This window comes from Zea mays, chromosome 5, assembly GCF_902167145.1.
Source record: "Zea mays cultivar B73 chromosome 5, Zm-B73-REFERENCE-NAM-5.0, whole genome shotgun sequence".
In the NCBI taxonomy this organism is placed as follows: Eukaryota; Viridiplantae; Streptophyta; class Magnoliopsida; order Poales; family Poaceae; genus Zea; species Zea mays.
Genome location: NC_050100.1, coordinates 176132582 through 176204670, shown reverse-complemented (window position 1 = coordinate 176204670; position 72089 = coordinate 176132582). Strand labels below are relative to the sequence as shown.

The window sequence follows — 72089 nt, the reverse complement described above, 5'->3', positions numbered from 1 at the left end:
TTTGTTTTGTCAAAAGCTTTTATTGTCTCTTATTGTCTCTATTGTCAAAAGTTGGCTTCTTGTGGGGAAAAGTATTGAGTATGGGAAATAGGGGGAGTTTTTGAAATCTTTGATCAATCTCTTTTGGAATGACTCTCTTTATGTCTCAACATGTGTGTTTGACTTAGAAATAGAGATTTGAGTTTGATTTGCAAAAACAAACCAAGTGGTGGCAAAGGATGATCCATATATGCCAAAATTGAATCAAAACCAATTTGAGTTTTTATTTGAAGTGATTTTGCACTTGTTCTAGTTGCTTTATGTTGTGTTGGCATAAATCACCAAAAAGGGGGAGATTGAAAGGGAAATGTGCCCTTGGGCCATTTCTAAGTATTTTGGTGATTAAGTGCAAACACAGGTGCTTAAATGTGAAAATATGCCCAAGGATGAACAAAGTGCAAATCACAAGTTAAGGTATGTTTCTAAGCCTTAGTACATTGGTTTTGTGTACTAATATATTTGTCTAAGTGTTAGAAACAGATAGAAGAAGAGAAGAGAAGACTTGGCTGTGTACAGCCAAGGGGCTGCTTCGGTCTGGGGCACCGGACTGTCCGGTGGTGCACCGGACAGTGTCCGGTGGTGCACCGGACAGTGTCCGGTGCGCCAGGCTGCCTCGGCCGAAGAGGCCGCTCTCGGGTTTTTCTCCGGCGACTTCGGCTAAAATTCACCGGACTGTCCGGTGTGCACCGGACTGTCCGGTGAGCCAACGGTCGGCCGGGCCAACGGTCGGCCGCGCGATCGGCGCGCGACACGTGGCCGAGCCAACGGTCGGAAGGAAGCACCGGACTGTCCGGTGTGCACCGGACTGTCCGGTGCGCCAGATCTGCAACGGTCGGCAACGGTCGGCTTCGCCATTTAAGGAAACAAATCGGGCACCGGACAGTGTCCGGTGTGCACCGGACTGTCCGGTGCGCCACGAGACAGAAGGCAAAGATGGCCTTCCAGATTTGTTCCCAACGGCTCCTAGCTGCCTTGGGGCTATAAAAGGGACCCCTAGGCGCATGGAGGAGTATACCAAGCATTCCTACAACTCTTCTAAGCACCAAGACATCAATCTCACGCATTCGTTTCATTGTGATAGCATATAGAGCTCTTGTGGAGTTGTGAACTCTTTGTGTTGCGTTGCGAGCTCTTGTTGCGACTTGTGTGCGTGTTGTTGCTCTGATTTTCGAGTCTTGTGTGCGTTGCTCATTCCCACCTTACTCCGTATTCTTTGTGAACTCAATTGTAAGGGCGAGAGACTCCAAGTTGTGGAGATTCCTCGCAAACGGGAAAAGATCAAAGGAAAGAAAAACACCGTGGTATTCAAGTTGATCATTGGATCACTTGAGAGGAGTTGAGTGCAACTCTCGTCCGTTGGGACGCCACAACGTGGAGTAGGCAAGTTTTGTACTTGGCCGAACCACGGGATAACCACCGTGTCAACTCTGTGATTGCTTTCTTGTGGTTATCGTGTTTTGAGTTCTCTCTAGCCACTTGGCCATACTTGTGCTAACCCTTAACAAGTTTTTGTGGCTTAAGTTTTGAACTTTTACAGGATCACCTATTCACCCCCCCCTCTAGGTGCTCTCAGGGGGAGTTTTGTTAAGTCAAAAGAAAAGCATTTGAAACAGGGGGAGAAAATTTCAAATCTTGAAAATGCTTTACAAACTCTTATTCATTTACCTTTGACTATTTGCAAAAACAAAACATGTGGTGCAAACGTGGTCCAAAATGCTAAATAAAGAAAGAAACATTCCATGCATATCTTGTAAGTAGTCATATTGGCTCAATTCCAAGCAACCTTTACACTTACATTATGCAAACTAGTTCAATTATGCACATCTCTGTTTGCTTTGGTTTGTGTTGGCATCAATCACCAAAAAGGGGGAGATTGAAAGGGAATTAGGCTTACACCTAGTTCCTAAATAATTTTGGTGGTTGAATTGCCCAACACAAATAATTGGACTAACTAGTTTGCCAAAGTGTGTAGATTATACAGGTGTAAAAGGTTCACCCTCAGCCAATAAAAAGACCAAGTTTTGGATTCAATAAAGGAGCAAAGGGGCAACCGAAGGCACCCCTGGTCTGGCGCACCGGACTGTCCGGTGCGCCACCGGACAGTGAACAGTACATGTCCGGTGCACCAGGGGACTCAGACTCAAACTCTTCACTCTCGGGATTTCTCGGAAGCCGGCGCGCTATAATTCATCGGACTGTCCGGTGTGCACCGGACATGTCCGGTGCTCCAAGGAAGCGCGGTCTCCGGAACTCGCCAGCCTCGGGTTCGCGTGGCAGCCGCTCCGCTAAAATTCACCGGACTGTCCGGTGTGCACCGGACTGTCCGGTGTACCAGCGGAGCAACGACTCTTTTCGGCGCCAACGGCTCCCTGCGGTGCATTTAATGCGCGCACAGCGCGCGCAGACGTCAGACATGCCCATACCGGTGCACCGGACATCAAACAGTACATGTCCGGTGTACACCGGACACCCAGGAGGGCCCAGAAGTCAGAAGCTCCAACGGTCAGAATCCAACGGCAGTGATGACGTGGCAGGGGCACCGGACTGTCCGGTGTGCACCGGACTGTCCGGTGCGCCATCGAACAGACAGCCTCCCAACGGCCACATTTGGTGGTTGGGGCTATAAATACCCCAACCACCCCACCATTCATTGCATCCAAGTTTTCCACTTCCCAACTACTACAAGAGCTCTAGCATTCAATTCTAGACACACCAAAGAGATCAAATCCTCTCCAATTCCACACAAAGCCCTAGTGACTAGTGAGAGTGATTTGTCGTGTTCATTTGAGCTCTTGCGCTTGGATTGCTTTCTCTCTTTCATTCTTTCTTGTGATCAATACTCACTTGTAACCAAGGCAAGAGACACCGATTGTGTGGTGGTCCTTGCGGGGAGGTTTTGCTCCCGGTTGATTTGAGAAGAGAAAGCTCACTCGGTCCGAGGGACCGTTTGAGAGAGGGAAGGGTTGAAAGAGACCCGGCCTTTGTGGCCTCCTCAACGGGGAGTAGGTTTGCAAGAACCGAACCTCGGTAAAACAAATCTCCGTGTATCACTTGCTTATTCGCTTGGGATTTGTTTTGCGCCCTCTCTCTCGGACTCATTTATATTTCTAACGCTAACCCGGCTTGTAGTTGTGTCTATATTTGTAAATTTCAGTTTCGCCCTATTCACCCCCCCCCCTCTAGGCGACTATCAAAAGGTACATAAATGAGCTATGTGTGCAAAGTAATCAATCAAAATTCCTAGAGTCAAGAATGTTTAGCTCATGCCTAAGTTTGGTAAAAGTTTTTCTCATCTAATGGCTTGGTGAAGATATCGGCTAACTTATCTTTGGTGCTCACATAGGCTATCTCGATATCCCCCTTTGTTGGTGATCCCTCAAAAAGTGATACCGAATGACTATGTGCTTAGTGCGGCTGTGCTCAACGGGATTATCCGCCATGCGGATTGCACTCTCATTATCACATAGGAGAGGAACTTTGGTTAATTTGTAACCATAGTCCCTAAGGGTTTGCCTCATCCAAAGCAATTGCGCGCAACAATGGCCCGCGACAATGTACTCGGCTTCGGCGGTTGAAAGAGCTACTGAGTTTTTGTTTCTTTGAAGCCCAAGACACCAGGGATCTTCCCAAAAACTGACAAGTCCCTTATGTGCTCTTTCTATCAATTTTACACCCTGCCCAATCAGCATCTGAATAACCTATTAAATCAAAAGTGGATCCCTTGGGGTACCAAAGACCAAACTTAGGTGTATGAACTAAATATCTTAAGATTCGTTTCACGGCCCTAAGGTGAACTTCCTTAGGATCGGCTTGGAATCTTGCACACATGCATACGGAAAGCATAATGTCCGGTCGAGATACACATAAATAGAGTAAAGATCCTATCATCGACCGATATACCTTTTGATCTATGGATTTACCTCCCGTGTCGAGGTCGAGATGCCCATTGGTTCCCATGGGTATCTTGATGGGCTTGGCATCCTTCATTCCAAACTTGGTGAGAATGTCTTGAGTGTACTTTGTTTGGCTAATGAAGGTGCCCTCTTGGAGTTGCTTCACTTGAAATCCTAGGAAATACTTCAACTCCCCCATCATAGACATCTCAAATTTTTGAATCATGATCCTACTAAACTCTTCACATGTAGATTTGTTAGTAGACCCAAATATGATATCATCAACATAAATTTGGCATACAAACAAATCATTTGCAATGGTTTTAGTAAAGAGAGTAGGATCGGCTTTGCCGACTTTGAAGCCATTAGCGATAAGGAAATCTCTTAGGCATTCATACCATGCTCTTGGGGCTTGCTTGAGCCCATAAAGCGCCTTAGAGGGTTTGTAAACATGATTAGGGTACTCACTATCTTAAAAGCCGGGAGGTTGCTCAACATAGACCTCCTCCTTGATTGGTCCATTGAGGAAGGCACTGTTCACGTCCATTTGATAAAGCTTAAAGCCATGGTAAGTAGCATAGGCAAGTAATATGCGAATTGACTCAAGCCTAGCTACGGGTGCATAGGTTTCACCAAAATCCAAACCTTCGAATTATGAATATCCCTTGGCCACAAGTCGGGCTTTGTTCCTTATCACCACACCATGCTCATCTTGCTTGTTGCGGAAGACCCACTTGGTTCCTACAAAATTTTGATTAGGACGTGGAACAAGATGCCATACCTCGTTCCTCGTGAAATTATTGAGTTCCTCTTGCATCGCCAACACCCAATCTGAATCTCTTAATGCGTCTTCCACCCTGTATGGATCAATAGAAGACACAAAGGAGAAATGTTCACAAAAATGGGCGACATGAGATCGAGTGGTTGCCCCCTTATGAATATCGTCGAGGATGGAGTTCACGGGGTGATCTCGTTGTATCGCTTGGTGGACTCTTGGGTGTGGCGGTCTTGGACCTTGATCATCTTCCTTGTCTTGATCATGGGCATCTCCCCCTTGATCATTGTCCTCCTCTTGAGGTGGCTCTTCTTGATCTTCATTTTCATTATCTTGAGCTTGATCCTCATCTTGAGTTGGTGGAGATGCTTGCATGGAAGATGATGGTTGATCTTGTGCTTGTGTGGGCTCTTCGGATTCCTTAGGACACACATCCCCAATGGACATGTTCCTTAGCGCGACGCATGGAGCCTCTTCATCATCTAGCTCATCAAGATCAACTTGCTCTACTTGAGAGCCGTTAGTCTCATCAAACACAATATCACAAGACACTTCAACTAGTCCAGTGGACTTGTTAAAGACTCTATATGCCCTTGTGTTTGAATCATATCCTAGTAAAAAGCCTTCTACAGCCTTAGGAGCAAATTTAGATTTTCTACCTCTTTTAACAACAATAAAACATTTGCTATCAAAGACTGTAAAATATGAAACATTGGGCTTTTTACCGGTGTCTTCTTGAGGATTCAGTGAAGGTAGAGTCGGTTGATGGCGTAGCAAGCGGTGTTGATTGCTTCCGTCCAAAACTGGTCCAAAGTCTTGTACTCATTAAGCATGGTCCTCGCCATGTCAAGTAGAGTTCTATTCTTCCTCTCCACTACACCATTTTGTTGAGGTGTGTAGGGAGAAGAGAACTCATGCTTGATGCCCTCATCCTCAAGAAAGCCTTCTATTTGTGAGTTCTTGAACTCCGTCCCATTGTCGCTTCTAATCTTTTTGATCCTTAAGCCGAACTCATTTTGAGCCCGTCTCAAGAATCCCTTTAAGGTCTCTTGGGTTTGAGATTTATCCTGCAAAAAGAACACCCAAGTGAAGCGAGAATAATCATCCACAATAACTAGACAGTACTTACTCCCGCCGATGCTTATGTAAGCTATCGGGCCGAATAGATCCATGTGGAGTAGCTCAAGCGGCCTGTCAGTCGTCATGATGTTCTTGTGTGGATGATGAACACCAACTTGCTTCCCTGCTTGACATGCGCTACAAACCCTATCTTTCTCAAAATGAACATTGGTTAGTCCCAAAATGTGTTCTCTCTTTAGAAGTTTGTGAAGATTCTTCATCCCAACGTGGGCTAGTCGGTGATGCCAGAGCCAACCCATATTAGTCTTAGCAATTAAGCAAGTATCGAGTTCAGCTCTATTAAAATCAACTAAGTATAGCTGACCCTCTAATACTCCCTTAAATGCTACTGAATCATCACTTCTTCTAAAGACAGTAACACCTATATCCGTAAAAAGACAATTGTAGCCCATTTTGCATAATTGAGAAACTGAAAGCAAGTTGTAATCTAAAGAATCTACAAGAAAAACATTGGAAATAGAATGGTCAGGAGATATAGCAATTTTACCAAGTCCTTTGACCAAACCTTGATTTCCATCCCCGAATGTGATAGCTCTTTGGGGATCTTGGTTTTTCTCAAAGGAGGAGAACATCCTTTTCTCCCCTGTCATGTGGTTTGTGCACCCGCTATCAATGATCCAACTTGAGCCCCCGGATGCATAAACCTACAAAACAAGTTTAGGCCTTGTTCTTAGGTACCCTAATGTTCTTGGGTCCTTTCACATTAGAAACAAGCACCTTAGGTACCCAAACACAAGTCTTGGAGCCCTTGTGTTTGCCCTCAACATATTTGGCAACTAATTTTCCTGATTTGTTAGTTAAAACATATGATGCATCAAAAGTCTTAAATGAAACATTGGGTTCATTTGATGCAATAGGAGATTTCTTTTTAGGCAATTTAACATGAGTGGATTGCCTAGAACTAGATGCCTCACTCTTATACATAAAAGCATGATGAGAGCCAGAGTGAGACATCCTAGAATGAATTCTCCTAATCTTATGTTCGGGATAACTAGCAGGATATAAAATATAGCCCTCGTTATCCTGAACCATGGGAGCTTTGCCCTTAACAAAGTTAGACAATTTCTTAGGGGCATTAAGCTTGACATTGTCTCCCTGTTGGAAGCCAATGCCATCCTTAATGCCAGGGCGTCTCCCACTATAGAGCATACTTCTAGCAAATTTAAAATTTTCATTTTCTAAGTCATGCTCATTAATTTTAGCACTAAGTTGAGCTATGTGATCATTTTGTTGTTTAGTTAAAGCTAGGTGATCATGGATAGCATCAACATTAATGTCTCTACATCTAGTACAAATGGAAACATGGCTAACAGTAGATGCAGAGGGTTTGCAAGCATTTAATTCATCAATCTTAGCATGTAACATGGCATTCTCATTTCTAAGATTGGAAATAGAATCGTTGCAAACATTTAAATCCTTAGCCTTAGCAATTAAATTATCATTCTCAATTTTAAGGCTAGAAAGTGATTTGTTCAACTTGTCAATTTTAGAAATCAAACTAGCATTATCATTTTTGAGGTTGACAAGAGAATCATCACAAACATTTAACTTCTCAACCTTAGCAATTAATTTAGCATTCTCATTTCTAAGGTTGGAGATAGTGTCATGGCACATGCTAAGCTCACTAGTCAATTTTTCACATTTTTCTATCTCCTGAGCATAAGCATTTTTAACCTTAACATGCTTCTTGTTTTCCTTAATAAGAAAGTCCTCTTGGCTATCCAAGAGTTCATCCTTCTCATGAATAGCACTAATCAATTCATTCAATTTTTTCCTTTAGTTGCATGTTTAAATTGGCAAAAAGAGTAAGCAAATCATCCTCATCATCACTAGAGCTAGCCTCATCACTAGATGTTGCATATTTAGTAGAAGCTCTAGATTTTACCTTCTTCTTTTTGCCGTCATTTGCTATGAGGCACTTGTGGCCGACGTTGGGAAAGAGAAGGCCTTTGGTGACGGCGATGTTGGCGGCGTCCTCGTCGGAGGAGGAGTCGATGGAGCTCTCATCGGAGTCTCATTCCCGACACACGTGGGCATCGCCGCCCTTCTTCTTGTAATACTTCTTCTTTTCCTTCCTCCTTCCCTTCTTGTCGTCGCCCCTGTCACTATCACTTGATAATGGACATTTAGCAATAAAATGACCGGGCTTACCACACTTGTAGCAAACTTTCTTGGAATGGGGCTTGTAATCTCTCCCCTTCCTTTGCTTGACGATTTGGCGAAAGCTTTTGATGATTAGCGTCATCTCCTCATTGTCGAGCTTGGAGGCATCGATGGGGAGCCTACTTGATGTAGACTCTTCTTTCTTCTCCTCCGTCGCTTTGAATGCGACGGGTTGCACCTCGGGTGTGGAGGTGGCACCTCGCTCGATGATTTGTTTGGAGCCTTTGATCATCAATTCAAAGCTCACAAACTTTCCTATAACCTCCTCGGGAGACATTAGCTTGTATCTAGAAACACCATGAATTAATTGAACTTGAGTAGGATTAAGAAAAAACGAGTGATCTTAGAATAACCTTGACCATTTTATGGTCATCCCATTTTGTGCTCCCGAGGTTGCGCACTTGGTTCACCAAGGTCTTGAGCCGGTTGTACATGGCTTGTGGCTCCTCTCCTTGGTTGAGCATGAATCGACCGAGCTCCCCCTCGATCGTTTCTCGCTTGGTGATCTTGGTCACCTCATCTCCTTCGTGCGCAGTTTTGAGCACATCCTAAATCTCTTTGGCACTCTTCAACCCTTGCACCTTATTATACTCCTCTCGACTTAGAGAGGCGAGGAGTATAGTAGTGGCTTGGGAGTTGAAGTGCCGGATTTGGTCGACCTCCTCCGAATCATAGTCCTTGTCCCCTTCCTTCGGTACCTGCGCTCCATACTCAACAATATCCCATATGCTTTTTGTGGAGTGAGGTTAGGTGATGCCTCATTTTATCACTCCACATAGAATAATCTTCACCGTCAAAAACCGGTGGTTTGCCTAATGGGACGGAAAGTAATGGAGTGTGTTTGGAAATGCAAGGATAGTAGAGGGGCATCTTACTATACTTCTTGCGCTCATGGCGCTTAGAAGTGGTGGATGCCGATTCAGAGCCGGAGGTGGAGGGTGACGAAGAGTCGATCTCGTAGTAGACCACTTTCTTCATCTTCTTCTTCTTGTAACCTCTCCGTTGTGACTTGATGGAGGAAGAGGATTCCTCCTTGTGCTTGTGGTCGGACTCCCTTGAGTGGGTTCTCCCCGAGCTTGCAGACTTGTCGCCGCTGGTCCCAATCTCCCTCTTGGCGGATGCTCCCGACATCACTTCGAGTGGTTAGACTCTAATGAAGTACCGGGCTCTGATACCAATTGAAAGTCGCCTAGAGGGGTGGTGAATAGGCAAATCTAAAATTTACAAACTTTAAACACAACTACAAGCCAGGGTTAGTGTTAGAAATAAGGTCGAGTCCGAAAGAGAGGGCGAAAACAAATCACAAGCAAATGAAAGCGGATGACACAATGATTTGTTTTACTGAGGTTCGGTTCTTGCAAACCTACTCCCCGTTGAGGTGGTCACAAAGACCGGGTCTCTTTCAACCGTACCCTTTCCCTCTCTCAAACGGTCACCTAGACCGAGTGAGCTTTTCTCCTCAATCAATTGGGTCACTTAGACCCCACAAGGACCACCACAACTTGGTGCCTCTTGCTTTGATTACAAAGGTGTTGAGAACAAGAATGGGGAAGAAGAAAAGCGATCCAAGCGACAAGAACTCAAATGAACACAAATATCTCTCTGTCACTAGTCACTAATTGTTTGGAGTGATCTTGGACTTGGGAGAGGATTTGATCTCTTGTTTGTGTCTTGGAGTGAAGTCTAGAGCTCTTGTATTGAATGCGTTTGTGTCTTGGAGTGAAGTCTAGAGCTCTTGTATTGAATGCAATGGCTGAAAACTTGGATGCCTTGAAGTGTGGTGGTTGGGGGGTATTTATAGCCCCAACCACCAAAATGGCCGTTGGGGAGGCTGTCTGTCGATGGGCACATCAGACAGTCCTATGCGCCACCGGACACTGTCCGGTGCGCCAGCCACGTCACCCAACCGTTAGGGTTCTGACGGTTTCGACCATTGGAGCTCTGATAGATTGGGGCACCGGACAGTCCGATGCCACACCGGACAGTCACTGTTCACTGTCCGGTGCGCCTTCTGGCACTGCTCTGACTCTGCGCGCGCTGTCCGCGCACTGTTCACGTTCATTATACACTTTTGTAGATGACCGTTGGCGTAGTAGCCGTTGCTCCGCATGGTACACCGGACAGTCTGGTGCTACACCGGACAGTCCGGTGAATTATAGCGGAGTGGCTTTCCAAAAACCCGAAGCTAAGCAGTTCAGAGTTGATCTCCCTGGTGCACCAGACACTGTCCGGTGGCACACCGGACAGTCCGGTGCGCCAAATCAGGGCAACCTTCGATTGGTTTTGCTCCTTTCTTTTTGAACCCTAACTTTAACTCTTTTATTGGTTTGTGTTGAACCTTTGGCACCTGTAGAACATGTAATCTAGAGCAAACTAGTAAGTCCAATTATTTGTGTTGGGCAATTCAACCACCAAAATCATTTAGGAAAAGGTTTGACCCTATTTCCCTTTCAAGGGGCCACCTGTCTGTGAGGAGGCAAGCAAATCATTTGCCTAGAAAGCACCCGCCCCCAAATAAACCTCGAGGCGCCGAGCCCAGGGTCGGGCGTGGTGGAGTAGAATAGGGGCGGCTGGGCGAACCAGAAGAAAACCACTCGAGCGGGTTCCTCGCCCGGCCTAAGACCGACCCGACGTATGTGACCGATCACATTAACAATGCTTGACACCAGGTCAAAATAAAGAGCTAGTTCGCCCCCCACTCATGATATGTGCAACCCCTTGGCTTACGAAGCATTCATGACCTTGCAAAGCCCTCTGGTCAACAACGCACTCATGACCTACGACCCCCTTGGCCTATGGAGCACTCATGACCTATCAGGCCTAGGCCTGAGAGCGCGAACCGTCCACAGGACCCACAACACAATTAACCACATCGAGACCTAGGCTACGGAAGCCAGGGGTCAGTGTGGCATAGAGATAGTAATGATGATGCCAAGGCCCATGCCACCCATGTCAATAGTCTTAATGAGCACAGACAGAGATGACAAGGTGCATACGAACAAATGGCTATGCCACGGTAAAGACACTCATTTTATCACGGTACAATGGCTCCTTCTCAAAGGGGCCACCGACCACCGACCCCCGCCATGTCCTCTAAAAGGAGGAGGTCGGCCATGAGGGTAGGGGTTGGCTGGCTAGGGACTGAGCGGACTAGGACCAAATGGACCAATACGAACCGAAGAAGACTAAGGACAAAAGACACGTGCCTTGAGAGACCTAAAGACCTGGAGGCCGAAGCCAAGGCTTACTGTCGGACTCCAGTTTCGTAGTCTTTAAGTCCACTCCCACATAAGAGACTTGGGAGCCTTTCCTCCCTCTCTCTCGCTTGTAACCCGCTTGTAACCCCTACTACGAGCATCGAGCAACAGATGTGCTGGTAACATGAGCTGCTGAAGACTGGATGTAGGGACGTTTTGACTGAATCAGTATAAACCTTGTGCATTTCGAGCACACCGCCCAGAGCCCAGAACACGCACATAGAAATTTACTTGTCAGAGCGAAGGTTCTAAACACAAATATTTGATGTGCTAGGTAGGAGACTTGCACGTTCTCAATGAACTTTCTAGGCTCCGAACGGCCAGCCGCGACGCTGATTGGGTCCCCAAGGCGATGATTCGCTTTAGGAACCTCGACTTTGTCCTCTACGGTAATGAGGAGAGGGTCAGGGCCCTGGAAGCCTGATCCTTCCTCCTAGGAGTCTCAACGCAATTGCGAGGGTCCACGATGGCCCCCGTGCTGTTCTCACTCTTAGAATGATCGCCTATTTCGGGAGCCTCGAGTTCATTACCAACAACGACGACGACGTTGTTCGGGCGCCGCCTACTTGGCTTTCTCCACCCGAGGACTCGAGCATCATTGCAGAAGCGCTCGATAGCCTCAGCCTCACCCCGTGTGGGTGAGGTGTGGGGCAAGGATCGTCCTTGCCCTCTAAGTTGTGGGGCAAGTCTCTAAGATTGCGACAGATTGCAATCCATATGGGACCCAACTCCCTGTACGATGATCTAAGGGCAACCAGTTTCTGGTCACCTCCAAAAGCAATGACATCCAGTTTCTGCCCCTCCTCCACACCTTAACCTCGTCGGCCAGGAAACCCAAGGAACCCACCGAGGCGCTGCATAGCCCCACGTTGCTAGCAGACAATCGCGTGTCCGAGCTACTCGGCTTCCCGGAGGAAGCAAGCTAATGTACGATAGGTGAGGCTCCATGGTCCATGTCGGCCTAGAAGGCATGGAGCTTCCGCACGACGGAGGAGTTAGAAGCGATGCTACTGACGCAACAGAAGGAGGAGGAGGACCTCGCTATAGCCACGACGCCAACAGGGCCAAAGCTAGCGCGAGGGTTTGAGGTCACGGCTAGCGGCAAGTGGAGGGCACAATCATGGTATCTAGGCGAGATGGAAGTGACAACGACAGCGTTCTTCTCCAGCTCCGCGAGCCTGAGGGACTGCATGTGCCAGGGCACGCAGACCTTCTCGTCGAGCACCTACGTAACCACCATGTTTGGGACGCCGCTACCGCTGATCACAGTTGACTCCGCTCCTTTTCCTTTTCCAACTGGTTCTTTCCGATAAGGTCTTGAATGTGCCGGCGTCAAAGCAGGAAGTAGGTTTATATGAAGAACGATAGTGTGGAATGAGACGCTTGTGGCCATCGAACCAGGATCTAATGGTTGAGATTTTTTAAGCTGGCGTGGCTGCACGGGATGAGAGCTTTGCGCTCCCGTTTAATATGAAGAAAGAAATAGGTAGATGAGAATAGCGAACCGACTCCCTGTCACACCCGGTTCTGGGCGCAAAACAGAATGCATAGCATATGTGTGCCAAGATCCATTTTCCACACATATGTTGACGTCACAAGTGTAATATATCAAAAGACAATGCAATAAAGGCGTAAAGAGAGTAGAATAGTCTTTATTACAACATCCAGATAATAGTATCTTAAAATGTATCATCAAAGTAAAGCGGAAATAACATGGGTAATCTCCCACAAGAAGATGGTCGGCGCATCGTTAGACTCAGTATTCATCGAAATCTCCATCAAGGTCTTCTTCCATCACCCTCTGATCAAAATATTAGCAAGGGTGAGCTCACTTATGGTCAGGGCTCAGCAGGGCAAAATTAATGCAAGTTTAACAAGGTGAGGCTAAGGTTAAGCGGTAAGCATTTTAGTTGGTCAATATTTTATTAGCAACACCTGTCTTACTAATAAGTGTATATCCCAAGTATCCCAATTAAACAAAGGTATAAGAGTATAACAAAAACACTTAAGTGAAACCACTTAAGCAAACCATTGGCAGATCATCATATCTCGATTTATTGTCCATCTTTAAGTTCAATTATCATGTGAGGGTCCAGGTTGCTCTTAACCGTGATCACGGCTGACATATCAGTTTTACACTCTGCAGAGGTGGTACAACTTTACCACAAGACGTGTATCCCATCTAGCCTTGGGTTGTACTGACCCTTAAACACTGCCAAGGTGAATGGCTAGGGATCCACTATGAGGTTTTTACAGGATACACTTAATACAAAGCAACCTGCTAAGGTTTCCAAGTCGGTGTGGAGGCCTTCTGGGCGAGGTACCTTAGCCAAGAATACGTCCCCATGTTAACATAAGCTGCCACCACTACCGCTCCCCCTCTTGCCCATATTTCAGGTAAGGTTGCTAGGTACTAAGCATATAAAGCTAATTACCATAGCCAGAGCCATGATAGCACTCGTGGTTGCACTATTATCCTAGGTGGTCACTCCATGTTCCACTTAATATGAAGTAATCTTGTTTAACCATCGGGTTAACACCATAATACCAATTTCATTTCCGGAACATTAATATCAATAACGAGTGACATCGAAATTATCAAGTTGAGCGGTAGCACAAATTTTGCAAAACATAGTATTTTCCCAGGGTGATCAAGGAGTACAGTTGGTAAATCTAGGAAATCCTTAATTAGGCAAATCCCATCAAATTATGCAATATATCCAAAAAGTAAACATTATTATATGCATTAATTGGGTACAAATAGAATATGTAGAAGGAGAATCCACTTGCCTTGCTCGAAAGTTTCCTGTGGGTCGTCCTCGAACGTGTTTGGCTCGTCTACCTCATAGTCCACTTCTAGCATCGATTTGCGTATCGTGCATATAAAAAGAATACGTACGCCCAAATAAATAAACATACACCAGTACAGGGGTAATAATTCACCATTGCATTCGCATTCATACATCACACTTATCATACTCATAAATACGTCTTAAAGCGTAAATACTTATTAATTCATTATGACTATTACTGCGAGTCAATATTGATGAAATTATGAGTAGGTGGCTATAATACTAGTTTTATCTAGTATAATATGTATTAACATTCTTTATGAAAATAAATGCTAATTATTTTCGTTATTACTAATAACAGACTAATAAATTTTATTCCTTTTATTTCTAAACAGAACTTATGTGTATAGCTAAAATGGTTTATTTATGATTCTTCTAACATTAATATTCTAAGAATCAATATAAATCACTAATTGGACTTTTAATAATATAATCATTGTTATTTTTACATAAACAAGTATTTTACTAATTCCAATAAATTAAGTGCTATACTTATAAACACATTTATTTTGGCTAGTAAAAATCTATTTTCATTACGACTAGTGATATTCTTTTAGTTTTCTCCTTTCTTTCTAAAAGAAAGTATCATTAATAATAATCGGAGAACAAAACATCTAATAACCTATAATATTTGTATTGCTAAGACTTCTATACCACTTGCTAATTCTATGTTAAGAAAAGCTTCTATTATCTATTAAAATGAACTTATGATTATAACCTTCCAAATAAATTCCAAAATTCATTGTGAACAAAATTAACTATGAAATTACTTATCTAGTGTTCTTACTACTAACATGCGTCTACCAATTTTGTCACACTTTATTTCAAATCCCAAATTCTAAATAAACCGCAAACCAATATCATGTCTAATAATAATAATTCACTAATTCATCACATATATATACCAAAAATCAATAGTTCACATACGCATGAATTCCGAATCACAACATTCTCATATTACCACATAATAATTACAAAAATTCATAAACTAATTCAAAACATGCTTTGGAAAATAAATCAATATTTTGGGGTTGTCTTCAACCTTGGACTTGCTCGTGTGAAGGGGGAAAGCTCGACGAGGGGAGGGGGGTCGGTCGAGTGGGGAAGGGGCAGGGGCTCGGCGTCGGGCGGGCTCCGGCGGGTGCTGCGCGGTCGACGAAGCTCCAGCGACGGTGTGGGCGAGCTCCGACGGATGGTCCGTGCACGACGCGACGGCGAGAGCGAGGAGAGTGAGGAGGACACGAGAGCTAGAGGTCCGGGCAGGGCTTCACAAGGGCGCGACTTGGCTTTTATAAAGAGAGGGAGGGGAGAGGAGAGGTCGCCGGGGGAGGGAAGAACGACCAGCGGCGGCTCATTAGCGCCATTAAATGGCGCGGCGGTTTCCTACTCGTAATGGGAATAGGAGGAATGGGGGGAGGAGAAACGGACACTAGTTAATGCTCCATAACCGAGGAGGTGAACGGGCGCGGGCCAGACAACTTGGGCGCGGGCGGCCGGGGTCATCGCGCGGCTGCGTAGTGCGTGGTCGGGGAAGGGAAAGGGAGGAGGGAGAAGGGGCCGGTGGGGCCCACCTGCTAGTGAGAGGAGGGGAGGGGGTTTTGGGGGCGGCGACTGTCTTGGCCAGCTAGGCCGGCGGCTGAGTTAGGGTTATGTTTCTGATTTTTTTCTTTTCTAATTAAAAATATAAATAAATATAAATAATTCAAAAATCATTACAATTATACCAAAATTATTTATAACTAATATATTTATTTGTGAACCAATAATTATTATATTATTTAATTGGATTTTCATTAAGAAGGAAATTCTACTAAAACATCTGAAATCAAACATGAATAAAACCAAAAATTATTCTAGATGCAAAAATAAAAATCAAACATTAGAAAGAACATTTATTATCCTAATTATCATTTATAAACTTAAATATATTATTTTAGTTGATGTTTTTTATAGTGTTACACTCCCACCATGCTCACCGTTGTCGTACTGATTTGTTCACTTTATCTTCTCTTTTCCTCTTTGAAAATATTCTTTTTTATCCTTTTGACGAAAATACGTGCTATGTGAAGCAATAGCTAAGCAAGTAGATTTGTCAAAACAACCTGAATATATTGATGATGATTTACAAGTGGAAGAAAATCGTAGCTTATCAATTTAGTATATATTCTCAATAAATATAAGGTTTTTACTATGTATAACAAGAGAGCAGCCAGACAAGGCCTAAAAATTCCCAGACCCAAGGCCCACCCTTCGGCAGGAGGAGGATTATCATTTCAGCACACCTAGAACTGTACAACCTTTTTATTCTTAGCACAAAAAATAATAATGTGACATAATTTGCTGTGTGGTACTCATACTAATATAGTAACAATAAGGTAGTTGATTGTATATTTGTATTGGGTATTTGGGTTTAATGAGGTTGGGTCTAGCGTTGAATTAAATAAATTCTAAGGTTTAAAAAATACTAACGTAATAGAAGATTAATTTATCATAGAAAATTGACTTGTCTTAATAAGTTTAAATATATAGAATGTCTCGTGTGAGATCAATAAATATTTTACAGCTCTAATCTGAAAGATGATAGAGTAAGAGAGATGATTGAAAGAAAGTTTCACTGGGTCGCTGGAGGTATGGATATACTTTTCGTGGTTAGCTAAAAGCGTCAAAATCTACAATCGAACCTTCATATATACTATATATAAATAAAATGAAGTTTGTAATTTTACTCAAGAGCGGGGATAGCTCAGTTGGGAGAGCGTCAGACTGAAGATCTGAAGGTCGCGTGTTCGATCCACGCTCACCGCAATTTTGATGTCTTTTTTTTTTACCTTTTTATTGAACTGTGGACTAACAGACTACACCAGGAACAAGTGAACCCTTCAAAATCATGCTATTGTCGAGTTGTTTACTCATTTATTAGACGTGCTGGTGATTGTGATTGGAAGGTTTAGTTACTAAACAGAAAAAAGCTACGAATCTTACTGCAGGTACAAAAGGTACAAGGTTATTAACTATAAAAAACACCGAATTAGTACTAAACCATCTTTGCTGAAATAAAAATGTTATTACTGACCAACAAAAAATGTATAATTATTACTGATAACATAAAGCTCTAAATTATATGGATGTTATTGGATAAATATATATCGCTATGAGCAGGCTATGAAAAATGTTACTGAACAAAAGAGATACATTTTTATTCGAACACGTAACTGTTGATGTTTACTAGACAAAATTGCATTAAGTACTGTACATTCTATGATTGTTACTGAGAAGAAAAAGGAACTACTGGCGTTACTGACCAGTGACCAAATATTGTTTACTAGACAAAATCTAATGTTGTTACTGGTTCAAAAGAATTATGTTTTTTTGTCACTTACATGGTCAACCCAGTCTAGCTTCATCCGTCATTGCTGAGAGTGGCCTCTTGCCCAGTACCTTCCAACAGTAATTAGAGTGGGTCTCTTGGCCAGTACCTTCCAACAACGTCTTACGGGAATGACTATGGAGGTCCTAGACTGTTCAGAATCATCGAAAGTAGCGACAGGTACCGGCTTCTTGCCACGGTTTTGCAACAACCTTTCGACAATGTCGCACTGTCATATCTCTAGCAGTCCTTTTTATGCTGGTGGCCGAATATACTGAATGCTCAGGATCCATTAACTGCAAAAAAGTATCGTTATGTATAATTAGTGTGTCATTCTATAAAATTACCCACTACTAATTATAATTACGTATAATTAGTGTGTCATGTTATCAAATCAGAATGGTAAAAACTTAAATGAAAAAAATTACTGAATCCCTAAACCTAGATAATTACAGAATAATGTAATAATGGTTAGTGAGCCGTTTAAAAATTAGTATAAAATATGTAATTGCTTCATAGTACACTTATTAATGTAATTATTATTGAATGAAAAAATTGTTACTGGTCGGTCAATGTCTATCATATATCTATTATATTATTATTGATTATAATTATCAACTTACTCGAAGGATGCCATAATTCTTTTCATCACTGTCAGATTTTTTGTCGAGATCCACATTGTGTTTTATTATGTTCATGCTGAATACACTTCACTGAGGTGTTGCCTCAGACAACGCGACGCCACTTTGCAGATTGTCGAGGTAGTAAAGCTACAGAAAAAGATAAAAAAATATAAAACAAAATTCCTTGCAAAAAACAAAACATATATATTACTGAGCAAAAAAATAAAACTTACGACAAGAAAAAGTGCACATCCCTGGATAGTGGGTATGGTTGCTTTCTTGTAACGATCACTCATGAATTTCTCTGTTTCAACTTGAGATCGCCACAAATAGGCTGACACCAATCATACCGGTGTGTTGTCTCCAAAACTTGCACATGGACAAAATCATTACCAGCTATATTCAAGCTGGTTGTAGGAAACAAAAGAGAATTGCTTGCAAGAACAAAAAACATTGTAAAATTCAATCGTCCCCATGTTTTGTATGGTCGGTGATCATTTTTTCAACAATCCAATGAGGGACCTCCTTCGAGTAGAGCTTGTTATATGCAGATATTCCCTTTGCACGATCATCTATGAATATCTTAAACATTCCATTTTCCTTATATAATTTTCTATACATAATAAAATAATAGAAAACAATTACTGAACATGTGGCTACTAAAAAATGGAAAATAACCAATAAAATGAGTGTTATTGTTACTAACATGAAACTAGCTCTGACAGAAGTCATGGACTAGTAGTCCAACTGAGAAAACTTGTCTTCTCCCCTTGGTAATCCAGTAACAATTTAAACAGCCTATGCTGTTATTGGTAAGGGCCGTCCACCAAATTCGATCCATAGAGGAGAGTCATACACATTGGACAATAGGAGACCGGCGAGTATCCGATCCTCAATTGATTAAATGTTCATTTGCAGTAATGAACCGAAGCCTAACTGCTTTATCCTTTCTTTGAGCCTATCGGGCATCAACAATGTTACGTTCTTCAACGCCGATGGAGCACATCTTATTGTAGCATAGTACCCATGCTTTTGCTCAATGGATATAAACATTGTCCGCGACATTGAAACGTAAAAAAATCATATGCAAAAGAAAAAAATATATATCTGTACCCCGCCCCTATATTACTAACTCTGCTAACTTCAAGAAAAATATTTACTGTCTGCCCGTAATATAGTACTATACATTAGAATGTTACCGATTAAACTATATATCACTAACTCTTGGACGTTCTTACTGAATATTCTACTTTGCTATTGAGTACTCGCCGTTGTTACGGACTATGCTCGTAAAACAAATTTAGACAAACAAAAATCTATATATGCACATATTACTAATGTTCGACATTATTACTGAATATTCAGAGTTATTACTGACTCCAAAAGTTAGTGATTTCAGAAAGAATTGAAAAAAAACTGATTGTTCGACGTTGTTACTGACTACACTCAACAAATCCCGTCGAAAAAAATCAGATTACTGTTGTTCAACGTTTGTTACTTAAAGTTCTGAGTTATTACTGACTTCAAACGTAAGTGAATTCAAAAAGAATTAAAAAATCATATTCGACATTGTTACTAACTATTCTCATAAAACAACTTCACACAAAAAACTATATACACATATTACTATTGTTCGACGTTATTACTGACTACACAATAAAACAATTTCAAAAAATTAAAAAAAAACTATATTATCTGTTTGCTGCCTGTTCGAGGTTTTTACTGAATGTTACACGTATTACTGATCGGTAATAATTGAGAATGCGTGTATATTATATTACTTAAAAAATATACTATGTACATGATAATATGCCTACAAAAATCGTTTGCTGACAAAAATATTTTGAGAATAAACAAAAACCATAGTATCGTCACCCCGCCACAACAGATTATTTTCTGAAAACAAATCAAAAAACCTGCAGATAAATGTTTTCATCTAGAAATGTACAACATGCATAATCTAGTAATAACTTGCACCCCAAACCCTGTATACAAAAACAAAAAAAATCTAGAGAAACTGCATTGAAAAATCAAAACAATGATGATGGAGAGAGTGGGAAACTCTACCTGTAGCGACCCGTGATGACAAGTCCACAACAACAACTGATGTCCTTTGATTCCCGGATCGGTGCAGTCCAAAAATGCAAAACCCCTAGGGGCAATTCGGGGCGGCGCTGGACAACAGTGCGAAAATAAGAATGGATTTCGAAATTGGAAATCGGCGAAACCCTCGGTTGGGAAAAACTATCCCCTCCTCCTGGATTGGTTGGGTCCGTACCGTAATGGTGACACCGGCCCAGTGTGGGCCCACGCGAGTGAGGGCGATATGGCCGGTGCGGCCGCGCGTGTTCGGATAGTCGGGTCGGGTGAAGCTTCACCCTAGGTGATATATCTCTACTATTCCTTAAGACGGTAAGGAGGGCGTCCACCGCATTCACCACGCGGCTCCGCCCTCCTACCGCGTCGCTTCCCCCCGCTAATTTCGCTGCGGCGCCGTGTGAGGCCCCATCTTCTTCCCTCGCTAATCTCGCTGCGGCATCCAATGGCTCCGCCCCCGCCCTCCACCCCACCTATCCACGCACGCGTGGCCTCCCTCGTGTCCCACCTCAATCTCCTACGGATGTCCCCGCCCTTGCTCCCCTGCGGATGTCCCCATATCTCGTGGCCGCCGTGCCCACGCGCCATCGCCCTTCCCCCGTCGTGCTCACCGTCCCCCCGATGCTCGCAACTGCCAACACATGGCTGCCTCCATGGCCGCCGCCTTCACTCGCTATCTCTCCTCGCCCTTCCCTCTACCGCATCCACCGGATCTAGGAGCAGGGCGTCGCGTGGAAGCCCGTGCCAACGCCGACGGCCTCGTAGAAGCCGCCAGCGCGCTCCCTCCGACGGTAACGGTCCCTACGGCAGCGCCCTCCACCATGCCTGCACCGGATCTAGGAGCAGGGCGTCGCGTGGAAGCTCGTGCCCATGCCGGCGGCCTCGCACAAGCCGCAAGTGCACTCCCTCCGACGGTAAAGGGCCCTATGGCAGCGCCCTCCGCCATGCCCGCACCAAATCTGCGAGACCGTGTTGTACGAGACGCTCCGGCTGTACGGCGCGGTGCCGTTGATCGCGAGGCGGGCGACGGCGGGCGCGGACCTCTACGACGTGAAGGTTCCCAAGGGCGACGAGGAGGTGTGGGGCACGGACGCGGCGCGTTCAACCTGCTCCAGTTCCGGGACGGCATGGCCAGGGCCGCGACGCACCCGAACGCGCTGCTGTCCTTCTCCCTGGGCCCGCGATCGTGCATCGGGCAGGACTTCACGATGCTGGAGGCCAAGGCCACGCTGGCGCTCATCCTGCGGCGCTTCGCGTTCCGGGTGGCGCCAGAGTACGTGCACGCGCCGGCCAACTTCCTCACGCTGCAGCCGTCGAAAGGCTCCCCGTCGTGCTCAAGCTCTTGGAACCAGCCGTCCTTGTCACAAAGTTCGGGTTGAGCTATAAATTCCCTACAATGCTAATGTCTGACATGCCAAGTCGATGATTAGGCTTCTGTCATCTGCGATGTGTTTCCTCAGTTTCGTTATCATCATATTTCGAAAGGGCTCCCCGTCGCGTTGTGCTTCGTCGGCTCCACGTTCGTCGTGCTCACTGGCCTCGTCTTCAAGGAAGGTATGCTGATCCTATTGCTTGTTCAAGGAAGATGTTGGCAGTAACTGCATCCATTCCACCCATAGGACAGACCGGCTTTAATCCCTGCTGGGTGTGATGCTAACTGAAACGTCACCGCGCAGTTCCAGATCCAACCTAGTCGTCAGCATTGCTATGTACAGAGCATTAGGCGATGATGGCTTCAGTGGAAGCAGTTACTTACTGTCAAACATGCAGCAATGGCTCTCTCTCTGTGTGTTATCCTTTAATTAATAATGCGAAGATGTTGCCACATCTTGAAGCCATAATAACAAATATCCTGCTTCCTGTTTCGAACCTGATCTGACGATTTCACTCTTCTTCCTCACCAATCAGGATGCCATCAGAGACAAATCTGTTTTCATGTTCAACGCGCTCCTTGAAGAGGAAAACAAGGCTTGGATCTAGAAACTTGAGAGGCAAAAAGGGCAAGAGTTGTTTGAGTAGATATTGTAGCTTGTCTTGGTCCAGCCAATAGTTCGTCCGTGAAAATTTGACAATACACACAAGACATGAAGATGAGAATACGTTCCAATAGAGATGTAATTACAAATCCCTTAGATCACAAGTAAGATGTAACTAAATAAAACAGTTTTTTTGTTATAGTCGTTGAGAATATTTTAGTTTGTTGCTCCCATGCCTTAATCAAGTAAATGCAAAATTCACTACTTGATTGGAAGGTGGAGAAAACAAAAAAAGTTATCTATGAACATACATATCATGAGCAAACAGATAATGGTAACAGAAACCGAAGACCACATTCGCTTGCATGATAAACAAAAATGATTAGAAAGTAAAATTATTCAATCTTTTTTATATTTTAATAAATATTTTTTACTAATAACTAGATACCGAAATTCTTTGATTCACTTTTTGAATTTAAGTAACTAAACCCATTCTAAATTTTGGAATATTTTAATGAGAGAAATTAGAAAAATCCATAATTCCAGTATTTTTTATTTTTCTTATTTTGTTTTTTTAATTCCTTTAGAAAGAGATAAGAATAGGTTTGGTGAATCGAAAACAATTTTATTTTATAGAAAAATTGAACTATAAATTTAAACTAAAAATTGCTATTTCTTTTCTTATGGATGGTCCATCCACCGAGTTCAGTCTAAAACTACCAAACTTAATCACCACCCAAAGGGTGCAAGCAGTTCTCTTAATAGTTCTCACATATAATACAACTCCGATACATATAAGCCTGGGAATATCTTAAACAATTGATAGATCCCATAGACATTGGCTACTACTTGGTAGCACCCAATCGCACGGTATACCATGTAGACTGTTATGGTAATCTACTACTACTCTATAAGGACGCAACATGGACGTCCACAGTTACAACATGCCCTCGCCCTGGAAATCTCGCCGCCCTCGCGAGTCGTCCCTGTCCCAGGAAATATCGTCGTCTTGCGTTCGCCGCGCCCAAAACCTCCCCCCTCCCCCATCCCCCTAGAGACAGACGCTAGCGAGCACCGTGGGGATTTCTCCTTGCAGGCGGTTGCCTGAGAGGTCGAGCACGCGGAGGTGGCGCAACACCCAGATCGCAGGATGGAGAGCGTGTGGGATGTAAGAGCGAGCACACGAAACCCCCCTCCCCGCGTTGTAGAGGAAAGTGCGGGGTGTTGACTCTGGTGGTCGGGAGGAGGCGTCACGACCTTGACATGATAATAGATTGCTAGGGTCACTCATCAAATATTATTACGTGCCGTCGCAACGCACGGGCACTCTACTAGTATATATATATATATAGGGAAGAGGTAATGGAAGCCCTGGGCTTCCGTTAGTGGGCGAAGCCCCAGCCAGGACGGCGATCGGGTCCTGTTCGGCCCACTGTACGCCGGCTTGCGTCAGCCATGCATAGGATAGCCACGTATCCCGGCTGAGACGCGACAAGCGATATACGCACACATAAATATATGTAGAAATGTGCATAACTCATGCATAAATAGAATCTTTTATGCCACGAATCATGGGAACGAATATTTCCATGTGCTTACCGGTTACGACTGCATAACGCTGTAAAACATCATAGCGTAAACCATGCAACATTTAAAACTCCACCGGTTTTAGATAAGGAAAAGACGTGTTGATCGTTCGCGAAAATAAAGGCGCATTTTCGGGAGGAAACAAATACAAAACTTAGAGCCGCTCGTCCACATTCGTATCTGAGATACTGACGGCGGTTAGCGGCGGCGGAAGTGAGAGGACCGGCCGGCGATTAGCGGCGAGAAAATGGCCAACACCGGCGCTGGCGATGACATGCCACCTGTATCGTCTGTGCATAAGCCAACAGGTACGTCTGTTTCGCCGGCCGTGCATCCTGTAGCGTCTGCGATCGCCGTTTACACAGAGGGTGTCTCCGTTACTCCACCGGCGGCATTGAGGGCACCTGGACATATCGATGAGCACACAAAAACGGCAGACGTGGTCGGCGCAGAGAAGCACATCCCCATGAGACATATTGGGCCGCATGAACAGGACACACCTCATATTCTTCAAAGCCATGTAAGTTCTCCCAAATATGATACTCTTATTTTGTTACATATTTTTTTGTAATGTTGTACCTATATTACATTAGATTTAGTCGCTATTGAATCGTAAATGTTAAATTTCTGTGCGCAGCCGGACAATATTGATATAAGATTGATACCTAAAGTCGGTATGACATTTAGTAACGTGGACGAGGTGTATAATTTTTATAGTCAATATGCATACGAGGTTGGATTTCCGTTGAAGAAATATAGGGAGCGGAAGAATTGTAAATGGTTGAATTGTTCAATGGAAGGAAAGAATGCTGAAAGGGTAGCTGGAAATCCAAGGATACGTAACACATGTTCAAAACGAACACAGTGCAAGGCTGGGATGAAACTTAAAAAAAATCTACGATGATGCTAAAGAGAATGTTATTTCCGTCCGGATTGATCTGGTAAACTATGATCATGATCATGAATTCTTGAAGAAAGATACATAAAAAGGGCAATTGCAATGCAACAAAACGCATGATCGTGAATATATGGAGTTCCTTAGTGTGATGCAAGAAAGCAGGATTCCACAACATTGCATTATGGATTTTGTTACAGAAATGCATGGTGGCCCAGAAAACGTTCCAATAACCGTGCAGGACATGAGTAACCTGTAAGTGTATTATGCATTGACAATAATTGTATTATATATTACAGAAACAATCGTAATGTGTTGAGTTAGATATAGTGCATAATCATTACATTTTTCTGATAGGAAAAAAGCATGGCAAAAGAAAGAAATGCAAATGATGTGTCGAAGCTATTATCTTTTTTTTCATTATGCAAGAAAGATAATCCACAAATTTTTTCAGACTTTCAGCTGGACAAAGAAGGGAAGATTTTAAGCATATTTTGGTCCCATGCTAGCCAGCAAGCCGAGTACATTGATTTTGGTGATGCAGTTACCTTTGATACTACACATAAGACTAATATGTATGATAAGCCACTAGGCATGTTTGTTGGCTCGAACCACCACCTACAATGCACAATATTTGGGTTTGCTTTACTAGGAGACGAGACAGTTGATACATTCGAGTGAGTCTTCAATACGTTCAAAACATGCATGGGATGTGACGGACCACGAGTGATGTTGACAGGTTTGTTGTAATAAATGGCTCGTATTTATTATGGCACGTACTATATGATATCATATTGGCTTGCATAATTGTCGGTGTTTCGACCCTGGGGGGTCCCTGGACCGACGAGTAAATTGTCGCTACGTGCCCCAGCCCAGATGGGTTGGCGCGAGACAGAACACAAAGAGGGGGAAAACCGCGGCTTCGTGTTGTCCTGCGCCAGAGTGGATGCGCTTGCAGTAGGGGGTTACAAGCGTTCGCGAGGAAGAGAGAGAGAGAGTCCCGCGCGACCACCCTCTTCATACGAGGGCCCTGGACCTTCCTTTTATAGATGTAAGGAGAGGGTCCAGGTGTACAATGGGGGGTGTAGCAATATGCTAACGTGTCCGGCAGAGAGGAGCCAGAGCCCTATGTACATGCCAGCGTGGCTGTCGGAGAGGTGCTAGAGCCCTGTGCATGCGATGTCGTGGCCGTCGGAGGAGCGCTTGAGCCCTGTAGAAGCACAGCTGTCGGGGCTGTCAGGACCTTGCTGACGTCTCCTTGCTTCCTAAGGGGCTGAGAGCCGCCGTCGTCATGAGCGGACGTGGGGTGCCATCATTACTTGTTCACCGGGGCGAGCCAGATGGGATGTTGGTCTTGTTCCTCGTAGCCTGAGCTAGCTAGGGATAGGGTAATGATGATCCCCCCTATGGCGTGGTCGGTCCGAGCCCAAGGTCGGGCGAGGCAAAAACTCCTCCGAGGCCGAGGTCGAGGCCGAGCCCTGGGGTCGGGCGAGGCGGAGTCCATCTTCCGAGGCCGAGGCGGAGGCCGAGCCCTGGGGTCGGGCGAGGCGGAGTCCATCTTCCGAGGCCGAGGCGGAGGCCGAGCCCTGGGGTCGGGCGAGGCGGAGCTTCCTGTGGTGCCTGGGGCTGGACTTGACTGTTGTCAGCCTCACCCTAGTGGGTGGCACAGCAGTCGGAGAGGGGCGAGCGGCACTGTTTTCCTGTCAGGTCAGTTAGTGGAGGGGTGAAGTGACTGCAGTCACTTCGGCCCTGTCGACTGAGGACCGTGCGTCAGGATAAGGTATCAGGCGATCCTTGTATTGAATGCTCCTGCGATACGGTCGGTTGGCGAGGCGATCTAGCCAAGGTTGCTTCCCCGCGAAGCCTGCCCGAGCTGGGCCTCGGGCGAGTCGAGGGAGCGCCCGTTGCTTGAGGAGGCCCTCGGGCGAGGCGTGAATCCACCTGGGTCTACTATTCTTGCCCGAGGCTGGGCTCGGGCGAGGCGAGATCGTGTCCCTTGAGTGGATGGAGCCTTGACCTGAATTGCGCCCACCAGGCTCTGCAGCTTGTGCTGATGGTGATTACCAACCGAGTTTAGGAGTGTTGGGGGTACCCCTAATTATGGTCCCCAACAATAATGTTATGTAAATTTATCTATTTCATATCAAGACCCTGCTATGCCAATCGCACTAGGCAGAGTATTCCCAAACACAATACATCGATTGTGTTTGTGGCATGTGCAAAACAGGTATATGCCCCACTTGAATGCATTGTATGCAAGATTTGAGGAGATGGATTTCAAAACAAGGTTCCAATCTATAATACATCATCCATTGAATGAAATGGAGTTCGAGGCTGCCTGGCAAATGATGCTAGATGATTTCCAGCTAAACGAGAACAACACCCTTGTCAGATTATATGAAATACGCAAAGATTGGATACCTGCATTTTTCAAAGGAGACTATTGTGGTCTTATGGTCTCTACACAAAGAAGCGAGAGCATGAACAAGCTGGTGAAGAGTGCCCACGTGGATGCAAACACACCGCTTCATCAATTTGCAAAGCAAATGATGAAGCTCCTGCATAGTAGGAAGTTGAAAGAGGCCAAAGAGGCACTAGGATGCATGGTAAGTGAAAAAATGATAAACATATGTTTTATGCTATTAAAAACAAAACGGTATTAATACTATATTGTGTAATTTGCAGGGTCAAAAGGATACAACTACATTGTATATGTTTGAAATAAGAGTTGCAAGGGCATACACTAGAGCTGTGATGACAAGGTTCCAGGAGACCGTAAAATATGCAACTGCATACCGAATAGACCGTGATACAGAGGGTGATGAAAATGATTGGGTGGTGAAACATACTACAAGATCAAATAAAATTGTTTGGGGTCAACACCAATTCAAAATAAGGGCTGATGTGGATGCCGGAAAGTATTCATGTGAGTGCAAGCATTGGGAGCATACATGTATGTTATACTAAACGATTATTTCTATATGAAATTCTAAATTATTACAAATACATAGTTGTTTGCGATTAATATATGACATAATGTATGTTTAATCAATTATAGGTCTATTTTGTGTTCATCTTGTATGCGCTTTCATGCATCTACAAATTGAAAGGATCCCGAGTGAGTATATTTTGCAACGATACACATACTCCGCGCGACAAGATTGGCTTTTTCAAGAGACGATAGGAATTTGAAAGGAAAAGATGGAGAAACTAGATCATATAGACAGAAGATGTTGCTTAAAAAAGCAATGAAAGTAGTACACCATGCGAGTCTGTCTAAAGCTGGGAATGATAAAGCCCTAGAGATGATGGATGAATTATTAGGGTTATTGATGCGTGTGGAGCCTGATATAGGTACTGGTGAGAGTTGTGGCACAAGTGCTGGCGACGACATCCAGGTACGCACATCGTGTTATTATGAATTTTGCATAATTACATGTCGATAATGATCCATGTATGTAATTATGATGTAGGTCGAAGCGTATGAAACAGAAGACATAGTTATAGACAATTTACACAAATTAGATGATGGGAACGAGGTATGGAACATAATTTTATAATATATTATTTATGCTGCTCTATAAAATTTGTGTCTTCACTGGAGTTTGCGTTATTTCACAGGAAATTTTAATGGAGTCTAATACAAATGAATGCAATGCTAAGGATGATCAATGTAATATGCCGATATTAACATTGGAACATAACACCGATATGCGTCTGGTTGATAGTAGTGCTACGGATGTGGAAGCTAGAAAGGTAATAACATTGCTACAATATATGATGAAATACGTGAATATAAAAACTGACTTAATATCTTTGATTTGTAGGAACTGGATTTTCATATGGAAGGTGTAAACTTAGCAAGACCAGATAAGGCCAAGCCTAAGGGAAGAACAATCAAAAGTAGTGAGCAACAAGTTCTTAAATTGGGTGCGAAAGGAGCTAATAAGATGAGCAGGAAGTGCCAGAAATGTGGCATAGCTGATGGTCACAACAGCCGTACGTGTTTAACTGTGGAGGATAATAGGGTTCGATTGGCTAACCTATCTGGACGTAAGCGAGGACGACCTCCTGGTTCAAGGAACAAAATCATAGCTGCAGCACCACAGTGGAATGAGACATCAACGTCGAAAAAAGAACAGTGGATGTCGGAGATGATGATTCATCTGGTAGAGAGTAGAATACCATAAGATTTATGATAAAATTATATTATGGATGTAAATGTGATTCCTGTGTGTAATTGACAATGTCCAGAAAGTGTCATAAATATGCTTGCAAACTGGCATAAACGTATGTGGAATTTATCATAAGCCATTAACAATTCTGTAGCAAACTGAATGTACATCTACTTAGCATACATCTATGTGCAAATATGCATAAAACTGTGTTGTGTAATGCATAAACTGGTCAGACTGTGAAGCATGACTGTACAAAAAATGAGATGCTTCCAGTATATAACAGTGATAATATGTATCATACACTTGAGACAAAACAAACATAATGTATGTGCATAGAAAGGTGACAATTGTATCATAAATGTATGGGCAAACATGCATAACACCGGCAATAAGTATATCATAAACTTGGGACAAAACAAGCATAATCCGAGGTTGTTGACAGCACAAAATTGTACAGGAAATTGGCAGAATCAAATGCAAGAAACACACATGATGATCAAACACATTTGGTACAATATTCCAGTTTAGACATTCGCTGATCCCCAAAGTTGTCATTGACATAAACTAAGAAACGTTTACCGTCTTTGCCCATATTATACACACATGACTGATCTGAAGTTTAGGGAACCATTGTATACAGAATATATTACATGTCTACACTAAACTACATCCATTAGACCTTGAATCTTTGAATGTCTTCAAGCAGCGATAATGCTTTGTTCTTCGGATGGAATGTGATATAATGCAGCGCAAGAGACCGTATCTCACTAGTGTTGCCCTGCAATACAATAAAATTGAGTTAGTTATACATGTGTACCATATGTTGCCTTGTGCCAACTATAGAATTAACTGGTAAATTTGTACGTACTGCTTCTATGTCTGACCGCAGAGATCCTTCGTCGCATTCATAAAAGAGAATGTAACCCATAACATAAAACCCACAGTCATTGGATCCTGCTGCCATGTTAGGACAATTTGGGCACAAGTCAATTGCGAAGTCGCCAAATTTGGGAAAGCATGTCCTGGGCCGTACATGTTGTATTGCTTTGTTTAATCTACTCATAATAACCTTAGCCCATGGTAACTTTCTGCCACCTAAGCCCAAATGTGCAAAATGATAGTCCTTCCATGAAGTACCACCAAGTGTTGCCCCATATGGATTGGAATCTAAAATATGAATGCACTTCTTGACTGTATTGACAACATACAATGTCCAATGCCCCCTTCTTACCATGGGAACCATGATCTGACCGTGTAAAAAACATAAAATGAACAGTGTAAATTACAAAAGCATAACAATGTGATATGTTCCATTTAAAATATATTATGTTTGTATTATGAAATATGATTGTTAACGCTTTGCATTGATCCAATTCATCTGTCTCTGGCAAACAGATTCATCAAAGGGTTGAGGGTTCCGACTGTGTCGTTCCTGTTCCTCAAAGTTGAGTAGTGACTGCAATAAACGATATAAATGGAGTCAGTATGCTTGGGTTCATCCAATGTGTATATGAATATGGTGTATGTATGTTACGATAATTTACCCCAACATTAACATCAAGAATTAATCTGTTCGAACTCATGGAAGCCTGCTGATTTTTTGCATCATCATCAACACATTGGATGAAACACTGCATGAACACATTATCGAGACACTTCCTATCGGCAAAAGATTCATATATATCAGAACATGTCGCTGAATATTCACCATAATCTATTATGGTCCTGGGGAATTTTTGATAACAATTAGATAGGTCGCGTAAAACTACCAACATATAAACAGATTTTGATTTAGTCTGTACTTCATACCTGCTGGTGTCAGATTGCGGACCACACAAATATTCGCGTAGAGCTAACACAGTTTGCATCTCCGAATCAAGGGAAGCCTGGACAACCTGAGGAGTGTTTGTAGCTGGATCGGTTTCAACAGAAACCTAAAAATATATATATAAATCTGTGAACAGTTTTGACAACTATAATGAAAATGAAAATTACTGAGCTGACATAAACTGGAATAAACGTATGTGGAATCAAGTGTCGTAAACTGGCATAAAATTACTGAGCTGACATTACTGATCCGAATCAAGTGTCATAAATATGCTTGCAAACTGGCATAACCGTATGTGGAATGTATCATAAGCAATTAACAGTTATGTAACAGACTGAATGTACATCTACTTAGCATACATGTATGTGCGAATATGCATAACACTGCTTTGTGTAATGCATAACTATAATGAAAATGAAAATTACTGAGCTGACATGTTCAGATGGAGTCTGATCAAAGCATGGACCACTGTCGGGGAGATCTGTTTCTGCCGCTTGTTGGACGCCGCCGGGAAACTAACAAATATGGTATAAATGGATTAGATGTTTAGTAAACTACTAATAATAATATAGAAAAACAACGAGGCGGTGTACTCATACCTTTATTTGCGGTGTCGCATCAAATATCGGCGCGAAAGATTCTGTATGTGGTGTTGCTTTAGGAGTGACGTTTGTGTTGGTCGGCATGTTCTTGCCACCGTCACCATGTTTACCCTGAAAAAATTGTAATGGTTATATGCTATTTAAAGAAAACGATGAATAGGAACCCTTCAATGAACAATACAAGTAATAAGAAAAACATTACCACTAGGGTTATAGGTGTTTTGTTCTGTTTCGTTAAATTTGTATGAACCAGTGGATCAATATCAGCTTCATCGGGACAACTTTCTAATAGTACACGAATATGTTGTTGCCTTAACAGTAATTCATGTACCTGCGTGTCTGTCAACTGCGTATCCTGCTGGGATGCTGGAGTAGACATATCGGGTACAATTTGGGGGGGGGCGGACACATACATCCTTCTTTACGTATCATGTAAACAAAAAAACATTGTTTAAAATAATGGCATCAAAAGGATATCGACAAATGCTTGAATGAATTTTTTATATTGACATAAAGACCATAAAACTGACTAACCTGCAGTCTGGGGAAGAATATCATCTGATTTTGTAGTTGTTTTCTGCACATCATAACCATCTTCATTGTCCCCCGACTCAGCACGAAGGACCTCATCAATTAACTCGCCAAAAACATCAGATAGATTGTATTGTTTCTCAACAATCTGCTGAAGAGTCTGTTTAATAACTGAACACGCCTTACCAACCTCTGTATCATAATGTGACAACTTCTCTAGGAAACCCAGACAGTGGCGGGATGGAAGCTGATTCAGCTTGCTTGATATCAAATCCCTGATGAGCGGGAGTTCGATGTGAATTGTGTGATGTCCAGATGGGTCAGGACGAGGTACATCAAAAGTATTTGTCCTGGTCCTATGCTGTTGTAAAATGATAATTATTAAGTAAATATACAGCATATAACTGAAAATTATGTTGAAATACTATGACAAAAAAATATATAAATAGGTTCTTGCCTTAAATTGTGCTTCAACCGGTGGTACAGCTATGTAGCAGGTCTCTGTAGAGCTTCGGAACTAAAAAAGGCGTGAAAGATGGAGTAAAACTTATACACACATATAAAAGGGAAGTTTGATTTGTAAATATAAACGGCACTACTTCTATCCATGTACCATATATAAGGCAAATTAAATTGATAAATGTGATTCATATGATTAATTGACAATGCACAGAAAGCGTCATAAATATGCTTCCAAACTGGCATAACCGTATGTGAAAGTTATCATATTCATATAAAAAATATGATAGACGCAAAAAAAAATACCGAACAATGTCCAAATGGTTCTTGTCCTTGGCGTATCTTGCCCTTGTCAGCTCTTGTCAGAGCTTGAATAATATTCCTATCAAAATACTTGATGCGTGGTGTTCCACGTTTATTCTAAGGTGCAGCTGAGTCATACAGATGATCCAAATAATACAGCTGCAAAAAGCATAACATGTATCGTTGTGAGACATAACAAAGCATAATCTACGTGTATATGAATTTTGCATAATAAATATGGCTACATATAACAGACAAAAAAAGGATATGCTTACAAGAATGACGATGGAACATCCATAAATGGTTGTAGAAACGTTTGTAACGCTCCTAGTATGCCACTTCTTGGCAGCTTGGCATAAATCATTGAAAATAAGCTGGCACCAGTCCATCTGGTGGAAACGATCTATCTCCTCAGTTAAAAGAACCTCATGGTTGGTTATTCCCTAGCTGGCAGTAGGGAACAACAACCTATTGAACAGTATCAGGAAGAAGGATCTGATGGTTAGATCATCGTCAGACCCCTTCCTCAGACAATCTTGAAGAGCTGCAACCCCAAAATCTTCTTTCGATAAACCAAGTTCAGCCCTTAAATTGTTGGCAGCAACAGCTTCATCAATGCCCAAGGCCGTCCCTCCACCAGCATTTGGTAACCCCAAAATAAAGTGCACCGTATCCTTTGTAATTTTGAGCTCCTTCCCTGGGCCGGCTCGAATTGTCATGTCATTATGGTCAAGCTTTTCCATCAGCCAAGCTAAATGAGATCTACTGCCGAGTGCGTCAACTCTCATATCAAGAATACTGGAGAACCCCCTCCATGCAATAGCTTGGCGCTGTCTGTCATTTAATATCTGGATGCTTACTAATACGTCTTGGGGATTGCATCTCACATTAAGCCTCTGCTGAAAAAATGTATACAATGAATAGCGTAAACATTTACATCTGCATAATCGCAACTCAATGTTTAAATCAAACCTCAACACAACATAATTTCACGCATAAAAATGATATATTGCCATTGACCATAAATTCTAACCTGTCGTAGGGGGTCCATTACTTTCCTCCGCTTTGTAACTATCTTCTTCAAGACTTTTGGAGGACTGTCATCAAAGTTACGCTTCTTCGATAATGGCATAAAGTCATCGTCCTCATCAGCAGCCTGCCTTGTATTGTGTCTAACAGTTTCCGCCGGAACACGGGATATGTCGACACTAAAACACTCTTGAGTAGACTGAATTATAATCTGTTTTGGATTAGATGGAGGTCGGTCTACGTTCTTCATGTATGATGTTCCTGCCAAATCAAACAACACATATACATAAAAAACGTAAAGGAACAATAAAAAGATAAGCGTCAATCAGTTCAGTTCAGTTCATGACCATACATTCAATTACTACATAAAAAAAGCATGCAACAACACTACTAAGATCTATGCATGTTGTGCAAAATACGAACAAAGGGGGCCGGGAGAACTACTAGGGCCCACTAGGAAGTGTTTGGAGGTAGGGATAGGGAGACGTGGTACTGCGTTCTTCATATATTATGTTCTAGCCAAATCAAACAACACATAAACATAAAAAACTTAATGGATCAATAAAAATTCTGCTCATATGCGACATCCAATTAATGTATAAGCTGGCTATTTCGTGAGAGCTGGCCCTAATTGTACAGCGAGATGTTTGGGGCATAACATATTGATGTATATATCATAATTTTGTCAACAAAGCAGCATAACACGGTATTGTAAATTGCATAAAGGTGTGAGACGTTGAAGAGTATAAATTTGTGTATCCGTTTAACTATAAATTTATGCCGAATTGTTTTTTTGATGAATCAAACAAATGAGTTACTACTAAGGTGAAACCGATTTATGATTCAGATTGTGTAAATATGCAAATGTAATAGTTAGCGGTTGAGGACTTACCAGAGTGTGGATGTGCCTGTAGGCCGGCCGATTTCGGGATCCTCTGCAGGGGAGAAGCCCAAGGCGACGCGCGGCTCAGTCAATGCGTAGGGGACGCTGAAGTTGACGGCGGGTCGGACTCGGAGTTGGAGACGGAGCTCGCGACGGCGGGTGGATTGCCTAGGGTTCGGCCGCCACGGTGGAGAAGAACGAGGGCTCGGTCTCTGCGGTGGAGAAGAAAGAGGGGGCAGCGGCACCGCCTCCGCGATTCCGGGCCCCTTCCACGGTGAAGAAAAACAAAGCGACGACGTCTCTGCGGTGGAGAAGGCGATTCCGGGTCTCTGCGGTGGAGAAGGTGAATGCGACGGCGGTGGAACGACGGGGGGGGGGGGGATCTCTATGGGTTCGACAACCGCGGTGGAGAAGAAGTTCACGGCGGCGATTAATCTGGGGTTCGGCAGCCGCAGTGGAGAAGAAGCAGACGACGGCGATTGAGCTAGGGTTCGGTCGCCGCGAGCGTTACGGGTGAGTTGAGCTGGAAAAAATGCGTCCTCGGTTGCTGGATTCGTGGGGCCGATACACAAAAAATGCTGGTGAAATCAATACGAAGGCCCATGGACCGACACGTGGATTACTGTATCGTAAACGGACACATAAGACATCGTATTATCAATATTTATGTGGGGACTAGTACGGCTGCCCAGATTGCGGGAACACAATCTTCTCGTGGGCCCGGATGCCCGAAACATGCGCATACCCAAAAGTGTGTAAATCGTAACACGAATGAGCATAACACGTAGTTATAATTGACGTAAGCAGGTAGTACAGTGAGCCAAAAGGTCTGCGCACCTGGTCGGTGCGGCCGTGCGGGGCGGTCCGCACACCTGGTCGGTTTCTGGTCGGGGCTTCCACCAGTTAGAGAGAGCCCAGGGCTCTAAATACTATATCTATATATATATATAGAGAGAGAGATTTATCATTATCCATTTGAATATAGTAATAAAAACTAAGAGGTAAAGCAAATATTGATCTAGAACAGAGTGAGTAATTACTGTTCCTGAGAATTGTCATGTTTTCTATTTCCTCCTAACGAAATACGTCAGTGGTACGGTCGAAAAAATGAAATCAACTGACAGGGTCAATAAGTAATGTATCACACCAAATCTACAACTCCAGTGTGTCTTTGCGTTTAGAGTAGTTTATTTTTAGCGAGCTCCTCAAAGCTGCCCTCCGAAAGTCTGAATAGCCACGATGTCCCCTACTCCCTCAGTTTTAAAATAGTAGTCATTTTAGCTTTTAATTTTTATATCTATATTCAAATATATGATAATAAATCTTAACATATATGTAAAACAAATACATCAAATATTATATGAATCTATTATTTTTCTAAAATAAATTTTAATAGTTACCCTTAAAAGAAAAGCCAGTCCAGCTACTGAAAATTGACTGCTCACATGGTCCATCCATTTTGTCCTGTCACAGGGCTCAGAGCTAGTCACAACATAAACATGCAAGGGAAGAAACTTCATCTGTGTAATTTTCTATTACTTTATTTATATGACCATTTACAACACCTGCATCGTCATATTTAATCTATACAGGATGTACAATGAGCATTTACAACACCTGCACATAGTTTACAATCATCAGCTACACCTTTATCATCTACGTACACAATAGATCAGATCATGAGGATTCCTAGTTACCGAGGATTTTTCAACGCAAACATCTCCTAGATCACCTAACTTTGCCGTGAAAATACCGATAAGTGATAGTCTCCTACAGCTGTACGGATCATAATCAGAATCTCTTTGGGGAGTCATATGGGCTTTGTCGTCTGTGGCTGATGTCGCGCCATGGATCTGGAACTGGGTCGCTTCCTCTCATCTGGTTCTGCATGTCACTGACTGTGTTGTGGGCCACAGATCCCGAGGAGAATGCCAGATGTGATGGGGAAGCAACGCAGCTCCAGTTCCATTGCTTCAGCTGGCGTAACGGGCTTGAGCATGGAGACACCGGGAGAGACATGTTTGCTCTCACATCAATATGCCTGCTGCAGGATGGATGATGGCAGAAGTCAAGGTACTGGGTGTGATGGGATGAACCGGAAAGAAGGATGGTCAGTAAATGCAGGTTACTGTGCCTGGAAGTTTTGTGGGGTGAAACGCATGCTGAGGAAGATCCCGTAAAACCTCGCGCTCTTATCCCTCCAATGTCCCGCAGAGGAGCAACACTTCTCTTCAATGAAGGTTCTTTGTTGGACTGCAAACAAATTTAAGGGTAGCAAGATCATTGCAAAACATTAACATGACTGGAAATGCTTCTAAGAAACTAGCACAATGTCTATTAAAAATGGACCAGCATGTAAGCCACTTTTTTATGACATGCCTCTGCAGGCGAAGATAGTCCATTTCTCAAAGTGGTGTTGCATTTGGCCCCACTGATTTCCTGATTGTCTTGAACAAAAGGATGGCGCAGCAACTGAGTTGCAGATGGGCGCTGTGCCGGATCACGTTTTAAGCACAAACTAAGGAAATCTTTCCCTTCTTTAGAAAGTCTCTCTGGGATTTCTGGCATATCCTTAGTGTTTACTATCTTAAACATTGCGTGTACCTGAAAGCCAGGCAAAATGGACATTAGCATTAAAAAAACCATGAAGTGCATGCTAGTTACTTTGGCTATAAGAAGCAAAGTGACTGATCCAAGTTGGATGGAGATATTTCAGTAAAATTTAACACAATGTGAAGACATACATGTTCATACTGATGCCAAGGATGTCTCCCAGTTCCCATTTCAATAATTGTGCACCCAAGGCTCCAGATATCAACTTCAAAACTGTACCCATTTTTATTCATTATAACCTGAAGAATTTGAAGGACTTCACACAACTTTTCCTGGAGATGGAAACCATACATGGAAAACTCTTCAAATGCCGTCGATAGAAAACAGCATACCTCAGGAGCCATCCAGTATGGGCTTCCTCTCAATGAGTGTATTTCGGCTAAAGATGTTATCTGCTTCATATAAACAAATAATGTGAGATGGGGGAAAAACTCAAAAGGATCTCCTTTTAGCTAATTGCCTCTTCATATGGCAAAAAGATTAGTACCAATCAGAATCATGCTTGCTTCAGTTATCTAATGATGCCACGGAGTGCAGAAAACGGAATATGACCATCAACATCCTCGCAGGGAAAAGTGTGTATAAAATGATATCCAATCTAGGAGGAGCTAGGTGTACAAACTATGACACCTGTTTTTTAGATAATGGAACAAAGTTCCAGCCTCTACCAACTAGGACAGCTGGTTGGCTGGCCATGGAGACAAACTATAGCCTAGCGCCCTAGCTAAATGCTAGTGTGGGGGTGAGTGAGGTTCCAATAGTGCTCCTAAACACAGGCACACGCACACTGAAAAAAAATCCATAAAATGAAAAGAAACCACATTACATGTTTAGCCATGCCAAAATCAGCAAGTTTGACTTCGCCATTTGGGCCAACAAGTACGTTTGCTCCTTTTACGTCTCTGCCAAATAAAGCATTGTGAAGTGTTATACTAATGTGTTATTCAGCTTTAACTTTAGAAACAGAAATAGTGTGAAATCATTCACAGTACCTGTGCACAGTTTTCCTACCATGCAAGTAGGCAAGTCCAGAAAGAATCTGCCTCGTATAATTACGAATCACAGGTTCCTTAAAAGGACCATAGTATTTAAGCAATTTATCAATTGAACCTCCAGAAACATACTCAAGATAGATGGACAGTGCCTCATCAGTCTGCCCAAAATCATATAGTATTAGGAAAGTCTAAGCACAATCAGCACTTCATGTAGAAAGTTTATGTTCATTCGTTTGATACCGAAGCCAACATTTTTTTTTCTTGGCATGAAATGACTTAATGGGGCAACAATTAGAAAGAAGTTCAATGAAAAAAGGCAAATGACTAAATGAGAAGTGAATAGGCAACAGTAGCGGTACATTATATAAACAATATTGCATAACAAAAAAATTGTGGCCGCACGGCACTCAAATGGTATAGTTATCAGTTGGATCATGGAACTCACCAGTTCACTTCCATAGTATTGCACAATGTTTTGGTGTGTTAGTTGCCTAAGCATATCTACTTCCTGTGGTACAAGAACTGTACAAGTTACTAAAAAGGATCAACATGATTCAGGATCTACACCTCAGAAAGACACATGCTACAGGCATTACATCAACACAACTGCCTTTGATCTATAGAAGACTTATCAATGAAATTGGGGCAGAAATGACCTGATTCAATTGTCTGAGGCGTTCTTTTGACTTTGAATCATCCAAAATAACTTTTACCTCCTTTATTGCACAAAACTTCCCGCTTTCACTACATATGACATGGTTAAGATCAAACACAAGATGCTAATGATAGAAGAGCCAAGAGTGTAGAAATTAGAATCGATTCTCAGATTTCATTTCGTGCCATGCAACAAAGTGAAAGATATAGCATTTTTTAGTCAAAAAAAAATAAGCATAACATGTATACGATAGTTCTCATTTACTGACTCCTTTAGCCCACTAAATTTGACATGGCAATCCAAATGACTCTTGACAGTCTAAATCGATCTTGCATATCAGACTACACCTAGTAATGAATCGGTGTGCCAACATTGACAAAAAGAACATCACATTTATAAGAAGCTGTGATTTGCAGAGTTGGACTAAACTTTAACAATATGTTTATGAAATCATATTGGATACAAAGGTTTATGAAAAATGAGTTTGTGTTTCCAATATGTATATATCTTCAGGAACCAAAACGAATATAACGTGTAACGAAGAACCTGAATGGAACTTTAATTTAAATGATACATATGGGCATTCATACCTGTTGAATCCAACGTAAACCTGACCAAATGTGCCGCTACCTAACGCCTTCCCCTTTTTCCACTGTGATTGAGATTGGGCAGAAGCAATGGGAGATGAAGGAATGAGACAACTAGCAATATGAGCTGGAGGACGAGGCAAGGGTTGAGACAGACTGCTCGCGAAAAAGGGTTGGGACCGACTGTTCAGATCATCCATCCTTTTAACCACTGACCTTGAACTAACTCCAACGTCTCTTGGACTTGCAAAACTGGAAGCAAAATCATGCCCTCTTGGGCCTGGGGAAAGACTCCTTGTTCTTGCACGTGTATTTTTATGAAACATTCTACCACGCAAAGTAGTCCCACTGGTTGCAGCTTCGTAGCTTTGTAAATGAACTTTTCTGGCATTGGTGACAGGCACCTCAAAAAACTTTTGGTGCTCACGCGGAGGCGGAGCACTACATGAAAGAAGGTGCTTTTCTTCTGCCGTGCGCTTATGTGCATCGGGTGGCACAGTTCTTGCTCCAGGATAGACAAATGGATCCGCACACCTAAAGGTTGCATTGTTGCACCAAGGAATAGAAAATATCAGAAAACATAACAGGACTGACAATGACAAATAGTCAGAGGCGCAAAATAGGTACAGACGAAAATAATAAACAATTAAACATACAACTCTGTTGTAGATACCTTTGTGGGCCGGCAGTATGCCAGGCGCCACAAAGGAGTCAGTTAGTCCTCCTATTTTAGTGGAGAGATTAGCTCTATTTGTTTAGAAGATAAGAAGAGATAAAGAGGGAGTCGGATAGCCCTCCTATTTTAGTGGAGAGATTAGCTCTGTTTGTTAGAGGTGGTTGAGATTAAAGTGGCACCTAAGTCTATAAAAGGAGCTGCTGTAGTTTGTATTAGGGCTCATCAAAGAAAGTTTTACCTGGCCGGTGGAGCTTCCTTGGTCATCCTGGCGCACCTTGCGCCAGCTGACGGAATCAGCTCCATCTCTGGCCGATCCCCATATCCACTAAGATCCCTTCCCCAGTCCCAAGCCTTGCTGCGATCACCGCTGCGCAGTCCTAGGCGCCCACGACATATCAATTTGGTATCAGATTCCTCCGACGCATCGACCAACATGTCCGGCGTTGATCACGATCCTGCGAAGACCTCCTCCGACTCAGCCAAGTTGGATCAGATATTGGCGCAGCTCTCCACCATCAACTCAAGACTCGATCTGCATGGACAGCGGATCACGCTTTTGGAGAAGCGCCCAATCGACGAGCAGCTGCCGGAATCTTCAGAAACCGGCCCACGTACCGCAGCGCCTGTCGGGGTCATGCATAGCACAGGATCTGCTCCTCGTGACCGCGTCGACGATGGTGGCTATCGAAGACCCAATGTCTCCTTTCCCCACTACGATGGTGAGTCTGACCCCCTGTCGTGGATCAATAAATGTGAGACTTACTTCAGGGGCATGAGGACTCCACCCGATGAGAAGGTGTGGCAGGCATCACTCCATTTGGACGGTGTGGCAGCAGAATGGTTCTACGCTCTGGAGCGGGACACGGGCGGCGTCCTCACTTGGTCCCGCTTCGTTGAGTTCACCCATATGCGATTTGGACCACCTCTACGGACCAACGGTATGGCTGATCTCAAGGACCTTCGGCGCACCGGCACCGTTGAAGACTATCAACGTCAGTTTCTGTCCATTCTCTGTCGCTGCGAGGATATGACACAGCTCCAGCAAGCTCAGATGTTTACCGCAGGCTTGGGTGAACCGCTTCGGACTGATGTTGAACTGCTGACTCCAACTACATTGCAGCGGGCCATGCACCTGGCACGCGTCTATGAACGTCGTATGGATCTGTCCTCGACCCCATCAAGGACACCATATGCTACATCAAAACCAACGGCATCTACAACTGCACCAAAACCCTCGTCATCGGCTACCAGCAGACCACGTTTGCGCAGGCTCTCACCGGAGGAGGTTGCCGCCAAACGGGCCAGCGGTGAATGCTACCACTGCTCTGAAAAATATACAGTCGATCACAAGTGTGCTGCTCGCGGAGTTTTTCTGTTGGAACTGGATGGAGAAGATACCGGGACAACGGATACACTGGCAGAGGAGCTGGGCATATCACTTCATGCTCTCACTGGGATTGACATCGCCGACACACTGAAACTGAAAGTCTCTATCAATGGTGTGGCTCTCATTGCTCTTGTGGATTCAGGATCCACCCATACATTCATCTGTGATGCTATTGTGCCAAGACTGGGACTGCATGTGACTCCAACAGCAGGACTGCCTGTCAAGGTTGCAAATGGTGAGAAGGTGTTGAGTGGGGGTGTCTGTTCTCAAACCCCACTCACTGTCGGCGAAGAGAATTTTACCACAACCTGCTACACTCTTCCCCTGGATGGCTTTGATGTGGTGCTTGGGGTAGAATGGCTGCGTTCTTTGGGTCCCTTCATCTGCAACTTTGAAAAGTTGACGCTGTCTTTTTGGCGCCACGGACACATGGTGCGTTGGACAGGCATTGGCGGCTCTCCACCCCGCTGTAATGCTCTGGACATGGCACACAAACTGCTGGATACCCTGCTGCTATCCTTTGAAGACCTCTTTGTCGAGCCCCAGGGACTTCCTCCACCTCGCCGCCATGATCATCGCATCCGGCTTCTGCCAGGGACAGTACCAGTGGCGGTACGACCATACCGCTACCCTCAGTTGCTCAAAGATGAGATTGAACGACAGTGTGACCAGATGCTATCCCAAGGTATCATCCGAGAGTGTACCTCAGCGTTCTCATCACCAGTGCTGCTTGTGAAGAAATCAGACAACACATGGCGCTTCTGCATTGACTACCGTGAGCTCAACACGAAGACGGTCAAGGACAAATTTCCTATCCCAGTAGTGGATGAACTCCTGGATGAGCTTCGGGGAGCCCGGTTCTTCACCAAGCTTGACTTACGTAGCGGCTACCATCAGGTGCGCATGCACCCAGAGGACATCAATAAGACGGCCTTCCGCACGCACCATGGTCACTACGAGTTCTTAGTCATGCCTTTTGGCTTGACTAATGCACCGTCGACATTTCAGGCGCTTATGAATGATGTACTCAAGCCGTTCATCCGTAAGTTTGTACTGGTATTCTTTGATGACATATTAATCTATAGCTCATCCTGGGCTGAGCATCTTCAACACATGCGGCAAGTATTCCAGCTGTTACGAGAGCAGAAGTTGGCCCTCAAGCGCACCAAGTGTTCCTTTGGCGAGACACAGGTGGGTTACTTAGGCCACATCATCTCGGATAAGGGAGTTGCAATGGACCCTGCCAAGATTGAAGCAGTGGAGTCATGGCCACCACCGCGCTCCATCCGGGCGCTCAGAGGATTTTTGGGACTGACTGGGTATTATCGGAAATTCATCGCTGGTTATGGCACTGTAGCAGCCCCCTTGACAGCACTGTTAAAACGAGAGGCATTCAGATGGACAGAAGAAGCAGAGGAGGCTTTTAATCTGCTCAAACAGGCCTTAATGTCCGCACCATTACTGCAGATGCCCGACTTCGGCCGCAGTTTCATCATTGATTGTGATGCGTCAGGGTCTGGTTTTGGCGCCGTGTTACACCAGGGAGATGGAGCTATTGCTTTCTTCAGCAGGGCAGTCGCACCTCAACATCAGAAGTTGCCGGCATATGAACGGGAACTGATTGGGTTGGTGAAAGCAGTCCGGCACTGGAGGCCTTATATCTGGGGGCGCCAGTTTCTAGTCCGCACCGATCACTACAGTCTTAAATATTTATTAGATCAGCGACTGACCACAATTCCCCAACATACATGGGTGAGCAAGTTATTTGGATATGATTTTATGGTGGAGTACAAGCCTGGCAAACTCAATGGCGCAGCTGATGCTCTCTCACATCGTGTCGAGTCAAGCATGGCACTCAACACCATCTCTACACCTTCTTTTGAGCTGTTTGACAGTTTGCGAGCCGAGGCTGCAACGGACCCACAAATCCAGGATGTGCGCCAGCAGCTTGCTGCTGGTACTGTTTCACCAGGTTGGACAGAATTGGATGGGTTGCTCCTTTTCAAAGGAAAAGTCTATGTGCCAGATGCCTCTACTCTTTGGCCGATACTATTATCCAGTGCCCATGACACAGGACATGAAGGAATCCAAAAGACAATTCACAGGTTTCGGTCGTCATTCTATAATCCTCATGCATTACAGAGGGTTAAGGAATTCATCAAAGGTTGTTCAGTCTGCCAGCGCAATAAAACTGAACATCTCCATCCCGGTGGTCTCCTGCAACCTCTATCAGTACCTTCGGAAGTATGGAGTGATATTTCTATGGACTTCATTGAGGGGTTTCCAAAGGTGGGCGGCAAGTCAGTGATTCTCACAGTTGTTGACCGTTTCTCCAAGTTTGCACACTTTATTGCTCTCGGACACCCTTACACAGCAGCATCGGTAGCAAAAGCCTTCTTCGATAACATTGTCCGTCTCCATGGGTTGCCATGCTCCATTGTCAGTGATAGAGATACAGTATTTACTAGCACATTCTGGTCAGAATTGTTCCAGCTAGCAGGAGTTAAGCTGCACATGAGTTCAGCTTTCCACCCACAATCTGATGGACAATCAGAAGTGGTAAATCGAATTATCACCATGTATCTTCGGTGCCTAGCAGGGGATAGACCAAGAGAGTGGCTTAAATGGCTTCCATGGGCCGAATTCTGCTACAACACTTCCTTCCAGACTGCTCTTCGATGCTCTCCATTTAAGGTGGTATATGGCCGAGAACCTCCTGCTCTTCTGCCCTATCATCCAGGAACATCACAGGTGGCCGCTGTTGACAAACAACTGCAGACACGCGACGAATTCTTGGCGGATATTCGTGATCGATTGATTCAGTCACAGGTGACAATGAAAAGCTACCAGGACAGGCATCGACGGGAAGTGGAGTTCCATGAGGGCGATTGGGTATGGCTGCGCTTACAGCAGCGCACAGCAGTTGGTGTCACTTCTGCTACACCCAACAAACTTGGCCCAAAGTTCTTTGGACCATATCAAGTGCTATCAAGGGTGGGCACTGTCTCCTACAAGTTGCAGCTTCCTCCCAGGGCCAGAATACATGATGTGTTCCACGTTTCTCTACTCAAGAAATTCATAGGGGAAGCTCCAACCCAAGTTATACCGCTGCCCGAGCTCCTCAACGGCAGAGTCATCCCTACACCAGAAAAAGTCCTCCGTGCAAGGCTGAATCGTGGGGTGTGGGAAGTTCTGATCAAGTGGACAGGCCGAGCAGAGACGGATACTTCTTGGGAGCAGCTGGAAGACTTCAAGCTTAGATATCCAGCCATGACGCTCGAGGACGAGCTCTTCGTCGGCGAGGGGGGAAATGTTGTAGATACCTTTGTGGGCCGGCAGTATGCCAGGCGCCACAAAGGAGTCAGTTAGCCCTCCTATTTTAGTGGAGAGATTAGCTCTATTTGTTTAGAAGATAAGAAGAGATAAAGAGGGAGTCGGATAGCCCTCCTATTTTAGTGGAGAGATTAGCTCTGTTTGTTAGAGGTGGTTGAGATTAAAGTGGCACCTAAGTCTATAAAAGGAGCTGCTGTAGTTTGTATTAGGGCTCATCAAAGAAAGTTTTACCTGGCCGGTGGAGCTTCCTTGGTCATCCTGGCGCACCTTGCGCCAGCTGACGGAATCAGCTCCATCTCTGGCCGATCCCCATATCCACTAAGATCCCTTCCCCAGTCCCAAGCCTTGCTGCGATCACCGCTGCGCAGTCCTAGGCGCCCACGACATATCAAACTCTGACAAGGACAAAGAAATAGGAAAAACTGCGGAAATTCGAGATAGAAAAAACCGGAGTGTGGGTGGAAGATTTTGGATTATCAGATCCTTTTGAGGAATTCTATTAAATCAAAACTAACTGAGATAAGAACTGGACCTGCGGGGGAAGACCGCCCCCACGACATTGCATTTAAGAAGAAAGCCTTCTCATGCAGGTCCAAAAAACCCCGAACCCCTGTCCCACCTAACCAACTCAGCTCTCAGTTAGAGGCCCTTTCTCAGCTAACTGAGATAAGAACTCGAGCTAATTGACTCTTGTGTTTAGGCCAGATAACTCATGGTCTTGTAGCAACTAGCAAGTGATCATTGTTGTATATGTAAACAAGTATTTATCCTGAGTGGGAAACGCATGAAGTCTAGGATTTATCAACTACGTGATGGAAACAACGTCATGCATCGAGATGAGTTGAGGAAGCATATAACGTCCTATTACAAAAGTTTGTTTGGCCCACATGAGGAAATAGATGCTTCTCTAGATGACAGCCAAATACAAGATATACCACAGGTCTCGGAAGTAGAAAACGACCTATTGATTTCGCCTTTTACTAAGGATGAGTATAACACCCTGTTCACTCTTGGACCAGCGGTACTTACTCCGAGCAGCCCTCTAAGATTATAGACCATTCTCATAGACCAACACGAGTCTTTTGTGCGTACTTTGTCCTCACTCGTGCGCACTCGGGAAAAATTTCCCGGTCGGTCACCCATCAAAAGATTGCTCTGTGCCAAGCACGCTTAACACAGAGATTCTTTCGAGATAGGTTTCCAAAAAAAGATGCACCTTGTTAATATGAGTACATTATTAATTCTATTAAGCCTTGCGCCAGGATATCACCATCCACTGGGGTCAGGATATCACAATCCACCCCCCTTAGAAGATCGACATCCTCGTCGATCAATCCCAAGCCAGTATCCTCCCCTCTTGGCTATATCTATGCGTCTAGTGTCGGCACGTATGACATGTCATGTGACCACTCTGGGCCCACATGCGCCATGCGCCATATGCCCGAACCCCTAGCCCACAAATGTCAGTAAAACCGCGAGGGTCAGCTCTGATACCATTTGTAACACTCCGTCCACTGTGGGACCGATGATACTTACTCCTAACAGCCCTCTAGTATCATAGACCACCCCCACAGACCAACACGAGTCTTTTATGCGCACTTTGTTCTCACTTGTGCGCACCCGAGAAAATTTTTTCGGTCGGTCATCCATCCTAAGATTGCTATGAGCCAAGCACGCTTAACTCAGAGGTTCTTTTGAGTCAGGCTTTCGAAAAAGAAGATGTGCCTTGTTAATATGAGTACACTATTAATTCTATGAAGCCTTGGGCCAAGATATCACAATCCACTGGGGTCAGGATATCACAATGAGATTCGTAAGGCTCTATTTCAAATGGAGCATAATAAAGGTCCTGGTCCAGATGGATTCCTGAAATGGAAATATGCCTCTGGGCTATTTCTAAGTGTTTTGGTGATTAACTGCTCAACACACCACTGTGAATTAACACTTCTCATATGAGCATGAGCGCAGGTGTTTAGAAAGCAAATTGAAGTAATCAAGTCCAAAAGATTAAGGAAAATAAGAAAAACACTTTTGGGCTTGAGAATGGGCATATTGCAAACCTCTATGAATCAAAGTGATAAAGGTATGTTTCTAGCACTTAGTCAATTGTTTTAGGTGCTAACTATGTTCATCTAAGTGCTAGGGAACTCTTTAAATCAAGCCAAAAAGGAGTTAAGAAGTTTGGCTCGAAAGTGGACAAAGTTGGGACAAACTGGGCCTCACCGGACATGTCTGGTACCCTACCTGGTCAACTGGCCAACTGGCCACTCTCGATAAAACACCAAAGCTCGCTGGCTAAAAATCACTGGACAGTCTAGTGTCTGGTGCGCCAGGCGAGCAACGGCTCTTCGCCCGCGCCAACAGTCGGGAAGGGTCACCGGATAGTCTGGTGCCCATCTGAGAAGGAAAGTGGTCAATCAGTGATCTTCTAACCGTTGTATTGTGCAATGTCTGGTGTGTCTCCGGACAGTCCAGTGCACCCGCAGACGGGGAAGGCTGGAAGCTTCCAAATGAAGCTCTAATGACTCCTAGGCCTTTGGGGCTATATAAGAGACCCTTAGGCGCATGGAACAATACACCAAGCATACTTTGAGCACACTACAACTCCAAGACTCCGCGACCACGCCTCCGAAGTGTTCTAGAGAGATTTGAGCGCATTTCTTGAGTCGTTACTATGTCGTTTTGTTGTTGCGCTCTCTTCTTTGCAATTGTACATGTTGTTGCTGTGTTGTGCTCTTGTGTGCGTATTCTAATCCCTCCCTTACTCTCGTTTTGATTGTGATCACTTGTGTAAGGCGTGAGAAACTCCAACTTGTAGAGATTCCTCACAACCGAGATATTGTGAAACATCAGAAAGAACCATGGTACTCAAGTTTGATCTTTGGATCACTTGATATGGGTTGAGTGCAACCCTCGTCCATTGGCACGCCACAACGTGGAGTAGGCAAGCATATTACGCTTGACCGAACCACGGGATAAAAATTGTTGTGTCTCTTGTGCTATTTACATTATTGCAATTTTTATCTCTTCCTCGTTTCAATTCTTCACTTGTGATATTGCTCTAAGTCTAAATTAAATCTTGATAGAGCAGTCAAGTGAAAGGAACTTCTCTCTACTCTCAAACTTGGTGTTAATTCTCTCTAACTCACATTTTAGACCAAGTTTGTGTCGTTTGAGTTAAGTTTCGCAGGATCACCTATTCAACCCTCCCCTCCCCCCTCTCTAGGTGCTCTCAATTCCCTGTGGAGTTTTTCCAAGTGTTTTACTCTACAATAAAGGATGGTCTGGTTGCTCTCTTTTAGGACTTTCATAGAGGTGACCTACCTCTATATAGTTTGAATTTTGACAGGATCATCCTTTTTCCCGAAATGTAGGGACGTTGAGTCAGTTCAACAATATATACCTGTTTGTTTACTCAATGTAAGTTTAAAAATCTTCGGTTGCTTCGAAAGTAATTAGTCCAACCCAAACCGCTTTCATCCCTAGCATGAATATTATGGAAGGGGTGGTAGTTTTACATGAAACGATACATGAACTTCATAGAAGGAAAAAGAGCGGGGCAATTTTTAAAATTGATTTCGGAAAGACATATGACAAGGTTAAATGGAACTTTATGCAGTAGACTTTACGTATGAAAGGCTTCTCTAGTACTTGGTGTTCATGGATTAGTTCGATTATGACAAGAGGTCATGTCGGTATTAAGGTAAACGATCGAACTGGTGCTAATTTTCAAACTAAAAAGGGATTAATACAAGGGGATCCGTTGTCTCCTATTCTCTTTAATGCAGTAGTAGACATGCTTGGTATTCTAATTAAAAGAGCAAAATAGAGACAAGTTGCAGGATTGGTGCCTCATTTAGTGGATGACAGCTTATCTGTCTTGCAATATGCCGATGATACGCTATTGTTTTTGGAGCACTACTAGGAGAAAGCCAAGAATATGAAATTACTTCTACTTGCTTTTGAGCAAGTATCATGGCTAAAAAATAACTATCACAAAAGTGAGGTTTTCTGCTTTGGACAAGCTAACGAAGTGAAGGATCAGACTGTCTCCAACAACGTCCTCTATATTCATCCTCTATATCTGTCCTTTACAGTCTCCTTTAAAATATTTCATCCCTTATATCTCCTTCCTCTCCAACAACAGTCTCTAAATCATGTCCTCTATACACAAATACCTATACTAGAGATATTTTTAAAATTTTAAATTTTTGTACATATGTATTTGTCATACTCTCAAATGTATTGTATATATTTTAGTTTTCTAAACCGGTTGTTTAAACTATTCAAATGAATAGAGAACCGTTTAGAGAAACTCTATATATAGAGAATCCAACAGCGTCCTCTAAATTTAGAGGACCGTTTAGAGGACGCTGCTGGAGGGAGTAGAGGACGACCCCATCCTCTAAATTTAGGGTACATGACACTTTAGAGGTATTTGTTGGAGCTAGTCTCAATATCAGCTTTTGTTTGGTTGCAGAAACTGGAAATACCCGTTTAAATATTTAGGGATGCCAATGCATCATCGGAAGTTAATTAATAGTGACTAGAAAACAATAGAGACAAAATTCGAAAAGAGGCTCAGTGGTTGGAAAGGAAAGCTTATGTCTGTTGGAGGCCGACTAGTCTTAATAAACTCAGTGCTTACCAGCTTAGTAATGTTTATGTTATCTTTCTTCGAGATACCCAGAGGGGTTCTCGAGAGAATATACTACTTTCATTCTAGGTTCTTTTGGCAAGGCGAGAATCATAAGAAGAAATACAGCTTGACAGATGGTACATCCTATGCCAACCTAAGGATCAAGGAGGGTTAGGAATTCAGAACATAGATGTTTAGAATAAATGCTTGCTAAGCAAATAGCTCTTTAAGCTTATTAATGAGGACACTATGTGGCAACAATTGTTGCGTAATAAGTATCTAAAGAGATATCCTTTGTCGAAAGTGAGACATGGGCCTGACGATTCACATTTTTGGTCAGGGTTAATGAAAGTGAAGGATACTTTTCTTAACCTAGAAATGTTCATTCTTAAAAATGGGGAACAAATTAGGTTTTGGCAAGATATATGGTTGGGTAATCAATCATTTATGAATCAATACCCATCTCTATACCAAATTGTGAGACAGAAAAGTGCCACGGTTGCTACAGTTTTGGTAGAGTACCTTTAAACGTATCATTCCGTAGAGCTCCAGTCGGTACCAATCTCATGTTGTGGCATAATCTAGTGGCACGTATTTTACATGTTCAGTTGAGTACTAAAAGGGATATTTTTAAATGGAGTTTAACTAATTCTGGGCAGTTTATAGCTCAATCTATGTACACGAGTCTTATTAATAATGGGAATGTGTTTCACCAAAAGCAAATTTGGAAACTTAAGTTGCCTCTTAATATTAAAACCTTTGTGGTACTTCTTGAAAGGAGTTGTGCTGACAGAAGACAATTTAGCAAAACGCAACTGGCAAGGTAACAGTAAATGTGGCTTTTGTAATATGGATGAAACCATTCGACATTTATTTATTGACTGTCATTTTGCTCATTATATTTGGTGGTTGTTATCCATGTGTTTCGGCTTCCCGAGTCCTAGATCTGTTAAACATATCTTTTGGAGCTGGTTGGTGGGGGTGAATTTAAATACTAAGAATCTTATTATTACATGTGTCTCAGCACTGTGCTTGGCTATTTGGATAAGTAGAAACGTCTTAGTATTTGATAAAGCCCAAATGTTGACTTATTTGCAGGTTCTATTCATAGGAATTCACTGGCTCAGACTCTGGACGCAGCTTCAAAGAAATGAAGAAGCAACGGATCTAATAAGAAATGCTTGTCGACATCTAGAGACGGTAACCATGCAATTTTTTCCTTGTCAGGGTTGGAGGTTTACAAACATGATTGTTTTGTAATGAAACCCTCTTTTTTTAGTGTGTGTTGCATCAGTGAGGTGTTTGGGAGCGTTTAAGTCTATTTAGGCTTTCAGTTTTGGCCCTCCTTTGCGAGCAGTCGGAGTTGTTTCTAGTTGTGTAAACTTGGCCCTAACCTCGAAAGAGGTGAAAGCCGGATTTTGGTCCATTATCTAAAAATCTTGCAGCAAGGGCTATCCAATCTTCGTTAGGCCTTTGTCATCCAGTTTTGGTGGTACTTAACGTCATCGATAATTGTTAGACTGTGTGTGTGTGAGTGTGTGTGGGCTGACACCATTGTTGGGCTGCCGGCCCATTAGGGTTAGGGTTGAGTCCCTATATATATGTGTACCCCATCTCCTATCAATACATCACTTTCATACATCTACATGGTATCAGCCTAGGTTTAGGGTTTTTCCTCCTCCCTTCCCACTGCAGCCGCCGGCGGCTCTCTCCCACCCAGCAGTCGCCTCCCACCTGAGCCGCCGCCGACCCCGGGAGGCTCCTCCTCCCTCCCGGGGCGGCCCCTACCACTGGCGCGGCTGTGCACGGGCGCGGCCCCTCGCAGCTCGGCGCGGACGTGGCTGCCCAGCCTCGGCACGGCAGCACCCGGCTCCGACGGCGCGCGGCGCGGGTGCGCGTGGCCCCTTGCGCGGGCACGCCCCCGCCGGACCCGACGTGGGCAACGGCCCGACGGCGCACGGCACGGAGCCTCGTCACGAGGCAACGGTGGCCACGGCGCCGCCATGACGACTGGCTCCTCCGACGAGGTGCAGCACCGGCGCGACCTAGGCGCGGGCGCAGGCTCGTGGGCCTCCTCCATCCGCGCCGCCGGGCTGCCTCGTCCATGGATCCGTGCCGCCGGTCCTCCTCGGCCACGGCATCGACCGTTGTCGGCCTCTCTCGTCGGCGCTCTCCTCTCCCTCTCCCCTGCGCCGCCGGCGTTCGTCCGCGGTTCTCTCGAGTGCTGTCGGCCTACTTCTAGCCGCTGGACCTCCCCTCCCCGCGGCCGCCCCTTCCCTGCAGCCCAGCGTCGTGGCCGCCCCTCCCCTCATGTTGGCCAGGCCCTCCCCTTTCGGCCCTTTCGGCCTGCCCCTCCCCTTCCCTGGCTGCACGCATGCCGCCTCACTGGCCGTGGGCGCGGCCCTCCCCTTCCCCGGCCTCCCAAGCCGCCGCCACCGGATCCGCGCGCCCCTGTGTCTGCGTCGCTAGATCCGCGAGCATGCGGGCGCGCGCCGGCGTTCTCTCCCTAGTGTCGATCACCTCGACCAACAGCACCAAGTAGCACCACCCTTCGAACTTCTCCCGTCACGGTGCAGTCAACACCCCTTGCCAGGTCCGGCGCAAGCCCCTTCCCGGCTGGACCCGTCCCGCCGCCCACCCCTTCATCGCCTTCGTTGGATCCGTCGCTGCCGCGGCCTTCCCGGCCGGATCCCCGTTGCTGCAACCATCCCGACTCGATCCGCCGTCCCTTTGGCCGGATCACATCTTCCCGGCTGGATCCGTCGCTGTCGTGGCCTTCCCAGCCGGATCCGTCGTTCCCCTTCTATTCTGCCGCGGGCGCGGACACCATGACCGGCGCAGACGCGTGCGCTGCTGTCGGCCTCCCTGGCGGGGCTCGTTGAGGCCCGGATGATCGAAGAAGCAGGAAGGTCGGCCTGCCGGTGCCCTTTTGTTGTGTCGCCCTGCCGATCGTTGACGCTCGAACGTCGACCCTCCCGAAGATCAGACTTTTGCTGCGCGTCTTCCGACCGCGACCACCTCAACTTCGGCTACCTCGGCATCTAGGGGCTATCGTCTTCTTGGAGCACACACCGGTCTCTACTCCAGCCTCAACATTCGTACCATCACGACGCTGCGACTGCGGGGGGATTTCAACCCGTCGGCTCCTACCTTCGGCCTCTACTCCAGTCTCATCGTGTGTGGTGCCCCCGTTGCGACTGCGGGGGGATGTTAGACCGTGTGTGTGAGTGTGTGTGGGCCGGCACCACTGTTGGGTTGCCGGCCCATTAGGGTTAGGGTTGAGTCCCTATATATATGTACCCCATCTCCTATCAATACATCACTTTCATACTTCTACAATAATACCACATGTAAATAATCTAAAAAGTGGTCACTAAAAAACCTAGTAGTTCAAAAGATTGCCTTTAGAGGGAATTATATAAACTAAGATAATAGCAAAACTAATGATTCATATGGCAATATAATCTACTGAACTACTAGGCTTGTCACAGAACTAAGATTGATGAGATGAGCATGCACATCAACTCCAGCAAGAATAAGCAAAAACTTGTCCAGCAGAAACACGCATGGTTGCAGTTTCTCACATGATGACACGCCATTGACCTTTGACCTTTGACTCACCGTGTGCACGGCAGTCGGCAGATGACAATGAGGAGGGCGTCAAACGGGCGAAATTGGTGCGAAACCTCACTCACTCCTCCTTTGGTCATGGCGCTCAACGGGAAACCACTAAATTACTGACATTTGCACCCTCACATCACCAGAGCTTCATCTATGTAATCATGCATCGACATTTGAGTCTTTGACATAGACTAATCGCATCGTTTTCGTTGTACTCACACCGACGTACAGATTACGGCAATGAAGGAAGCTGCGATCCAGCACGTATCCCGCTTAAATGCAGCATTTTGTACCTGAAATTTGTGTTGTCCACCACCTCGTCTGAATCCGACGAGCTCCCGCTTGAAACCGGCGCCGATTTGTACACGGGGCGCGGGAGCGGTAAAGCACGCCCAAGCCCGGCCGTCGCTCCCCCGGGTCCTGACCCGCCGCCGCCGCATAGAGTAACGGCAGCGGCGGCAGCCCTATCTGCTGCGCCCCGCGGCGCCAGGGAGACGAGGCTGCGCGTCCACGCCCGCTCCCACTGGGCCGACGGCGACGCGCTAGCGGACGCGTACGCGGTGGGGGGAACGACGACAGAGTAGCGAGGCGAGCAGGAAGCCGAGGCAGAGGCCGGCACGGGCCCGTCCTTGCGCTTGGAGCTCGGCCTGGACCTCCTCCTCGGCCACCAAAAGGGCATCGCCTTCTGGTGCTCCGTTCCTCACCGCGGCCGCGGGAGCTGGAGCTGGAGCTGGAGCTCGACCCCCGAGGCGCGAGAGGGAGAAGCCGAGTTTTTAGGTCCCGGTGATCGATATGCGCAACGATTCCACGACTCGACTACGAGCATCTGCCCGCGCTGCGCGTTCGGTCTTGTACCCTTGTATGCGGTGCGCGCGCGTGTGTCGTGCTGTGCGCCTGTGCGCGCGCGGTGTGCTGTGCACGTGCGGTGTACTGGTTTTAGATACTTAAACAACTCTCTAAATATTAATTTAGAAAGTTTAAAAAAACTCTTCTCCAGTAATTATATAAAACAAGTACCTAAATTTACAAACTCATTAAAATTTTAATTTTATCTCTACATTTACCAATCTCATTAGAACTTCTGAAATCAACGCCGGCGTCAAGTAATCCTACTCCTACCACTGTTTCATGCCATCACACCACCCTGTGACCATAAATCTTATGTCGAGGCGTCGCCGGAGCGCGTTCTGTATTGCCTCCACACCGTCACCACGAGGACCTTAGGGTTTATATTTGAGCAATTCAATTCAAGCGGTTACTTTCTTAGAAATTGCCATGCTAGTATAAGGTTGGAAATTAGGGTGCAAAACTTTTTATCACGTATTAAGCTATCAAGTGAAGTTGGGCTTGTAGTTAAGATTTATATAAGCAAGAATTTTTAGAGAAGCCTAATTCACCCATTCCCGTTTTGAGCATCGTGATCCTTTTAGTATACTTACTAGATCCGTAGACCTAAGATCGTCATTATTTCTCATTACGTATAGTGATTCATTTTGAGGCTAGTAAACGCTACTTTGTAACTAGATAATTATAAAAGCAATTTTTAAATGTACCATAAAACATAGGATAGCATGTGAGTAGATCAGGATGAAACATATCCCTCCTACGTAACAAGAGAGATAACTCTAGGCCCCTTGATTTGGTTAGATTAAAAAGTGTCTGGCCATGCCGATGTGATGTGGTTAAAGAGTTAATCATGATATAACTCAAGGGTTACTCACAAGTTATAACCCACTATAGGATTGAATGATGTGTTAAGTAGTTACAAGGGTGGCACAAATCTCGCTTTGAGTTATACATGTATCGTGTGACAAAAAGATCAAGACATGTATATGTTAGGGTTCCGTTGATATCATACTTATATATATATAATGTGTTGTTAGATGCTACCTGTCGTTGTTTCGAACTAGCACCAACGAGTAAAACTGGGTATGCGCATTTTGGATCCTGATGATGTGCTTAGTGGGTGCAATATTTATACAAGTTCATGTTGAACGTCCCTACTTCCAGTCTTCGGTGGCATGCACTACCGACACCTGATTGCTCGTAGTAGGGGTTACAAGCGGGTGAGAGAGGGAAGGATCCCAAGTCTCTAAGGGTTGCTTTGCTAGAAAATCTACGTATCGAGTGTTGATCCTTGGGTTCATCGTCTCCCCTCTTTCGTCGGGCCGACCCTCCTCCTTTTATAGACCAAGGAGAGGGTCGGTTACAGATGGCTTCTCTCGGAAGGAATCATTACGCTGTAAAATGAAATAGTTCTCCCTCGATAAACATCTCCATGTGTGTCGTTATTCGTTCCATATAACTCTCCTGTCGTGCCTCTTCAAGACTATTGGTGAAGCTTGTCGACGACAGGAGTCCGAGCGACATCATTACTCCGCTTGTCCGCCTCTGTCCATGCCAACCCTTGGCCTTTGTAGCCTACCCTTCATTCTTCTCTTCGTCGTCTTGCATGCTTCGTAGGGTGTTGGTGGACTCAGGTTTAGGGTGACGTGTTGCCTCGACTTCTTGGCTTCCTCCTTATAGGAGATCCTTTTTGCGACTATCTACTTTCACGCCGCTTTCTCACCTGGAGGAGGAGCGATTTCTTCCCTTGCCCTGATCCCTTCATGGATTCAAACAAGCGTTTGGTAGGGGATCGCTCCCCGATCATGAGGTCATTGAGGCAACGCTTGATTGAATCTAGGTATGGATACCCTTGATTCCGGGGGTCTCTGTAAGGATTTGATGTCTCCTAGAGGGGGTAAATAGGCTACCAGTAAAAACTGAGCTCCAAAAATGATTAGAACTACAAGCGACAGTGTCGCTTGACACCCGACACTGCCGCATCGTGGCACAATATGATAATTGCACGTCACTGTCATGCAGGATAACTTGGTCCGATTGACTTGAAACTTACTAAGTAACAACTATAACAGGTAAGCACTAGTTTATTTGAATATGATGCTCAGTCTAAAACTTTAATGGAAATACTAACAACAATCTAAGATAACAAATTATGTATGTGAATACCAAACCCTAGATGGTATGAACTGAATTGAGCAACGTACACAAAATACCATGGGCCATGCATTTCCTGAATCTCGAACGTGATCTAGATGCGCCCTTGGTGCTCATGCACTAGGGTTCTAGTTGCTAGTGTGTCCACTTTCAATCGTTCCTCACTTTGTCGTTTTGGGAGTGGTCGCGAGCCCAAGGGGGACCGACCTTTGTACTCCAATCGTCACCGAGTCGGTTTGTTTTCATCGAGCGGCAGTTGCCCATGCAGGGTCAAAGTTCCCGTATCTATGGAGGGAGGACATGGAAAGGGTTGCTAAGGGGTGCTTTCATCATACTGCTCGTCATTGATGTCGTCGTGGCCTTTTCCACGAGGCTCCGCGTGATTTCTCTCCTTCGCTAGCTCTTCTAGCATGTACAGAGGTTTGGTTCCTCTCCTCCTCTGGGCTCTGGTGCATCTTTTAGGGTCCCGACCCTTCGATCTTATGCGAGACGAGCCCCCGAGTTCCCTATTCATTACAGTGGATCCTTCTGGGGGCATGCCCCGTCTTTTTATAGATCCTTCCCATGTGTCTCGTTCGTTGAGATGGGGAATGGTGAGTAGTACCATGCTTCCCTCAGAGGTCAAGTTCATGGCACTCGGTGAGCTACAAGTAGGTAGTCCGAGTGAGGCCCTGGTCCCTTCCACAGGGGCCAAATGCGGGGTCAGCTAGTGACCGTTCTCATACTTCTAGGTCCTTCGATCAAGACGACGGCTCGATGTCTCTTTCCACAATAAACCATGGGTCAGGTGTTTCTTAAAACTCGAACACGATATAGAAGTGCCCTTGGCGCTTGTGCACTAGGGTACTGGCTGCTAGTATGCTCACTTTGATCGCCCCTCACTCCGTTGTTTCGGGAGCGATCATGAGCCTGAGAGGGTCGACCTTCGAACTCTAATTGTTTGGACCTGCCCGACCCACTCCTTGGCATTGGTTGGCATGAGTTTTGAGGTCCTATTCCTGTAAAAACAGCGAAAGATATAATGGACAAATACGGGTGAGTTGTCTCATCGAAATGTGGTTGTGCGGTTGCACGGTCGTGCCGCCGCGCAGGTCATGCGAGGTTGGCATTTGTTGCCTAGGCCAGAGTTGGTGGGTGTTGTGCCTTGGGACTCGGTCAAAGCATGCTTATGTTGTGCACATTCCTTGTTCCTTGTTTCAGAGGTTGGTATTGATTTAACTAGGCATTGATGCTTACCGGGGTACTAAAAGGGAAATGTGCCCTTGGGTCCTTTCTATTTGTTTTGTTGAGTAAATGCTCAACACATTATTTTGGACTAACATCTTCTTGTATGAGCATAAGCACATGTAGTTGTTAAAGAAAATTGAGAAAAATCACTTTTTAGGCTTGAAAATGGACACACTACACATCTATATGGTTTCAAGTGAAAAGGTATGCTTCTAGCACTTAGTCATTTGTTTAGGTACAAATCATGTTTGTATAAGTGCTAGGGACTATATGAAGTCAAGCCAAAAGAAGAAAAAGAAAGTTGGCACAAAAAACAGGGACTCGGGCTGGTCTGTGCAGCACCATACGGTATGGTGCCACCCATTGGACAGTCCGGTGTGCACCGAACAGTCTGGTGACAGTCCGGCTGAACGAGCTGCTCTCGGGAAAAATTAGACTCCCTCGGCTATAATTCACTGGATGGTCCGCGCGGAGCATCGGACAGTCCAGTGTGTGAGCCGGCCGATTGCTACAAGACACGTCAGCCGAAGCCAATGGTCAAGTGGAGCACCGGACAGTCCGGTCCCCCTAGAAGCAGAAAGTAGCCAATCAAGGATTCGGTGACCCTTGCACTGTGCAGTATTTGGTGTGCATCGGACAGTCTGGTGCACCCGTGGACAGAATGCAACTAGGGCCTTCCAAATGGAGATACAACGACTACTAGGTCCCTAGGGGCTATAAAAGGACCCCCTAAGCGCATGGATTTGTTATTCAAGCACCCTTTGAGCACACTACAACTCTGAATCTTTGCGACCACGCTGTTGATTTGCTAGAGAGAGATTTAGGCGGGTTCTTGAGTTGTAACTCTGTCGTTTTATTTCGTGTGCTCTATCTAAAAGTCGCCTAGAGGGGGGTGAATATGCAAAACCTGAAATTTATAAACTTAAACACACACTAAGGCTAGGGTTAGCGTTAGAATTAAATTCGAGTGCGGAAGATTGTTTTTCTTGCTAAGAGTTGCTCAATTGATGCAGAGGACGTTTGGGAGCAAACTCAAATCAATATTAGCAAGAAAACTTTAGAGAGAGATGAAAGAGGGCAAACAAATCAAGCGAAGATCAATGCAAGTGAACACGGTAATTTGTTTTACCGAGGTTTGGTTCCAAAGAACCTAGTTCCCGTTGAGGAGGCCACAAAGGTCGGGTCTATTCCAACCCTTTCCCTCTCTCAAACGGTCACTAAGACCGGATGAGCTTTCTTCTTTATCACTTGGGCAATAAGACCCCGCAAGAATCACCACACACTTAGGTGTCTCTTGCTAGCTTTACAAAGCACTTATGAGAATAAGAATGGGGAAGGAGAAAGCAATCCAGGCAACAAGAGCAACAAATGAACACAAAACTCTCTCTCTCATGTCACTAAGTGGTTGAGTTGATTTTGGGACTTGGAGAGGATTTGATCTTTGGAATGTGTCTTGGAGTGAATGCTATTGCTCTTGTATTGAATAGGAACTTTAGAAAAACTTGGATGCCATTGAAGGAGGTGGTTGGGGGTATTTATAGCCTCCAACCACTTCCTAGTCATTGGCTGAATTTGCTGGCGATGGGCACATCGGACAGTCCGGTGGCGCACTGGACAGACACTGTTCACTGTTCGGTGTGCGCCACGTCAGCACGCCCATTGGGGTTTGGAGCGACTTGACTGTTGGAACGAGTGTCCTGTAGTTGCACCGGACAGTCCGGTGCCACATGCTCTGACTTCTCTGTTCTGACTTCTGCCGCACACTATTCATCATTGTTCACTTTCGGCAGACGACCATTGGTGTCAGGTAGTCGTTGCTCCGTTGGCTCACCGGACATGTCCGGTGCACACCGGATAGTCCGCTGAATTATAGCGGAGCGCACCCAGAAGAAACCCGAGAGTGGCTAGATCGAGCGGAGCTTGGCCTGGTGCACCAGACAGTGTCCGGTGCGCCATTTGTCAGCACACTCTCAAGTCTAAATTTCTTTCTTAGTTTGTGTTGAATCTTATGCACCTGAGATAAATGACATCTAGGCAAACTAGTTAGTCCACGTGGTTTGTGATGGACGTCAACCACCAAAATCGATTATAGGAAATGATTAAGCCCATTTCCCTTTCAATCTCCCCTTTTTTGGTGATTGATGCCAACACAAACCAAAGCAAATATAAAGTGTAAAACTGTAACTAGTTTGCAATCATGATTGTGCATAGGTTACTTAGAATTAAACTAATTGAAAGACTTTCTACATAAGTCTAAGAATAAATGTGATTGCTTTCTTCTAATTAACATTTTGGATCACATTTGCACCACTTGCTTGTTTTTTGCAAATATTTTGGATAAGTCTTTTCAAATTCTTTTGCAAATAGCCAAAGGTATAGGAATATGATTTCTAGAAGCATTTTTAAGATTTGAAATTTCTCCCCATGTTTCAAATGCTTTTCCTTTGACTGAATAAAAGCTCCCCTGAAGAAATTCTCCCCTTAGCTTTTCAAGAGGGTTTTTGAAATGAATTTCCCTTTTTGGAATAGATACCAAATTACATCAATTGAAATTCTTATGCAAAGTGAAATTTTGAAGATACCAATTTGAAAAAAAATTGAAATACTAAATGAGGTACCAATTGAAAATCTATTTTGAGGCTAACTCAATTACCAATTGAAATAATTTCTTCCTTTATTTTTAGAAAATTTTAAAATGCTGGTGCGGTCCTTTTGCTTTGGGTTTAATACTTTATCCCCCTTTGGCATTTATCGCCAAAAATGGAGAACTCAAGAGCCCTTTATACTTTCTCTGCCATTGGTAAAAGAAATATGAGTGAAGGGTCATATCAATTGAGAGTTTTTAGAGTAACGACAAAGGATAAATTATACCATCAGAGTTGGAGTGGAAGCCTTGTCTTTGCCAAGTACTCCATTTCCCTTTCAATTTAAGACTAAGCATAGAAATACACTTGAGGGCGCATTAGTCTTAGTCTTGGCACAAGAAGAATAAGAAATATGCATGTGTACCAAATGAAAGAGACATGACCAAATGTATATAAATTAGCTATATGTGCAATGTTTCAATCAAAGTTCCGAGAATCAAGTATATTTAGCTCATTCCTAAGTTTGCTAAAGGTCTTTTCATCTAGTGGCTTGGTAAAGATATCGGCTAACTAGTTGTGGGTATTAACATAAGCAATTTTGATATCCCCCTTTTGTTGATGATCTCTCAGAAAGTGATACCGGATGTCTATGTGCTTAGTGTGGCTTTGTTCAATGGGATTATCCGCCATGCGGATTGCACTCTCATTATCACATAGGAGAGGGACTTTGCTCAACTTGTAGCCATAGTCCCTGAGGGTTTGCCTCATCCAAAGTAATTACGCACAACAATGACCTGCGGCAATATACTCGGCTTCGACGGTGGAAAGAGCTACTGAATTTTGTTTCTTTGAAGCCCAAGACACCAAGGATCTACCTAGAAACTAACAAGTCCCTCATGTGCTCTTCCTATCAATTTTACATCCAGCATAATCGGCATCGGAATACCCAATTAAATCAAAGGTAGATCCCTTGGGGTACCAAAGCCCAAACTTAGGAGTGTAAACTAAATATCTCATGATTCTTTTCATGGCCCTAAGGTGAACTTCCTTAGGGTTTGCCTAGAACCTTGCACACATGCATACAGAAAGCATAATATCTGGTCGTGAAGCACATAATAGAGTAAAAGTCCTATCATCGACCGGTATACCTTTTGGTCTACGGATTTACCTCCCGTGTCGAGGTCGAGATGCCCATTTGTTCCCATGGGTGTCTTGATGGGTTTGTCATTCTTCATTCCAAACTTCTTAAGTATGTCTTGAATGTACTTTGTTTGGCAGATGAAGGTGCCCTCTTGGAGTTGCTTGATTTGGAATCTAAGGAAATACTTTAACTCCCCCATCATTGACATCTTGAATTTCTGTATCATAATCCTACTAAAATCTTCACAAGATGACTTGTTAGTAGACCCAAATATAATATCATCAACATAAATTTGGCATATAAACAAGTATTTTGCAATTGTTTTAGTCAAGAGAGCAGGGTCAGCTTTACCAACTTTGAAGCCATTAGTGATAAGGAAGTCTCTCAGGCATTCATACCATGCTCTTGGGGCTTGCTTGAGCCCATAAAGCGCCTTTGAGAGCATATACACATGGTTAGGATACTCACTATCTTCAAAGATGGGAGGTTGCTCAACATAGACCTCTTCCTTGATAGGGCCATTGAGGAAGGCACTCTTTACGTCCATTTCATATAACTTAAAGCCATGGTAAGTAGCATAGGCAAGTAATATACGAATTGACTCAAGCCTAGCTATGGGTGCATAGGTTTCATCAAAATACAAACCTTTGACTTGTGAATAACCTTTTACAACAAGTCATGCTTTGTTCCTTGTCACCACACCATGCTCATCTTGTTTGTTGCGGAATACCCACTTGGTACCAACAACATTTTGGTTAGGACGTGGAACAAATTGCCATACCTCATTCCTTGTGAAGTTGTTGAGCTCCTCTTGCATTGCCACCACCCAGTTCGAATCTCTAAGTGCATGGTATGGGGGACAGATATCCCCCGGGTCCACCAGAAGGATAAAAGACCTCACGAAAGGCCCGTGGACCCAATAGTTCGCGAGGTCATCCCTTCGTGGGCCTGGGAGAAACGTCCAGTAAGGCAGATTGACACAAGACTGGATCGACGCAGGCCCAGACGGCTCGATGGATTTGAGCCGTGATCGCAACAGTGACCCGACCTTCCCGCGCAGGGGCCCCGTACATCGGAACTGAGCGAGGATGAGTCGGCTGAATTATAGGAAGATAGACTCAGTTAGTTCACTATTACCTTGGCACACGTTGTTATCATATCCACATGTAATGCCCCACGGTCGAGTATATAAGGCCTAGGGGGCACCCCTCCAAGACGATCGACCTCATTCTACTTAGCCACCCACACTAGCTCTCTACGTTTCCAATACTAGAGAACCTCTTTGTAACTCACCACATAAAGTGCTCACACCAGGACGTAGGGTATTACGCATCTCAAAGCGGCCCGAACCTGTACACAATTGTCCACTGTTCTCGTGCAACTAGCACGAACCATCGAGCTACAGTCGATAACACCATCCTACACCAAAAAGCACCTTGAGGGGCAACCCTGGGTGCATGGTCGGACCCAAAACACCGACAGCTGGCGCGCCAGGTAGGGTGTGTGTCGTTGATCCAAGCTAGCTCAATGGCCATCATCTTCGAGCACAAGATCATCCTCCGTCTCGGGTCCGTGTTCTGCTTTAGAACTATCTCATTTGTTGCGGATGAGGAGGGAACTCTGCATCGCATCGCGGATCCACCGGAAAGAAAGTCGTCCTCAAAGATCTCCGAGAGAATCGGAGCAAAACAGGGAAAAGCGCAACCTCCAGCGCCCCGGGAAAAGATCACCTTCAGCAAGCTAGGAGTCGAAGGTTCGTCTACCCGGAGAACACCGCTGTCTACCTCTCCGACGGAAGAATGGACACGGATCACAAGGAGAAAAGAAGCGAATGAGGTCAAGGGCCGTCAAGCTGCTCTTTATGTGCCTCTGCCCTCAAAGGAGAACATAAAGAAGATTGTCGCGACAGCTGCTCCATTCTACCCCGATGTCCTCTTTATCGGGGGAGAGTGGAATCGAATCCTATCTCTGACGATGAACCAACTGCACCGGGAGAGGAACCTCTTCATCGGGAGTCTCGCCAACGGAGGAATCGACACCGAAATATTCGGCGGCATCACAAAGCCGGAGAACGGGATCCGGCGCAACCCGTATCACGAGACGAGGTCTAAGAAGTAGGAGAAACTCCGGAAGAACGGGCCCTCAGAGAAAGAAGGAACTCTCGACGACGTGACCGTCGACAGGCTCAAGAACAGGCCGAGCAGGGAAGGAGGCAACGTCGGGAAAATCCACTCTTTGGACGCAACCTGAACCCCGACTTCGCCCGAGCCATGAACACGCCGAGTGAAGTTGGCGGAGTGTTGGCTCGGATAGCTGATGGCCTCCCCCGGACTCCCGATGCCGAGGGCTATCGGCGGCTGTTCACTCAGGCAGCCAACCACCTTCTACCCCTCGCTCATCCGCCGAACGATCTACGACACGCCATCAACAGTCGGTGGGACGCACGGAGCTCCATCAACGCTTCACGCGAATGACGACACGAGAACGAGATCCGTCGCCGGGAAGAGTACGACCGGGATCACGACATCCCATCACGGAGTCAGGCTACTAGGACCGAGTCGGCCACGGCTTCAACTGGTGGCACCACCCGGGGACGGTCGAGGCACCGTGACAACTACTCCCCTCCCTGGGAAAGACATCATCACCAACGACAAGAAAACAGTTGTGGAGTATCGGCGCTTACTCCACGCCTCAGGGCCATTCAATGGCCCCCTAACTTCAAGGTCTCCAACGTCGACAAATATGAACCTAAGCAGGACCCGGGAGGCTGGCTGGCCGACTACACCACCGCCGCCCGAGCCGCTGGGGCAACCGAGGATGTGATGACCGTGTACCTACCTATCGTCCTTGGGCATGATGCTCTGTAATGGCTGCGACACCTACCACGGCACTGCATCGACGACTGGAGCGATTTTAGTCGATGCTTCACCGCCAACTTCCAGTCTCTCTCCGACAAATCGGCGCAACCATGGGACCTCAAATCCATCAAGCGCCGGGGGGACGAAACTCTCCGGTCGTACCTCAAAAGATTCCAGACCATGAGAAATCATATCCCCGAGGTCGCGGAGGCAGCAGTGATCGAGGACTTCTACCGGGGATCCAATGACTCGGCGTTCGTCCGAGCCATACTACAAAAGGCGCCAACCACTTCGGAGCAGCTATTCCGGGAAGCTGACCTCTACATCACCGCCGATGAACGAGCCCTAGACCTCATTGGAGGAGCAAAGCCTGCACCGACGGCACCGCGACGCGACACGAACCAGCAACCCGACAAATGTTAGGAGAAGAGGCCTCGTGAAGAGGTCCACGCCACCGGACCGCCCGCCTCTCGCGCCCGAGGAGGACCTCACGGAGGCAAACGCACGCTGGACGACATCCTCGGCGCCCAGTGCCCGTACCACAAGGACATGCGCCACACCCTACGGAACTGCAGAGACTTCAAGCATTCCGTGGGGAACGACCGGCCCTTCCAACCTCTACCTCCTCCCCCGCCGCGAGGAGGACCAGGAGAACCGCGACAACCCAGCAGCAGGAGGAAGGAGGAGGAGGAGCTTTCCCGCGCGTTGACAGAGAAGTCAACGTCATCTTCGGCAGACACGGGTCACAGGAAAGCAAGAGACAACAAAAGCTCAACGATCGTCAGATACTGGTGGCGGCTACCGGTCCACCCGCTCCGTACTGATGGTCCAAACACCGATCACCTTCACTCGGGCAGATCAGTGGCTCAACTTCGACCACCCCGGCAAGTACCCGCTCCTCATCGATCCGGTGATCCGAGAGAGCAGGGTAAAGAAGGTATTAGTGGATGGGGGGAGCAGCATCAACGTCACCTTCCCCCGGACACTCCAAGGCTTGGGAGTTCGCCTCAAAGAGCTCCACGAGTCAGACACTCCTTTCTTCGGAATCGTGCTGACTGAAGGAGAATATCCGCTGGGCCACATCTACATGCCGGTCACCTTCGGAACTCCAGAGAACTACAGAACCAAGTTCCTGAGGTTTGAGGTGGCAAACTTCGACTGTGGATACAACACCATCATCGGGAGGCCTGGATTGGCGAAGTTCATGGCCATTCCGCATTATACATACATGATATTGAAGATGCCAGGACCACAAGGGATCATAACTGTGCGCGCTGACTTCCAAGGCGCCGCAGAATGTTTCCGAGTGGCCATTTAGGCGGCCCTCACCACCAAACCATCGGCGACTTCTTCTGCGCAGGCAAACTCAAAGCCTGAGGAAGATCTCGCAGTACCCACGAATGAAGCTCAAGTCGTGACCTCTATACGGCCAACTGAAGAAACCAAGAGAATCAATCTCGGGTTCGCCGACGAGCGCAAAACTGCTATCATCAGTTCCAGTCTGGATGACAAATAGGAAGGCACGCTCGTCCAGTTTCTGCAAGATAACCGAGACTTATTCGCATGGCAACCTGCGGATATGCCGGGAGTCCCGAGAGAACTGGTCGAGCACAAATTGAAGGTCTACCCCCAGGCGAGGCCGATCCGACAGAAGTTACGTCGCTTCACGCCCGACAAGAGAGAAGCCATCCGTGCTGAGTTGGCTCGCTTGGTCGCGGCATGATTCATTAGAGAGGTGTTACATCCTGAGTGGCTAGCTAATCCTGTTCTTGTACTCAAAAAGAATAAAGTGGATTGACGCATGTGCGTCGACTATACGGATCTCAACAAACACTGTCCAAAGGATCCCTTCGGGCTTCCTAGGATAGATCAGGTGGTAGATTCCACCACCGGATGTTATGTGTTGTCTTTCTTGGATTGCTACTCTGGGTATCATCAGATTAGTCTAGCAAAAGAAGACGAGGAAAAAACAGCATTCATCACTCCATTCGGAGCTTTCTGCTATACCTCCATGCCGTTCGACCTCAAAAACGCTGGAGCGACTTATCAGAGAGCTATTCAAACATGCTTAGCCGATCACTGGGGCAAGCGTGTAGAAGCTTATGTGGATGATGTGGTGATCAAAACAGAGAATTCAGAAAATTTCATCGAAGATTTACAGCTGGTCTTCAACAGTCTACGGCGATATCGGTGGAAGCTTAATCCCGAAAAATGTGTTTTCGGAGTACCAGCAGCAAAGTTGCTCGGGTTTATTGTCAGCCACCGAGGAATTGAAGCCAATCCAGAAAAGATCGAGGCTATCATGAGGATGGAAGCACCACAATCACAGAAGAAAGTACAAAGACTTACCGAACGTATGGCCGCCCTAAGCAGATTCATATCCAGGCTAGGAGAGAAAGGCCTACCATTCTATAAGTTGCTCAAGAAAGTGGACAAATTTCAGTGGACTTCAGAAGCACAAGAAGCTATAGATGCGCTGAAAAAATTCTTGACAACACCACTAGTGCTAAAACCGCCACGCCGAGCCACGCCGACTCAACCGACTGAAGATCTGCTATTATACATCTCTTGCACGACTCACGTGGTGAGCACCGTGTTGGTAGTCGAGCGAGCGGAAGAGGGACATGCATACCCAGTACAGCACCCTGTCTATTTCATCAGTGAAGTTCTGGGCCCTTCAAAGAAGAAATATCCTCAGGTTCAAAAGCTATTATATGCAGTACTTCTAACTGCACGCAAGCTCCGTCACTACTTCGATGACCACAAAGTCATAGTAGTCACTGGATTTCCGATAGGGGATATTCTCCACAACAAAGAAGCCATTGGAAGAATAGCCAAGTGGGCCCATGAATTGGGATCTCATGACATCGAGTTTCGACCTCGCACCGCAATCAAAACTCAAGCACTGGTTGACTTTGTATCAGAATGGACCGAGCAACAGGTGCCGGATAACCCAGAAACCGCAGAAGTGTGGCGAATGTATTTTGATGGCTCGTTGAAGCTGCAGGGAGCAGGCGCAGGGATCCTCTTTATTGCGCCCGAGGGTGAACAACTCAAATATGCTCTTCAATTGTTATTTCCAGCATCCAACAATGCAGCAAAATATGAAGCCCTGATTCATGGACTGAACATTGCCATATCACTGGGTATCAAGAGACTGATGGTATATGGAGATTCTCTTGTGGTCATAAGTCAGATAAACAAAGAATGGGATTGCTTGAATGATTCCATGGGAAAATACTGCACTGCTGTCCGGAAACTAGAAGACAAATTTGAAGGAGTGGAATTTCATCATGTGGAGAGAGATCGCAACACGGCAGCTGACACATTGTCCAAGCTCAGGTCCAGTCGGACTCAGGTCCCACCTGGAGTTTTCGTACAGGAAATACTGCACCCGAGCATCTCACTAGATCGAGTGGAGGAATGCAGTGCTCTGAGCCAACCAGAGTCAAATTCTGATGACTAGAGGGAGCCGATCATCAGGTACATAAAAAATGAGGAGGAACCAGACGACAAAAATGCAGCAGAAAGAATTGCAAGGCAATCATCTCATTATACCCTCATTGGGGAAGCGCTGTACAGAAGGGGCGCATCGGGAGTCCTCATGAAATGCATTCTCTCAGCCACCGGAAAGCAATTGCTAGAAGAGGTTCATGCTGGGCAATGCGGGATACACGCAGCATCCAGGACCCTGGTTGGGAAGGTCTTCAGGTCGGGTTTCTACTGGCCAACAGCAAAGAGTGATGCAGCCGAGTTAGTCCAGAAGTGCGAAGCCTGCCAGTACTTGTCAAAACAGCAACATCTACCAGCACAGCAACTGCAAACCATACCTGTAACTTGGTCGTTCGCGTGTTGGGGATTGGATATGATTGGACCTTTCAAGAAGGCTCAAGGAGGATACACTCATGTGCTGGTTGCTATCGATAAATTCACTAAATGGATAGAGTTCAAACCCATTGCTTCTCTAACTTTAGCTAAGGCAGTGGAATTCATACAAGACATAATATTCAGGTTTGGAATACCGAATAGCATCATAACCGACCTGGGATCCGACTTCACAATCTTAGAGTTCTTCGATTTCTGCGAGCAAAAGAGCATTCAGATCAAATATGCCTCTGTGGCACACCCAAGAGCCAATGGGCAGGTAGAAAGAGCCAACGGGATGATATTGGAGGCGCTCAGAAAGAAAGTCTTCGACAAGAATGAAAAGTTCGCAGGAAAGTGGATCAGAGAGCTGCCGTATGTTGTTTGGAGCCTGAGAACTCAACCTAGTCGAGCTTTGCATGGAAACACACCTTTCTTTATGGTCTATGGTTCAGAAGCAGTACTACCTGCTGATCTCAAGTTTGGGGCACCAAGGTTAATCTTTGAAAACATAGCAGAAGCTGAAGCTACTAGACTGGAAGACATCGATATACTAGAAGAAGAACGATTGAATACGGTGATTCAGTCGGCTCAATATCAGCAAACTCTGAGGCGCTATCATGACAAGGCCATACGACATCGATCCTTCGCAGTGGGAGACCTCGTCCTCCGCTGAATTCTAATGGGGGAGGGACGACACAAACTGTCGCCTCTATGGGAAGGACCATTCATGGTAGCGGAAGTCACTCAGCCTAGATCATATCGTCTCACTCAGATGGACGGCATAGAAGTTGGGAACTCATGGAACATAGAACATCTCAGAAAGTTTTATCCCTAGCTATATCTCAAAAGCTATTGGGACGACAATGTACTCTATAAACTGGGAAATATATCATCAATAAAAAGACTTCAAAGGCACTCGAATTGTTCACTGTCAACCTGCACGCTTACTTGACTCGGGGTGACCACTATACCCTATTAACGGAGCAATCGACTTAAGTCGGCAGTGACTTAAGGCGGTGTAACATGCTCACGCTTACTTGACTCGGGGTGACCACTATACCCTACTAACGGAGCAATCGACTTAAGTCGGCAGTGACTTAAGGCGGTGTAACATGCTCACGCTTACTTGACTCGGGGTGACCACTATACCCTACTAACGGAGCAATCGGCTTAAGTCGGCAATGACTTAAGGTGGTGTAACATGCTCACGCTTACTTGACTCGGGGTGACCACTATACCCTACTAACGGAGCAATCGACTTAAGTCGACAATGACTTAAGGCGGTGTAACATGCTCACGCTTACTTAACTCGGGGTGACCACTATACCCTACTAACAGAGCGGTCGGTTTAAGTTGGTAATAACTTAAAACGGCACGGCACATTCGCGTTTACCTAATCCAACACAAGCACGTTTGCAATTACTCATCTTAGGGCGACCTCTATGCCCCGCGAAAAAATGTTATACTGCATTTACTTCTGCGATTATAGATACCGTTGTATTCTAACAACGGGAAAACAATAGCGGCATTCAGTACTAAAAAAGTGTTTTCTAACAAAATATCCAGGCACACTAACTACATATTCAAAGCATTCAGCGTTTCTATTTGGTAATGTTCTTCTCAGGAGCAACCGACTAAGAGGGACGACTCGAGGAATCAGGAGCAGCATTCACATTTGCCACTATGTCGTCAGGAACAACCACGTCGGGTTTCCTCATCACGATCCGCCCCGCACGAATAGCTTTGTCCATAGCTTTGTCGCGCTGGGCCCTCAGAGTAGCAGAAGTCTCTTCAGCAGCCTTGACAGCCAACCGAGCAGCTTCTAGCTCCAGAACGACTGATTTCTTGGAAGCACGAAGATCCTTGATGATAGTATCCTTGTTCGACACCACTTGCCTGAGGCGAATCATATCATCCAAGGACTCTTGCAGCTTATAACGATGATTATCCAAATCTTCCATGGTGAAGTGATGACTCCTCTCCAAGATGGTCAACGAGTTGCTGGCATCGCGATATAGCTTGTCAAGGTTGTCACGAGAAGTGGCAAGAGCATGTTTTTCCTCCTGCAGACAAGAATCAGTTTCTCCAACGTCAAGCAAGCACTAAGAGCACAGCAGACAAAACCAAATAAAGCTTAATTCACTGGTCACCTTTTCAGAGTCGAGCTGAGCATGGAGAGTGGAGTTCAGCGTGTTAGCATCATTCAAAGAAGCAGAAACACGGGCCAGTTCAGTCTGACCTTGAGAATATTTTTCTTCAAGATCAGAGTACCGCCGAGCCATATCTGTCAAGAAATAGTCAAGAAAGAAGTGTTCAGCTACAAAGCAGATTAATCAAGTAGTCAAAGAAGAAACAAAGGGCACTAACCAGCATTTGCCATCTCCAAATCAGATACCCGCCGCTGAAGCAGCACTGGATTCCAATGCGCTAGAGATAGAGCTCTTTCCGGGACAGAAGCACCCTGCGACCTCAGCTGACCAACCATTTCATCAACCAATGCCTGACATTAAAAACAAATGAGTGTAAGAACAATATCACACCTGGGGTACAGCCAGATCAGTAAAAACCAAGTTACCTGGAGGTTGGAAAATAACGAAGGAACTCCCAAGTTGTGGGAAGTTAATTGATGGCTCGATGAAGGATCTCTAACCGGAACAACCCGCAATGCATCAGTGGGGACCAGGTCAGTATCACCAGCAGAGATCAAAACTCTGTCATCAGGAGCGCTGGCCTCTAAGGCGACTCCCTGAACCGAAGCTTAAGCTGTTGTCATGCAACCAGAATGCGGAGGAGAAGACCCTACGTGAACGTCCATGGAAGTGTGAGAGGGAGAACCGACTCGGACACCCTCGGGGGCTGGGTCATAGCTCGCGCTGCCCATCTGAGCCGGGTCATCCCTGGCAACACCCTCGAGGGCTGGGTAAACGCTAGCGCCATCCTTGAGGGCCGAGCTCTCCGTAACAACCACCTCTAAGGCTGAAGGACCTTCACCCACTTCCATGGGAGCAGAACAATCCAGACCAGCCTCCTGACCCTTAAGACTGCACTCTAAGGTCGATGAGGCACGAGACCCTGCTCGAGATAACTCCAGCCCGGCATCAGGCACATCAGCACAAATATCCATCATTTCACCATCTGCCGGCTCTGACAACAGATCTTCTGGGACCATATCTTCAAGAGTCTGATCAAAGTTGGCCAGAGACAATTCTTGCAGACCAATGAGGGCAGATAAAGCTAGAGAAGGAACACCACTGCTTTCCCCGCTGGCTATGTAGCGTCGGCTGTTCTTCCGAACTAGAGGGATTTCATCCTCCTCTTCCTCATCTTCATCAACAATGCAGACAGTACACCCATTGGGGTCAACATCATCTAAGTCACACCCATTGGGGTCAGCTTCAGCAAAAACTGGTACTGGAACTTCCTCAGCAGCAGGAGTAGAAGGACCAGCATCCTGATCCAAGCATGACACTTGGCGAAGACGTCTCTTTTTCTTTTTCTTCGCCTCAGCAGGAGAAGTTGGTTGAGTGGCTCGGCGAGGACGCTTCGGGCGAACACTATCAGACCTCTGAATACCCAAATCTTTGTCAGCCTCTGGGATGGGTGCTACAACTAGTGTTTCAGCAGGGGCTGCATCAGAAGAATCTTCAGCCAACATATCCAGCATGGCACTTATCTCTACATCACTTGGATTCAAAGGCACCTCGAAATGAACCTGCCTCTCGTCATCAGGGACTTCACCAAGCAAGGCAACCAAAGCACTAACCTCTTCGGGGGAGGGTCACACTCTAAGGCCCAAACCGCTATCACCAACAGGAGGATTCGTCACAAAACTGGTAAAAACCTTGGAAGGAGGCAGATTCCAGGCTGAATATGCAACAAGAGCACCGATGTTCGATACCTTGCCCCTGAGTATCATCTCGAGCCGGCTGACCAAGTCCACAGCAGGAATTCTTCTGTTGGTAACCCGGGTCGAATCAGCGAGGCCTCGATACAAATAAGCCGGGTATGCTCTATCCTTTAAAGGCTGAATGTTCTTAAAAATAAAATCGGTGACCACATCTTCTGCATTCAGACCCCTCTCTTTCAACAATCCAACCTCAGCAAGTAGAGCCCCTGCCTCGGCCACCTCCATGTCTGTGGGGGACTCGATCCAGCTCGGAGTACGAACATCTGGTTGTCTCCCTGACCGTGGGGGGAGAGAATTCCCGTGATTCTCCACGATAAACCACTCCAGGCGCCATCCTTTGATGCTGTCCTTGAGTGGGATGTCGAGGTAGTCGGTCTTCCTCCCACAGCACATCTCCAAACTCGCACCCCCAGAAGCTGGTGCTGCCCTCCAGCCATCCCAGGCCGATAGTGGTACAAGTACTTCCATAGACCGAAGTGAGGCAAAATACCAAGGAAAGCTTCGCACAAGTGAACAAAAAC

The 72089-nt window shown here is 45.3% G+C and overlaps 1 protein-coding gene and 1 non-coding gene across 3 annotated transcripts; one reads left to right on the top strand and one right to left on the bottom strand.

The window, feature by feature from the left end:
- Window positions 1–16851: 16851 nt before the first annotated feature.
- On the top strand, window positions 16852–16924 carry TRNAF-GAA (transfer RNA phenylalanine (anticodon GAA)). Its single transcript has one exon. It is a non-coding gene; the product is annotated as a tRNA-Phe (tRNA).
- A 19059-nt stretch (window positions 16925–35983) lies between these two features.
- Window positions 35984–53894, bottom strand: LOC103627282 (mitogen-activated protein kinase kinase kinase 3). Of its 2 annotated transcripts, none has more exons than XM_008647571.4 (11): window positions 53277–53894; window positions 39331–39861; window positions 38742–38829; window positions 38531–38593; window positions 38083–38243; window positions 37917–37992; window positions 37423–37482; window positions 37222–37329; window positions 36857–37081; window positions 36612–36730; window positions 35984–36518 (listed from the first exon to the last, which is right to left on the bottom strand). In XM_008647571.4, exons 1-11 carry the CDS (start codon window positions 53660–53662, stop codon window positions 36269–36271), a joined length of 2067 nt encoding a protein of 688 aa, XP_008645793.1. In that variant the 5' UTR covers window positions 53663–53894; the 3' UTR covers window positions 35984–36268. The 2 variants fall into 2 exon arrangements, with proteins under 2 accessions (XP_008645793.1, XP_008645792.1); XM_008647570.3 differs by having other exon boundaries at window positions 35984–36521; window positions 53277–53815.
- Between the last annotated feature and the right edge of the window lie 18195 nt (window positions 53895–72089).

Bases quoted from the DNA above. Each gene is read 5' to 3' on its own strand.
- LOC103627282 (XM_008647570.3), bottom strand. From the start codon at position 53,662: ATGCCCTTTTGGTGGCCGAGGAGGAGGTCCAGGCCGAGCTCCAAGCGC. The intron at 39,862-53,276 runs GTACAAAATGCT...TGCAACCTTTAG, and splicing joins GTGGACAACACAAATTTCAG to GTGTGCGGATCCATTTGTCT. The intron at 36,731-36,856 runs GCATGTCATAAA...ATTTGTTTGCAG, and splicing joins GACTATCTTCGCCTGCAGAG to TCCAACAAAGAACCTTCATT.